Here is a 71,861-nt window from a genome sequence, read left to right as displayed (position 1 = left end):
CTAGTGATAACAATGCATTCATGGAATTTCATCCTCATTTCTGTCTTGTTAAGGACCAAGCAACGAAGGCCACTCTGCTCAGAGACAGATGTGAGAATGGGCTCTACTTCTTGCCAACTAATCGTCTCAGCCACGCCTTCCTCACTGCCAAGGTCACTCGGGAGTTGTGGCACCGTCGCCTGTGACACCGGTCTCTGTCAATCGTCCATCGAATCTTAGAGAAAAATAATCTTAATGTAGCTCCAAGTAAAGAGCATTCTATTTGTGACACATGTCAACTGGCTAAAGCTCATCATTTGTCCTTTTCACCTTCTTTACACTTAACTTCCAGTCCTTTAGAATTAGTTCATACAGATGTTTGGGGTCCAGTCCGCATCTCTGTCAATGGCTTCAAATACTATGTTAGTTTTATTGATGATTACAGCAGATTTATATGGATTTATTTCCTTAAACAAAAGTCTGATGTTGAGTCTATCTTTCTTCAGTTTCAGCATCATGTTGACCGCTTACTATGTACAAAAATTCAGTCTATGCAATCAGACTAGGGTGGTGAATACCACAGGTTGCACAAATATTTCAAATCAGTTGTAGTCAAATATCTTCTCTCGTGCCCACACACACACCAACAGAATGGCCTAGTAGAAAGAAAGCTCAGACACATTGTAGAGACAGGGATTTCTCTCCTAGCCCATCCACAAACACCGTCCGAATCGGGATGAAGCCTTTCATTACGCTGCTTCTTGATCAATAGAATGCCTCGACCGTGTCATCAACTATGATACTCCTCTCCATCGTCTAGTTGGGAAAAGGACCGATTACACATCCCTAAAGGTTTTTTTGGTTGCGCTTGCGGCCTAATCTTAGGGCTTATAACTCAAGAAAACTTGATTTCAGGTCAAGACAATGTGTCTTTTTAGGTTACAGTCGAAATCATAAGGGGTATAAATGTTTTTATCGGCAAACTGGTAGGATTTACATTTCCCGAGATGTAGTGTTTGATGAGGACAATTTTCCCTTTGCTATCTCACCTATAGAGACTACTCAAGTCCCATTGTCACACTGTCATCCTATTGTCCTGCCATCCTACACACTACTATCACACTACACAGAAGAATACTTGACTGAAACTAACAGCGAAACTCCTCCAACATCTCCTTCACCTAATGTCCAGTACAACTACTAGTAGTCTAGATGTAGGTGGATCTACTACTGACAATAGGCATACTAAAACTGCTGACACTTCACTTGGTGGTAGTAGTTTTACTTCTGCAGGAAATGAAGTTGATCAGGCTGCTGTTGCTACAGAACAAGCTGCTGCTGATACTGAACGACTGGCATTTAGTCAATCATGTCATCCTATGCGTACAAGGCTCAAAGACAACATTGTGAAGCCCAAAAGAGTACAAAGATGGGACTATCAGATATACTACTATAGTGATCACAAATCAATTGGCGTCAACACAGGCAGAACCTTCCTCTTATTTAGAAGCATTGAAGCACAGTGAATGAAAGAAAGCCATGGACATTAAATATACTTCATTGATCAAGAAACAGACCTGGACTGTTATGCCTCCCAGCAAGGGTACCAATATCATTGACTCTTATGCTAGTATCGGTATATTTTATATTAATGCCTATGAATCCAGGAAAGAGTTTTAAGGGAAGTCTCGCTTATACTATACTTATACTTATTAACCAAGGACTACTGATACGAAGGTTTTTAAGGCTTTTGAACTATCTTTTTGATAACTATACATCTATAAACATCTCTAATAGGCTTGCCTTGAAATTGCCTGAAGGATAACTTACTTGCTTATTCGCATTGACAGGAACTACTTGTTTGCCTTCTTGCTTACCTGATCGCCTAATATCCCTATCTTCCTAAGCTTTCCCCAACTTGATGGCTTGAAGGAAGCTAACTTGCAGAGTAAGGGGCTCGTAACCTAGTTTTCAAAGGAACTGCTTGCCTAGACCGCCATGGAAGCACTTATCTATAAGCACTTTTTGTCTATCACTGGCTTTACACGACATCGAAGGCCCTTCCCATGTGAATATTTAGCCCTTCCACCCTTTGTCAATGTGCCATCTATCTATCCCATTGGACTGGACTGCGATTGCGATACCACTTCTATAGAGCAAGGTATTCTTGCACAAAGAGCTTATAAGAAAGGAAAAGGTAGCCCCTCCTTACAGTAAGAGATCGCTAAATCACGAATATTGAATATGGGAAGAAAGTCCAACTTCTACTATATCTCACCCTGATCATAGACAGACTTGTCACTCCTAACTCGACAGGGAAACTGTCAAATCAAGCCTAGAAAACACTCTGTTCTGGTCCTTTCTATTTATCCTGCGGGCTAGCTCTCACTTGTGTATGTGTAAGGAAGGGCTCTTAAACTAATTGTCCGGAAAGGAGAGCGAACGAGCTTGCTGATTGGATTCAAAAGAACCTACTTTTCAAACTCACTTGCCTGGACCGACAGAAGGGGGACTGGGCTTGACCTTTACATAGGAATTTTTTTTACTACTTTTTATTTCATTCAATATTCCTTCTCGCCCTAGCTTGGCTCCTTTGATCCGGAGAAGAGATTCTAAACAAAAAGAAAGGCAGGTAGAGAGAAGGGCTAGTTCGCTAAAAGCTTATCCCCGGGCCCGGAAAGCTAAATAGTTAGGTAAAAAAATGACCCCCTTACAAGGGGATTTTTCTATATTATAAGATTTTATTTTTTCAGTGATGTACTGTAACACCTTGGCATATGTAAACCAGTCCATGCCCTCGATTTTGTGAGTTAATATAAGATGGTTTCCAGTCTAGGAATATGGTTATGCTTGATTCGGACATGAAGGAGATCACACATTCTTATACCTACGCAATTATTTTAATCAAGAAAAAGGAAATAACATTCGTTATCATTCATATCTAACATTCCTAGCTCACGGGTACAGTCGAAGCACGTCAGTATACTCGCCGAGATCCTTTGGACCACGCTCTACCTTGATCGTGATGTTATCCCCTAACTTAAGTTACGTATTGGCTGGACTGGTGCCTGTCTTTCCATCTGATGAGGCTGGGGTACCGTCCTCGTGGGCAAGTTGCATCTAGACCGAAGGTTGATTTGATCGGCTTCATTTAAGACTTTGGGTTCAACTTCTGGCTAGAAAGCATAAACCTAATTCTTCTTATCTTATAAGACGTAGACCATAGCGCTGGTAGCAGTTCCTTTGTCTTTGACTTTGAAGGGCCTTTCGTTTATAGTGTTTATAGAAACCCGTACTGTCAGTATAGGGGAAATGTTCATACAATCAAGCATTCAAGGTTGGAACTCACAATAAACATCAATTAATTGAAAACATAATAAAGAGATTCAATGAAATGAATACATCCTAGGGTTCACAAATATCCAAGTACCCACTAGGGGTTTTGCTCTCCATGGAGCTAAGTACAAACAAAGAAATAGAATGTAAAAGTAATGAATCCACAGAGAAACTGATAAGTGCTTGAGTAGACATATTTTTATATATGTTTTACATGCATTGAGCATCATTTTTACTGTGGTTTATGTCTCATATTGTGTATTTGGTGTTCTTTTATGCATATAGGTTGTGAATGCCTTGAAGAGTAAAAAGGAAGCAAAGATAGGCTATAAAGACATAATGTTGGGAGTTCTTGTTCAATTCAAGGACCAAGACACGAGAGGATTTTATAAACGTGGAGATGTGTGCCAACTTCCAAGAAGAGTTAAGTCAATTCACTAGTTGGAAGGACACAAAGGCAGCCACATCTTCATGTTTCTTCTCTTTGTGAAGATTGCAAGACCTCTCAAAGATACATCGATGAAGAAAAGTTTTATAGCCTACCACATGGACGTGTGCCCGGACATGTGGCCTTAAGAGAAGAGTGTTCGGATCACGTTTCGTGGAAAAAGTACTGTAGCAATTGTACTGGAGCATTACTGTAGCGAAATTACTGTTCACGCGGCCGCGTGGAAATTCCGCGCGCCCGCGTGGAAATTCTTGCAGCCCACGCGGGCGCGTGGAAAATCCACACGGGCGCGTGAGGGCACGTGACAGACGCGATCTAAGGCCTATAAATAGCCGTTTTGCCCTATTCTTTCTCATCTTTTGTGCGGCTCTTGAGGGGTGAGACGGCTAGGGTTTGAAGAGGAGGTCTTTGCGGCTTTGGAGGCACTTCGTCACCAACTTTGATCGATTCCTCCTCCGTCATAGCATCAAGGAAGCCACCGGTGAACCTAGCTTCGGAGTGGATCCTTCAAGACGTCGAAGCTCTCCATCAAGGCCATCAGTTCATACATAAGGGGGTTTATTTCTATGGTTTTAATGTACTTTCATTCATTGATGGTGTGTTTTGTATGTTGCTCCATGGAGGGCTAAAACCCTAGAGGGTATTTGGGCTTGTGAACCCTAGGATTCTCATCTTTTGTGGATTTGCTTTGTGTTTCTATTTAATCCGAGTTTGATTAAGTTTCATTCTTGATTGTTTAATGCTTGCTTGCCTTATTGATCTTATGGTTATTTGGTTTGCATGATTTGTTGCCTTGGTGGGAGAGAGATCTCCATTAGGGTTAGAACCTCAAGATTGAAGAGGGTTGAGAGGGTGAATCATGAGATAGTGAAGTATCCCCTTTTCCCCTCCGATTGGTGTATTCTATCTCCATTCCCTAAGCTCTATGCAACCATATTTGGTGGGAGGCGTGAGATTGCTCGATTTCTCCGCCGGGACCTTGTAGGGGTTAGGATCCTTCGCCGGGAATTAGGGTTGGATCAATCTTTAGGAATTGGATACACAATTTGGAATCCCTAGAGTGCTTTTTGCGGTCATATGTGGTGTGAGGTGTTGAGATTGAGCGATTTCTCCACGGGACCTCGTGGGGGACTAGTATCGGTGATCTAGAGATAGACCCGATTATGTTTGGATTTCCACGACTTAACTTACTCATCATAGAAACACTTTGCTTATCCGGTACCTAATACCTGAATCCTAGGGGAGCAATGCCCGAATACCCCACTTTCTTACGATTGAGATTCTTCCTCCATTTTACCCTTGCATATTTGTCTCCGGTGTTCATCTCTTCGCACATTAGATCACCACACTATCCCATTATCATTAGGCTAGATAGCGAGAAAAAGTTAGTACTAGTAGCCCCTGTTCCTCGTGGATTCGACTACCCGACTCACTCGGGTATTTATTACTCGACACCCTGCAGCACTTGCGGTACACACACGCATATTCGGACGTGTCAGAAACCCCCTTGATGGTCGTGTCGATGGTCTTGTGCAAAGTCCTCTACTCGTCGTCCAAGGATTTCCTCGTCCAGTATAGGGTTGGAATCGGGCTTAATCGTCTTTAAATAGGGCTGGAATCGAGCGATCACATGGGCCTGTGGATTTTTCACACGCCCATGTTGAATTTCCACACGGCCGTGGATCACTTGCTTCTTTAATGATGTACAAGTTGGTGGAGATCTTGTTATATGTGCATAAGTCAGAATGCTTGAGTGTGACTGCCCATGTGCTCCTCCAAATGGTTGTGCTAACTCAAATACGAGGAGGTTGGCACACACTCTAGCATCTCGCACCCGACCTATGTCTTCGCGTTTGAACCTTAGTAAGATTTCCTCCAAAATCGGTGCATTATGATCCACATTGGCTTCTTTCCTTCATACTCAGCCTCACAATCCTACCTGCACAAAAATAACATAAAAACACACATATTAGTTTAAAAACCCGAGAAGAGTAATGCTCAACATGAGGAAAGAATGCTTCGCATTAATATCACACAAGCACTTATCAAACTCCCCCACACTTAAGCTTTTGCTTGTCCTCAAGCAAAAATTAAACATTCTGTGCATAGATGAAGGAAATATTGGAAGTGCTTGGCCTTAGGTTCACCAAAGTGTACAGAGAGAGCATTCTACAAGTAAGGGAAATTTCAACTTTAAATACAAAAAATCAAAGCTCTAGCTAAAAACTTGAATAAAAAAGGACAACAAACCCGAAATTGTGTACGTGTGTGAACTCACTCAAATCAACCCAAGGTATACTCCTCAAAGTTCTAAGTACAAGGGACTTATTTATCTACAAAAGTGACAATAATTTCAAAGATGGTACTAGCTTCACACATCCTCTAAGGTAGCCCTTTCCAAAAGCGGCCGCTAAGGTGGCTTTTCACACTTTCGAGGTGGTAGCTCTTTCTACCGGGAGTGGTAGCATTCATCGATCCTATGAGATAGCTCTTTCTCTCATTAGGGCATAGCTAGTATCCGACTTATGAGAGTAGCTTCGTACTTCACAGGTGGTAGCTCTTTCCACCCAACAAGCATAACTAAACAATAAAACTAGTTTGTTCTTTCTTTTCATTTTCCATTTTATTTTCTTTTGGAATTTAACACAAGAAACAACTATAACTAGTCTCTTTAACATTGAACATGAGTTTCCAATAGAGTTTAAAGAGTGAGTAGTGCACTGAGTGTAAATCAGGTAAAAATTCCTAGAAATTCAAGCAAGAACTAGAGCATGAAAACATTCAATGTTAAAAATTTCTCCTAAACTCAAGAATACAATCATTGTAACTAAGGTGAACCGCCATTGGCTATGTGAGCATGTATATCAATCAAAAACAATAAAAAGGATGTGTGTGCACTATGAAACTCCCCCCCCAACACTTAAGTTGTACATTGTCCTCAATGTACATATTCAAGCTCACTCAAAATATATATATATATATATATATTAATGAAGAATATATGTGGGAGAAACAATCAAAATAATACTCCCCTGACTCCTAGTGTTATGATTGATGGAGCTAAGTCCTTGGGAGTAATGTTCCGACGGGTTGTGAAGCTTACACGGGCAAGTGGCGAAGAACCTTGGCCGTGCCCATGACAAAGTCTCAATTCCCAAGATGACAAGACCATCTGCACGCGTACACGAGGGGATTCAGTGAAGCTCAATAAAGTCAAAATCAACCCGAGTATATAAAAGATAAAGTAAGGAATTCAACTCGACATGCAAAATGAAAATAAACTCAGAAGGAGAATCCTTTTTGAGTGAACAAGTCTAAAAATTAAGTGCATAAAGGTAAAATAAAGTAAAGTCAAGTGTCGGTATCGCCCTCGGGCTCTGGTGCTGCTGGTGAAGACGCATATGGTGGGTCCACCGGTATTGGGGTAGGGAATGGAGGTGTAGGATATGCCGAGGGGGGCTGAGAGGTCCTTGATCGCAAGACAAATGAGGAGGCGATGTCTCGCTCTAAGATCTGCTGTAATACATCGAAACGTGCCATGAACTCTGTGTACTAAATAGCCTATGCTGCCCTGATCTCTGAAATCTCTGCTCGGACCTCAACGACCTCTATCCGTATCACCCCCAAAGCGCTCTCGAGCCTCTCAAAGCGATCATGAGCTCGAGATGGTGAAAACATACGCACAAGGGGTGCTTCATCTGCCACTAGAGGTGCCTCGGTCTCCATCGGTGCCAGCTGAGGCTCAGGGACGGGCCGAGGTGCCCCGGCTTCAACACCCTCATCCTCGGCAATCTCTGGAGCTCGTAGCACTAAAGCAAAAACCTCTGTCCAAACCCTGCGGACTATGCCCATCAACCTCGTAGTCTCTAGGCTCAGGGGAGCAGGTATACTCGTTTTCTCGGCCCCGTGAATTGCGTCCAAGAGACCCATGCCCAATACTAATCTCGTGATGTAAGGGCCCGAGAAAATCGCTCCCAGTCTAGCATAATTCCCCTGATGTCTGATGTACTCTGCCATGATGTGTCCTAAGTGAATCGGTACGCGCTGCACCATGGAGTACAAGTACAGAAGTTCCTGTAGGCTCAGAACACCAGTGCTATCACCACGGCCATTCACCGACCTACTCATGATGGTATGTAAATATCTGTATGCAGGTCGAAAAAGGCACGTGGCCTTGGATACCCCCGGCTCGTACTGACCCTGACCACATAGCACTCTGTAAGCTTTCTGCGGTGTCAAGGCTCCAGGATAATCAGTCGGTAACTGAGCGTACTCCTTTGTATCTATAAATGCCTCCTCATACAAGCCAAACAAAACAGAAAACTGAGTGATGCTCAAACTATGGTGGTGTCCAAATACTCTGAACTGAATAGTATCAACACTATGGAAGCTCACGTAGGATCTATCAAACTCAAATGATGATAATACCTCCAGTGCGAGTTCTCGGATGGCTGGCTCTTTAATTGTCAATAACCGCCTCCAACCACCTACTGATACGAGATCCTCGACCTCGTCTGCAAACTAATCTCCCTGCTGTAGATCTCTAAGTATGCTCGTATCTAGGAATTGAGTTTGTCCAAACCAAACTCTCGACAACCTCTCAAAACGAACCTGGTGCTCAGTAATAGTAAAACTCATGCCTTCAGGATCAAAAGATGACTCACGCGGCCGCTTATCCGTTTGATTCTTTGACCGAGGTGCCATAGTCTGCAAAATTTAAAATACAATCGATCAAACAGGTTGATTAGCCAATGCTGCAGAAATCCACATGGTCGTGTGAAATTTCCACACGCCCGTGTGGATCCACGGGGCGTGAAACCCGCACGGCCTCACCTTAAAAATCCAACAACGCACCGTGAAATCACTTCTACTTTGTTCTAAAACACAAATAATCTTTTGAATTGAAGAGACGAAGCATTTTTCACTAAATTAATCGATGGAAACCATGAATTGGCAAAGAAAATGATAAATAGGGCTTACCGATGAGATGGGATGAGAAAATGAAGAACCGGCCGGAAAACCCCGCAAAAAATCCTACCAAATCTGTGCTATAAAGTCAAAGAATGATGTGAGAATGTTTTCAGATGAATAAAGGACGTGAAGAGGGAGAGAAACTAGTCTTCTTTAAAAAGAATTGGTGCCCCTTGGCATTCTGTGCATCCACACTGGTGTGTGGAAATTGCCCACTCCCGTGCGCCTCATTACAAGAGAGCCACAGGGATGTACACACGTCCCTGTGCGCTCTCAGGAAAAAACTCTCACTGACTCTGAACACTCACGCACGGGCGTGCAGAAAATACTCACGCCCGTGCGCCCGACCCATAGGGGCAGCCGCACGCCCCTGTGGCTTCCCTGGACATCCGAGAAAAATGCCAAGTGTTCTACACGCCCGTGCTAAAATTCCGCACGGGCGTGGACATTCACATGCCCAACTCACAGGGGCAGCCACACGCCCCTGTGTTTTGTCGGGATGGAGAGAACTCCTCTTCAGAATTTCGGACGGGCGTATAGAAATTACCCATGCCCGTGTGTGGTTCACAAGGTCACCCACGGGAGCGAGTCCACGCCCCTGTGTGCTCTCGGGATAATTCGCCCAACTCTGCAGGAATTTACACGCCCATGCGTAAATTACCCACGGGCTTGTGAAAGTTGTGTGGTCGCTCATGTGGATAGCCGCACGCCTGCACCTTCTCCGGATGAGCTCATAATACAAATCCACATGCGCGCGGAAATTCCACACACCCGCAAGGCCTTCACCGGATGCCTTGGAAAAAAACCTCGCAGTGCTCGCAAAAAAAGTTTCGAACATGTTTACACACTCGTAGCCTGCCCTCAAAGATACTGAGTTTTACCGAAAGAAAAACATGGAATAAAACTCAAACGACATAACTTCGCCAATTCCACATGAAAACAAACGATTAATATTTAAAGTTCACAAGGAAATCTCAGCACAAGCATCTAAAAATCAAGACACCAACACTTAACAATTTATTCATGGAAACAAACTAAACTAGAAGATAAGAAAATAGTAAACACTTGGGTTGCCTCCCAAGAAGCACTTGTTTAATGTCACAAAGCTTGACATACCTTGTCTTACCTCACGGGGGTTCATGAATGAAAGTTGCCCTCTTACCCATGGCTTGAAAGTATGATATGCAAAGTCTCTTGAGGGTAGAAGGTGAATTATCAGGCTTCGGACCACCTAACAATGATTCATCCAACTTCTTCAGTTCATGTACGTCTCCAACAGACTTGGAGTGTTTCCAGTGGTGTCTCCTAGGCCTCTTCATTTTTCGGAGCACCTTCTTCAAGATCCCCGGGGTAGATGGTACTTCTTCCGTCGCACCAAGTATCATTACTTCTTTATAATCCTCCTCTTGGTTAAACAAACCTTCATACGGATCCGGATTGAACATTTCCTGTATGTATTCATTAATAATCTCATCAGTAGTGTCTAGAAAGTACAAAGTATCATCAAAATCAAGAGAATGCCGCATGGCTTCAGTAAGGCGGTATGTGAGCTTGTCATCTCCAACTCTCAATGTGAGCTCTCCGCCGTCCATGTCAATCAATGACTTGGAAGTCCGCAAGAACAGTCTCCCAAGTATCAAAGGAACATCCGCATCCTCATCGACGTCTAGCACTACAAAGTCAACCGGAAAAATGTACTTGTCCATCTTGAGAAGCACGTCTTCAATGATGCCTCTCGGATGTCGCACTATTCGGTCCCCTAGTTGCAAAGTCATCCGAGTAGGCCTAGGCTCGCCCAAGCCTAGCTTTTGAAAGAAAGTGTATCGCATGACGTTGATACTAGCCCCTGAGTCCGCCAATGCCATTTCCACACCTAGATTGCTAATATTACACGGAATGATGAAGCTTTCCGGGTCTTTCATCTTGTTCGGCATGTTCTTTTGCAATACTACCGAGCATGAAGCATCGAAAATCACTGAAGCACTTTCCTCCAATTTCCTCTCGTTAGTTAACAAATCTTTCAAGAACTTTGCATACTTAGGCATTTGGGCCAATGCCTCAACAAAAGGAATATTCATGTGGAGTTGCTTGAACAAACTCAGGAACTTCTTGTACTGTTCATCCCCTTGGTCATTTTCAATCTAGAGGGATAAGGGATTCTTGGCTTGAAAGGTGGGGGTGCCACCTCTTTCTCTTTGTTTGTTCCCTCTTCCACCTCTATAACCTCAGGTGCGTGTTCTTTTGGCTTCTCACTCGGAAGCCTACCTTCAACCTCAAGACCACTTCTCAAAGTGATCGTCTTCACATGCTCTCTAGGGTTGGTCTTTGTATTGCTCGGCAAGCTTCCATGTGGCCTTTCAGAAAGAGACTTCGCAATTTGCCCCACATGATTTTCAAGGTTATGGAAAGAGGCGGTGTGGTTACGAAGTGTAGCCTCGACTGATTCAAACCTTGTATTTTGACAAGATTCACTTGTGTATATCCCACAAGTGCACGGGTTTGTCGAAGTAATAATCCCGGGTGACCTGGTATCGAATCCACAGGGAGTAGGGAGTAAAGAAACTTAATTCGATTCTTAGCTATGTGGAATATCAACAATGATAAGTGTGACAATGATTCAATTCTCAACAATTAAAAGCAACAAGTAAGAGAACAAAAGTAAGGAGGAGGTAAGGCAATCGATAAAGATGGGGTACTCGGATGATGCTTCACCTAGGATAATCGGTTCAAGTGCAAGAACTCTCTATTATGCTTCCTAATCAATGCAATGGTGAGTCATGGAAATCCTTACATACATAGTCCCAAATCTAAGGTCAACTATGCCTAACCCTATTCATTTCCCGGAGGAGAGATTAAATAATCTTTCAACCTCACACTCGAATAAAGTTGTAATGAGCTCTAGGGATTGCAGGTGATAAATCTCTTCCTAATTATAGACCTAACCCTTTGTTCCAGGCGGAAGGTCCCTAACCATAATTAAGCCCTAGATACTAAGATCCCATCAACGCTTCACTGTGTTGCATGCGCAACTAAGCCCAGCGGAGATTCATCCCTTAGACCATTCACTCTATTATGGCCGCAAAGAACTCGAGGAATGGAGGTAGAATCTATCACGCCTGGAGGGGAAAGGGGCGCCCCATACCTCTCGACTCACCCTCTCAACCCCTCCAACCTAGCTTTTGTCTAACGCTCGTGGTGTGTCACTCACTCACAAGGTTACCAACAAGAACTCTCAACCCCTAGTGTCACCGTAGGGGGAAATGTTCATACAATCAAGCATTCAAGGTTGGAACTAACAATAGACATCAATTTATTGAAAGAATAATAAAGAAGTTCAAACAAACGAATACATCCTAGGGTTCACAATCACCCAAGTACCCACTAGGGTTTTAGCTCTCCATGGAGCTAAGTACAATCAAAGAAATTGAATGTAAAAGCAATGAATCCATAAAGTAACCCCCTCGATGGTTGTGTCGATGGTCTTGTGGAGAGTCCTCTACTCGTCAAAAGGGATCCTTTGTCCGGCCTAGGATACACCTCGCCGGATCGATGCCGACGAAAGATCTCCTAATAACCTTCTTCCAATTGACGTGCGATGTCGGAGCCATAGAACCTCTTCAAAAACCTAGCCAATACCCCTCAAAACCCTAGCCGAAGCCCTCTCTCAAGTTGGGGAAAAGATGGAGAAAAGAATCCTAAAATCGGGGTTGAATCAGCTTTAAATAGGGCTGGAATCGGGCGACTACACGGGCGTGGTTGCTCCACGCGCCCGTACGGAATTTCCACACTAGCATGGATAATTTCCACATGCCCGTGTGGATTCTTTGTTTCCGCGATTTTCGGCCGGCTGTGAACAGTAACCTGCTACAGTACTCTACCAGAAATACTCCCGAATCCACTTTTCATCAAGGTAACATAAACGGGCACACGTTTATGCGGTGGATCGCTTTGCTTCTTCAATGACGGATAAGATGATGGAGATCTTGTTCTATGTGCATAAGTCGGAATGCTTGAGTGTGACTACCCTTGTGGCCCTCCAAATGGTTTTGTAAACTCAAATACGGGGAGATTGGCACACACTCTAGCATCTCGCACCCGACTTATATCTTTGCGTTTGAACTTTAGCAAGATTTCATCCAAAATCGATGCATTGTGATCCACATTGGCTTCTTTCCTTCATAATTGGTTTCACAACCCTACATGCACGAAAGTAACATAAAAACACACATATTACTGTAAAAACCCGACGAAAGTAATGCTCAACATAAGGAAATAATGCTTCACATTCATATCGCACAAGCACTTATCATATTTGTAGATTGCACAAATCTAGTCAAGTGCTCCTCTAAGTCATTCATTCGGGTTTCCAAACCTGAGACTCTGTTTTACACCTGAGGTGCTTGTTGTTGTTGTTGGAAACCTGGTGGCCCATGGCCTTTTGTGGACCCTGATTACTCCATGAGAAATTGGGATGATTCTTCCAACCCGAATTGTAGGTATTGCTATATGGGTTTCCTAGAGGTCTCATGCCATTACCTACAAAATCAACATTCTCCACCGAAGAAACATCACCGATAGAGATCGGGCAATCGGAGGGAGCATGTCCTCCACCACACCCGGTGCAATTAGTCACGGCCGCCACTCTATTTGAAGATAGAAGATCTAACTTCTTACTCAAATTTTCCACTTGAGCCGCCAATGAAGTTACCGCATCTATTTCAGTGAGACAGGCCACCTTTTTCTTCTCCCTAGGATTCCATTGGTAGCTGTTTAGCCCCATTTCTTCAATTAACTGACGGGCCACATCTGGGGTCTTCTACCTAAGGTACCTCCTACTGGCGCATCCAAGAGTTGCCATGTACTCTGATTCAAACTGTTGTGAAAGGTTTGAACAATAATCCACTCCGGAAATCCGTGTTGCGGGCACTTTCTCAGGAGTTCCTCGAATATGCGTGTAAACCGCAAGTGCACGGGTGTCGAAGTAATAATTACCCCGGTGAGTGGGTAGTCGAATCCACATGGAACAGGGGTACTAGTACTAACTTCTTCTCTGCTTTCTAACCTAATGATAAATGGAAAGGTGTGGTGATCTAATGTGCGAAGAAATGAATACCGGAGACAAATATGCAAGGGTAAAAATGGATGGAGATCTCAATCATAGAAAAGTGGGGTATTCGGGCAATGCTCCCCTAGGATCTGCGTATTAGGTACTCGAATAAGCAAAAGTGTTTCTATGATGAGTAAGTTAAGTCGTGGAAACTAAATATAATCGGATCCCGCCTCCCGATCACCAAGCATTAGGCTTGATCCTATTTAATTTTTTTTTAAAGGAAGAATCAAGGAGCACCTTTAGAACCGTTATATACCCGGCAAGTCCCAGGAAAGCCTCAGTTGGGTAGGTAAAAACTTCAAGTATGGGACAAGCGAAGCGATCGGCCTTTGGACAGGTTGGTGAGTCTGTCCATTTTTTGGAGTGAGGAAAGTCAGTTGATTCCCTTCCTTAGGTTCTTTATTCGATTCGCAAGAGTCAATGCTAATAACGTAAGGCAAGACTGGATTAAATACCAGAATGCCAGACAAGCTCGTCAATCCCGATGCTAGCGAAGCGTCACTTACTTTACTAAGCTGCGAAGCTGCTTTGCTTCACAACCTAAGTCAGCTTAGCTCTAAGCGAAGCAGCAACCTAAGGTTACGTACTTAAGGGCTTTCTAAAGATACTGAAGTCCCACTCGCATACAAATTTGACGTATACGCAATTCATATCGGGAGTGATGGAATGCCGAATCCCCTTACTTTGAAAGCAAGGATAAGGAAATTGGACAAGAGCGAGAGCTAGACTGACTGTTGGCCCAATGCTGGTGGACGACGAAGACGACGAGTGTCAGATTCCAGAGTTCGACAAATTCGATGGGACTGGGGATCCAGAGCAGCACCTAAACTGTTTCACAGGTGTGACAGCTCATAATGAAATATTGTTGTTTCATTCAACAGTTCCCTCTATCTCTAACCGGGCCTGCCTTAAGTTGGTACAGCGGTCTTCCCATCGCGGACACACAAGATTGGATTAGATGCATCTTCATCAAAAATTTGGAGACTCCCGATGAGCCGGACATAGTCATGTGCGCAATGGTTGGAACTACAGAGTTGCTCGATGAAGACCCGCCCCAGATTGGTACACCAACCTCCTTATCCACGGAACTATGAACGATGCCTTTTCCAGATAGATATGAGAAAACCGAATTTCAATTAGATGACGGTACCGGTGATGCCAAAGGACACTTGCGGCGCTTTGTTTGCCAATGTGGGATAACATAGTTAAGGAATCCATGGTTACTGGTCAAATTTCCCATGACACTAGAAGGCAAAGCGGCTGAGTGGTACCAACAAATTCCCCTCAAATCCGTGTGGACTTTGAAGCAAATGGCCGAAATGTTCATAGCTCGGTTCGCTGATACATGTCTGGAGTCTACAGCCCAGCAATCACCAGACATAAGCAGAAAAGAAGTCGGTACTCCCCCCTTGAAATATAACCAAAGATCGAAGAAGTTGACAGTACGGGTTTCTATAAACACTATAAACAAAAGGCCCTTCAAAGTCAAAGACAAAGGAACTGCTACCTGCGCCATGGTCTACTTCTTATAAGATAAGAAGAATTAGGTTTATGCTTTCCAGCCAGAAGCTGAACCCGAAGTCTTAAATGAAGCCGATCAAATCAACCTTCGGTCGGGACGCAACTTGCCCGCGAGGACGGTACCCCAGCCTCATCAGACGGAAAGACAGGCACCAGTCCAGCCAATACGCAACTTAAGTCAGGGGATAACATCACAGTCAAGGTAGACGTGGTCCAAAGGATCCCGGCGCGTATACGACGCGCTTCGACTGTACCCAGAAGCCAGGAAGGTTAGATATGAACGATAACGAATGTTATTTCCTTTTTCTTGATTAAAAAAATTGCGTAGGTATAAGAATGTGTGATCTCCTTCAAGTCCGGATCAAGCATGACCGTATTCCTGGACTGGAAACCATCTTATATTAACTCACAAAAATCGAGGGCATGGACTGGTTTACATATGCCAAGGTGTTACAGTACATCACTGATTCTTAGTGTGAAGTGTGTACCGGTTTGATCAACCGTCAACTTCGATCAACTGAAAGTCGCAAAAAAAATTCGGGAATTAACGGAGGTGCTGGATGGGGTTGCCGAAGTCACAAGCGAGGGGCCACAAGGAGCCGTTGGCAGGGGAGATGGAAGGATGCCGTCGATGGACTTAATGAAAAAAAGGTTATCAAGCGCCCACCGGACCAGAAAGGAGTTCCTAAATGAAGTATCTCCAGGGGGGTAGATGTGCGATTCAAATACTACTACTACTATACTATTGGGGTGAGTGAGAGGGCCTGCTCAGGAAGGGATACCAGGCTGCGACCAACCATCACTTAGGGACTTTGACCATTGAAATGAGTCTGCTAGGAAGAGATGCACTGGCCGAGCACTCGAACTTCGGTGAACACCAGAGGATTTGTTCCATCAGTTGTTTATTTATCTCTTTCTTTTTTCGGGAAGAGAGGATGATGGATCACTTTCTTTAAGGAATGAATGCAGAGAAGAAGGGCTACAGCCGAAAGTTAGACGAAGAAAAACGTATCACTTTCATTTATAAAATAATACATGCAGACGCAGGCTGGGCTGAGGCCTTTTTGTGGTAGGGTATATACGCGAAAATGAATCATGTTGTTGAGGCGATGGGCAGAATTCCAGACAGCCAACAATATATAAAACCTTTGATCTTGAGGCAATTGTTTGTTTTAATCCAAATAGCAAAATACACATCCTTGAATGATCTGAAGGAAGACCCCGGGCAGCGGAGAGACTCCCACTCAAAAAGTCCGGGCAAAGCCGCCAGGCCAGGCCCCCCGCGAAATGCTATGGGCCGCACTTGTGGGCTTATAAGGTCACTCCCTCCAGCTTGTTGATCCGATCCCTTACCTGACAAGCAAAGCGCACTGTTAGTAGCATAGATAGAGGAGGATTCCCATAGTAGTAGATATGAGATTTTCACACGGGACACAGAGGACTGCTATTTACTGGGCACGGTTAGATAGAATGAATAAAGATCCGCATTTGCCCAATCGAATTCTGATCTTAAGTTGAAGTGGAAAAAAAAAATGATGATGCATGGTTGACCGACCCTGAATGGAATGCAGCACTTCTGAGTTTAGTGGCGATGATGATGTAGCAGAGATCCCTGTGTTTGGAGAACACCACAATGCAACAGCTTCATATTCAATGAAAACATCTTTGCAGTATAACGTAGTAGCATACTCTACTTTTTGTAAAGTAAATGGATCCAACTTTTTGTAAATCAGAACAAAGAGACTGACTTTTTTTTATAGTAGACAGTTGATGATGCCATAGAAAGTTGGTAGCCAGCAAGGGAACTTTAGCCTTAGGAGGACAATACCAACAATTTATCTGAGCTGCTGCTGGGTAAATAATCTTGTCTGTGTTGCATACAACCTAGTGCTCTGCTCCTCCATTATAAGATAACGTTAAAGATTAGTAAGGGCCACTTTCTTCTGTCTATATTTTAGTTAGTATAAAAGGGAAGAAAGTTTGACCATATTAATTAAAAGCTGTGAGGAAGGTTAAGGCAAAATTGAGGATAGAGGATATTAGAAGAAGACTAGAAAGATTAGACTGTGAACCTATCTATGTATATAAATAAAGTACATCTAGTCTAGCATATTGGGAAGATAACTCGGAGTGAAACGAAATGGTTAGAACAAAAGGAAACTCCAGGCAGAAAGGGAAGAGTAGCTACTCCGTGCAAGATCCTTCTAAATCGAGACCATGGTTTTCTTTCATTTAGAAGAAGAATCCTTAGGTCAAATGAGAAAATGTATAAAGCCCATTGACTACTAATTTTAGGCTATGGAAAGCAATAAGAACAAGGAGCTTATCTTATGATTTTAAATTCTTTCAAATAACCAATCTTGCCTGCAGCTACGGTAAAGACGTTTCTTGCTTCTGAGTAGATCATAGATTCCATTGTGAACTCTAACTATGCTCTCAGAGTGGTAACTGATAGATAGAATTTCTTTTGTAGCCTGAGCACTGGACGAAGTAGGATCAAACCTCAAAGAAGAAGCCTGAGCACTTGATGAAGTCTTTTCCGTTGTATGATGAAGAAGAAGAAAGGATGGGCTGGATCGACAACGGTACGACAAGCAAGCATGCAATACTCTTCTCCTGACCTGATGAAAGAGCCATCGGTGACAACAACTCTGATAGAAGATTTTCAAAGCCCCCAAGAAGAAAAAGGAATCAATCTTTTTCTTTTTTTTTATCCTTCCTTTGTGAATACTTCCACTCATTTTTTCATAAAAAAAGATCTAGATTTTCATGCACTGCATTCCCCGTGTCTAACAGGGGATTTCAGATCGGATAAACTAAGTGCGAAAAGAAAAAGAGAGAAGAGGGATAGATAAAAAAACAAAGAAAAAGTCTTCCCCGGCATCCCCTTTCTATTGGAAAAGGCGTCTCCGAAAGTGTTCAACTCACTTCCATCAAGCCTCTTTTTCTTTTCTTTTTTTGAAGGGTATAGAACTGAGGGAGCTCTTCAAAGAGACTCTGCTCGCGCTCGCAGGAAGAACATTTCATAAAAGATCTTACAAGACTGACGATACATTCCACAGTTCAGTTAACTTTTTTTACATATTGTTTCATTGAAATATTGGAATATATATGTTATACACAATCTTCATAATAAGCGAAAGAAGGGCTTAAGTAAAGTAGCGCGTGAAGCGGAGGTAAGATAGAGGTTTCGACAGTATGATAGTGAATGGGACCTTTAACGTAACCCTGATTATGCTTGACTCTTTCTTCCATTATGAAATTAGTTGGCTTTCATCTGTATGTGGTAACAATCCTTTCATAAAAAAGGAAGAAGGAGGCTATTGGTGCAACCCTATCACTAAGAAGAAAGGGAGTCAAAGCCACGCATTTGACTATCGAGTCCGGACTTGGAGTGTCTGCTGTCCCTCCACCATGGCGAAAATCTAAAAGGAAATTCAATGGCTACTAGAAACGAATGGGCTGGCTGCAAGGACCCATAGCACGTTTCTAAAGAACAGTCTCAGTGAGACTTGACGAAAAAGATGAAAAAAGCCTCTGGTTTGATCATTTTGAATCAAGATTCTTTTCACTAAATGAAATAGATAAAAAATATTCTTATCTTCCTCAATATTAGGGAAGGTTGGAGTCTGTGAATTAACCTAGAAAGACGTGATGTTTTGATTCCTCTTTGACGTGGAAGTGTGAATTCTTCCGAGTGGAAATTTTCCATAGCTTGCTCATCGAAGAATCCAAGAAAAGCGGGCTCCAGTTACTTTTCCCAATATCAATACGGCTCAAGAGCTCCTCGAATAAGAAAAAAAAGCAGGGCTTATCCATTTTTAGTTTTTCCGCACCATCTTCTCCAGATCCGACCCGCTTCCCCCTTCGGACTCTTTGGCTTTTGTTTTGAGTGAACCAATTTCCTTACCTTAATAAAGGGGAAGTAGTATCTTTTTAAGCAGATTCCGGATTTTTTTCGTTTGATCCGCTCGTGGAATTGATTTTTTTCTTTTTTTGTTGGAAAAGAAAAAGAAACCATCATCAGAGAATAGAAAACGAGATGGAATAGGACCGGTTTGAAAAGGTGTAAAGTCAAGTTTTTTCCTCTGTGTTTGAGAAAAAAGCGTTTACCATTGGCGGGCGGCCCTATACTAATCAATCTCCATAACCATACTCTGGTTAATCATTTCATTGCCTCAGTCCGATTGGATTGCATCCACTTTAGATTAGTAGTCAGTAGCTTTCCTTCTTTTTTTCCCCTCTCATTCAAAAATAGCAAGAAAAAGAAAGTCAGGTTTCATTCTTTATGACTTATTAATAAACTAGGGCTAGCGTTTAGTTTAGGATATACCATACCTGAAAATCCTACGACGAAACTAAACGAGACTTCTTGCGGGACTAGCTTTTCTTCTTCACCCTTTGATAGTCTAATTTGAAACAGATCCCGCTGCGTTGGTTTGGTACCCTAGGAACAGCAGTAGTAGTTAGATTGATACTGAGTCCTAGTTTCTTTTGAGAACATTGCCCCTGCCTTAAATTAAAAAAAGAAAAAGCCGACTTAAGCATTTGTAAATCCCTTTCATTCCAAAGATGCTTGAGTCGTTGGAAAAAGATTGGGATAGGATCCATTTCGGGAACGGAACGTGGAATGTAAGAAAAAAATGAAACTATTCTAACTCCAGTACGTACGGCGCTTTCTTTCCATTCAAGATCTCATTCCCTGGTTGCATCTGTTCTATTCAGCCAATCCCTTGCTGCTTGCTTCATCCCGCCCTGCCTGGTCATGTACCCTATCTGGAATCTATAATAGAAATCTGTGTCGGCATCTGTCCCACTGGCTGTTGAAGGTGCTGGCTGATGAAAGACATCCCCAGACCCTTTCGTGCCTATTTTTACTTGTTAAAAAAAAAACTCAGATTGGAAATATCTTTGAGCACTGCACTTTTCACATGATGCAAATGCAATCTTAGGCCTTACTAGACCTGCTCTCTCGCCCAAGCCTCACATAGCCTTCCTTCTCATTCATCTTCCAAGCACTCAGTCTTCCCTGCCTGCTCAGATGTGTCAATCCGCCTATCTTTACCCTTGGACTCGTATAGAGTATCGAGAGCTCTAGTCATTCGTTTATTGGTAGGATAGGAAAGACTGTATATATAGAGGGTTCATTGCTATTTGATTCGCTCTACCACTACGCGAGCACTGAATACACCATCTTATCCCAGAGTGAGAAATCAAAAGAAGGAAGACTGCGGTACCAGTCCACGACTACCATTTATGTCACTTACCTTCTCTGACCCCTGTCTACTCTGTAAACTTTTCGGACTTCAACAGCAATGAGAAAAAGGTGGATTATTTGGCAATCACTTTGGTGAAACTTGGAAAGGAAAGCCAGTTTTTTTCTTCACTCTGGGTTTACTCAAACAAAAATTGGACCATATATAAAAGAAAGTCAAGTCTGGATGGAATTGAGAATGATAAAAAAGGGTTTTCAATTGGCTTATTCTACCTTAGAAAAAAAAATGATTTTTCAGAGAAAAAAAACATTCTTTTCTATATGCTATTATCAGTAATTCGAAAAAGGAATCTAAAAAGGCTGAAGGTCTGGATGGATAGCTGATAAGTGCTTGTGCGATATGAATGTGAAGCGTTCATTCTTTATGTTGAGCATTACTTTTCTCGGGTTTTTACACTAATATGTGTGTTTTTATATTACTTTTATGCAGGTAGGGTTGTGAGGCCGTTTATGAAGGAAAGAAGCCAATGTGGATTACAATGCACCGATTTTGGAGGAAATCTTGCTAAGGTTCAAACGCGAAGACATAGGTCGATGTGAAATGCTAGAGTGTGTGCCGACCTCCTCGTATTCGAGTTTGGCACATCCATTTGGAGAGGCACAAAGGCAGTCACACTCGAACATTCTGACTTATGTACATAGAACAAGAGCTCCACCAACTTGCCTATCATTGAAGAAGCAAGTGATCCACGATGTGAACGTGTGCCCGTTTGCGTTACTCCGATGAAAGTATGGATTTAGGAAGCTATTCAGGCCGGATACTGTAGCAGAGCACTGGAGAAAGTACTGCAGCAGCACTGTTTACGGCCGGCCGAGAGAACAGTAGTTCAGAGAATCCACACGGGCGTGTGGAAATTATCCACGCCCGTGTGGAAATTCCGCACGGGCGCGTAAAGCATCCACGCCCGTGTAGTTGCCCGATTCCAGCCCTATTTAAAGCTGAATCAACGCCGATTTTATTATTCTTTTCTCCATTTTTTCCCCAACTTGAGAGAGGGCTTCGGCTAGGGTTTTGAGGGGTATTGGCTAGGGTTTTGGAGAGGTTCTACAGCTCCGACATTGTCATTCCTTAGGAAGAAGATTGGTAGGGGAGCTTCAGTCGAGGCGTATCCTATACCCTGGGACGAGGGAATCCTTGGACAACGAGTAGAGGACTCTCCACAAGACCATCGACCACGACCATCGAGGGGGTTTCTCTATGGATTCATTGCTTTTACATTCTATTTCTTTGATTGTACTTAGCTCCATGGAGCGGTAAACCCCTAGTGGGTACTTGGGTATTGGGAACCCTAGGATGTATTTGTTTCACTGAATCTCTTTATTATGCTTTCAATTAATTGATGTTTATTGTGAGTTCCAATCTTGAATGCTGGATTGTATGAACATTTCCCCTAGAGTAACACTAGGGTTGAGAGTTCTCATTGGTAACCTTGTGAGTGAGTGACACACCACGAGCGTTAGACACAGCTAGGTTGTAGAGGGTTGAGAGGATGAGTCGAGAGGTACATGAGCGTCCCCTTTGCCCTCTGACATGATAGATTCTACCTCCGTTCCTCGAGTTCTTTGCAGCCATAATAGAGTGAATGGTCTAAGGGATGAACTTCCGCTGGGGCTTAGTTGCGCGTGCAATGGAGTGAAGCGTTGAGGTGATCTTAGTATCTAGGGCTCAATTATGGTTAGGGACCTTCCACCTGGACAAAAGGGTTAGGTATATAATTAGGAAGAGAATTATCACTTGGAATCCCTAGAGCTCATTGCAACTCTATGAGAGTGCGAGGTGTTGAGATTGTTTGATTTCTCCTCCGGGACATGTATAGAGTTAGGCATAGTTTACCTTAGATTTGGGACTATGTAATTAAGGATTTCCATGACTCACCATTGCATTGATTAGTAAGCATAATAGAGGGTTCTTGCACTTAAAACAATTATCCTAGGTGGAGCATTATCCGAGTACCCCATCTTTATCAATTGCCTTGCCCCCTTTCTTTACTTTGCTCTCTTACTTGTTGTTTTTATTGTTGAGAATTGAATCATTGTCACACTTATCATCATTGATTTTTCACATAGCTAAGAATCGAATTAAGTATTTTTATTCCCTATTCCCTGTGGATTCGATACCTGCTCACCCAGGATTATTACTTCGACAAACCCGTGCACTTGCGGGATATACGCAAGGGGACCTTGTCAATAGCCTTCATTTTCCATTCGGATAAGGAATCATTTTAATCCTATTTCGTAGTGATGTATATCAATAAAGAAAACAATAAATAACATAGAAAATTCTTTCTTGAAGAAGATAGCAGAGGTTACATCACTCTTGAATGCACCCTGGTGAATGATTCAACAAAGACGATGCTCCACAAAAGAAATGGCAAAAGAACTCAGTATTGGCATACAAAAAAGGTATGGTATAAGGTTGGGTGGAATTTTTTTTCATTTTGTTAACTCCTTTACCTTTACCTTGCGGTAAAAGAAAAGAGACATGAAATGGGAAATGACCTATAGCTAATGAATATCTATTCATCTAGATTTGATGGTTTAAGATCTGTTTTGGCCTTGAATTTCAACCAAAATGGCTTGAGCTTAATCTAGGGGTCTCTCTATTCTAGAATCCTATACTATGGTTGTATATGTTGTCCAATTTAATTCCTTGAAAATGAGGCTTGGAAATCAAAAGAAAAAATGGTGATTTTCTCTTCTCGTCTTCGTCTTTCTCATCCATTCCTCTCGCTAAGATGTGAAGGAGGTGTTTACATTATATTCATATTCAATAATGGATGGCACTTCTAAGCTAAGGTGTATTCTATAAAAACAAAACGAATAAGACTCTCGAGGATGGGGCCGTGTACGAAAAATGCTCGAGATTAGTTATAGATCGACGGATAAAGCAAGGTGTTTGAGGTCAGCCATATAGATATAGAACCCATAGAACCAGATAAAAAATAGTATAGCTGAAGAAAAGCTTTAGATTCCCCGTCTTCCTATGCTCCTAATTAAGCTTTTGCCTATCAAAGAAAAAGAAGATAAAACAGACTTTTGAAGTATGAAGTAACGGAACTGTTCATATCATAGGACTCGATCATTTCAATCTTCGTGTTCTCTTTTCCAAAAAAACATTCCAATTTAAATAAAAAAAGAACTGGGAATGAGCACCCAGCTCTACACTCTGCAGGCGATAGAAATGAAAATGTCCACTCGTCTGGGCTTAGCTTTCTCTTTCTATCATGTCCTCTATTATGTGTTCTCTCGAGAATCCTTCCTCGCAATTTGAAAGAAAAATCTTCTCAGTTCTATCATTCTGTTCGACCTTCTTTTATAACTAATTAGATCAGATCAACTAAAAAATAAACCAGCCTTTCAGAAAGAATCAATAAGGAAGAGAGGGGTTCCCTCTAGATTAGGGAACTAATAAGCTCTACACGCGAAGTCCAATGTATGGTGTCTAACTTACTAGGACTAAGAGTAAGAGATAGGATGGCCTTCTTCTCTTTACCTCCTTAAATAAAAGGATTGGATTCCAGACGTATTCCAAATATCTGCCCTTATACATTGTCTCTTTAGAAAGGGGTAACATCATCAGTTCTATCCCATGCATTTTCATATTTAAATTCCTATTATATTAGAAATTGTCGCTCCGATGTGGAAAGGAATGGAATACAATGAAAAGAATCAAGAAAAAGAAAGTTAAAAAAAGGGAGTAAGAGGGAAAAAGGGCTTCCCCTCATCTTGTGGCTAGGAACATCTATTTAGATGGGATTCATAGTGCCAGTTAGGGGATAAGGTTGGAACCTTCATGAATATGTTTTTGTAACAGATAGATAGCTCACATCAGGCCTTTGAGCCTTATTGGATTCCTATTCCTGATATGACTGTTATATAACTTATAGAAAGTAGAAAGAACATTTGAAAATTTTAGAATTTGATACCCGCCCCACCTCAGAATCTTCCTTCCTGTTTGATTAATGGGACGAAATTTATTGAATCTGTTCTGGTCTTCTCTAACAAAGTGAAGCTTTACTGGACGAGTAGCTTATTGGGACCTGAAAGAAGCTTACCTTATTGTTTTTCAAAGTCTAGTTATTTAGAATAAATTTGAATAGAACATATAAAATTTAAGCAGGCCAGTTGATCAAGTCTCCACCTTGCACCTTGAGAGACATTTTTTTGCATAAAAAATTGATTAAAAAATATGACTTGAAGGGCCGCATCGGCTATTCCATTATCGGGAGGTGGTACTGGGTCGGTGGGGAACCCATAGCTTAGGAAGAGGGAATGACCCGCCGAATTCACATCAGAAATCACCAACATGAACACAAATGAATTTTGTATAGAAAGAAAACGAAGCACTTCTATTCTCGGAGCTGAGGTATATGAACAATTGCTTTTTGGTCCCTTTCATCCAGTGGTTAGGACATCATCTTTTCATGTCAAAGACACGGGTTTGATTCCCGTAAGGGATAGGTACTTATTCCCAGCCGACGGTATCATTGCTGAGTGATCGCTCGCTATCTGGCTGGAAAAGGTGGTCCGGAAGCTTCCTCTCTCCCAGCAAGCAAGCAAGACGAGATGAGATCACCACTTCTCAGTATCAGTAATGGACTTCCTTGAATTCTTCCTTAGCCATAAATTAAATGTCCTTCATATCATAGATTCTCGAACCTCCAACATCAAGAATTTCAATGCATGAGTTCTGTCTTTCCTCCCCTCAGCCACACATCTCTTTTGTTCGCCCCCTTTTTTTTCTATGTAACCGTCTCCTCAATGAGCGTAGTTGATGGAGATTGCTATTATTTTATGCCGGTCAATATGTATATCCTCTTCTTCTGGCATAGTTTTGTTGGATCAAAGATCAGAAGATGATCAGTCCTTTCTTCTCTACCGTGGTTGATGCATTCTTCCTTCCACCGACGTTGAATTGACCTTCCAAGGCTACCAAGAGCTAAAGGTTCCTCAGTTGTTTTTCATTTAGAAATGAATTTGAATTGAGTTCTTCCTTATTTCTTATGTGGTCGAAGCACCAGGTGGTAAGAAATTCAGTGTATCATTCGCAGCCTTCATTCCTGTCTGCTCGCTTCCACACACGCCTTGCATTATGCACGGTTGCCCTTCCATCTCCCCGCGGAGGGCGAACCCTGCTCCCTCTTAGATAGAACAGGAGCCATGCCAGGGGCCTTTTTATATTTATAGGGGGTTCCAATTTGCTCGCTTATACAAGACAGACCTTGACTGCCGCAAATCAAGTCTTATACGCCCTCCGCCCTATAGATTTGTAATGTAATAGGGAGCACCCTGCTTTTGTCATCCATAGGAAAGAGGAGAGGGGTCAGCGAGTCGGTCTTCCCTATCTTTACCAAAGGTAAACAGCCCCAATGTTATTCAGCGTGGGGTGCCTGCATGACAAGAGCAGGCAACAGGCATGGTGCATGGGACCAAGACTTCTTTTTCTCGCCACGCCAGCCACTTCATTCAATCAATCATATGTTCTCTTCTGGGACATTGACATTCATGACTTTTTTCTTTCGATTTTCAATTGAATTAGGGACTTTCTAAAAAGGCCGCCTTATTACGCTGCTTACTTATCTAACGTATATACTTCACTACGCTTACTCACTGTCTTTCAAGACAAAGAGGGCGCTTCTTATCTTACACCACCACTTCTAAGAGACCACTCTTCTACTTTGAAAGCGCTACAGCTAACTGCTTTCTTGGTACCAAGTGGTTGGTTGGCAAAGAATAATAAGCAAATAGCAACTAAGCTTTTTTTCAAGACTGAGCTGGGAATAACGGCCGGCATAGAAGTCTCTTGCACGTGAGGAGATGCTGCTGCTGCTGGATGTCATGGTTCCAGGGCGCCATGATCCTTCTATCTGGAACAATCAATCGAGGGCACTAACTGCATCAATCATCGCTCAGTAAGCTATTATTTGCCACCAATAGTGCTTCATTTGCATGTAAGATGGTAGCACCAGGTAGATGGGTGCGGGTTAAGGAGATGTATTTTTAGTACTAGTCGTACTCGACAAGCTCTAGGGGAATAATCTATTTCTTATTTCTTTCTGCCTTTCTTTCCCATAACAACTAGGAACGGGCAAATCAAGAATTTTACTTCGAATACCGGACCTCAACATCCTGCTGCTCATGGTGTTTCACGATCAGTATTGGAAATGAACGGAGAAGTGGTGGAACGTGTGGAACCATATATTGGATCACTCCAGTGCGGCACGAAGCCACTGACGCTGAGTAGGCTCCTATGCTGCTAGCTATGCCCTGCTCAGTCCCCCGGCAGGGTGGAGGTTCTGTAGCGCGTCATGAGCACCGGGCAAAGGGGCGGTTGAGCAACTCAAGCGAACTGCCCTACCTAACTTTTAATAGGAACAAAAGGGAGAAGGTTGTGAAGGTGACCTCGTTATCCACACATCCGGTCAGAAGAATGGAGTACCGACCTACCTGTGTTTTCCCGAGCGTTGGCGGGTCCTGGAGTGGCCGTCAAGGGCGTTAGCGCATACCCCGGGGTGATCATCACCTCATGCACCTCACATCTCGGCATATTGGAACGTGTAACCCGCTTGCTGTCCAAGTCAACCACTTAATTTCCTTTTTTCCATAACACCTAACAGAACATAGCAGCAAGGGATAACCCACCCATACAAACAGCCTACTGGGAGGATGACACTACTGGCAAAGACCATCTTGTAATAATGTCGTAGGTGAGAAACGTGGTAGGCCTGTGCCGGGGGATCATAGGGGATCCCGGACGATGGAAGAGCCAGGGGAGGCCGGGTCATTTGACGGAAATGGAAGGCTTTTTCTGAGCGGCTCATTCATTCTTAGAATAAAAAGGGAGGGAGCAAGCCAATAGATCAATGAATAGATAGAGTCAACGGTAGACAGACATCGCTGCCTACATGCTAATTAGCTTCTGAGGTCGAGCAATCTCAATTTCACTACTGGATTTGTGAATGAATGCAGGGATGGGCCACCTTTAATTGCGGGAGCCGCATGCGGGGAGACCCACATGTATGGTATTTAGGGGGATACGGCCGAAAGACCAGCCGGTGTCCACCCGACTAGAGGGATTGAGAAATTAATAGAGTACAAAACGTATCTTCAAGCTTTACCTTATTGTGATCGTTCAGAGGGCGATCGCGGAGTCACTAAATGAAGTCCTTCGCTTCTTTCAGAGGTGTTGACCTGTAGCAACGCAGATATGACAAATGGACATATTGAATATGGCGACGACAATAACATGTCAAAGAAGGAGACAACAGGTGGAGCCAACGACCCACTAAGACTCACGTAACTATAACTATATCCCCGAGGGGCAGTCAAACGGAGGCGTGAATAGAAGATGCCAGCAGAATGATCAGCCGGACAGAGGCTAGGGCTGCTTCCTTCCCACCGCGTCCTTCCTTGTGTGTCGGAGATACAAAGCGAGTGCACCGGAAAAGAACAGGAACTAGGTCGATCTATTCCATGGCTGATAAGTGCTTGTGCGATATGAATGCAAATCATTATTTCCTTATGTTGAGCATTACTTTCCTTGAGTTTTTACACTAATATGTGTGTTTTTATGTTACTTTCGTGCATGTAGGGTTGTGAAACCAATTATGAAGGAAAGAAGCCAATGTGGATCATAATGCACCGATTTTGGACAAAATCTTGCTAAAGTTCAAACGCGAAGATATAAGTCGGGTGCAAGATGCTAGAGTGTGTGCCAACCTCCCCGTATTTGAGTTTACACAACCATTTGGAGGGGCACAAGGGCAGTCACACTCAAGCATTCTGACTTATGCACATAAAACAAGATCTCCATCATCTTATCCGTCATGGAAGAAGCAAAGGGATCCACAGTATAAACGTGTGCCCATTTATGTTACCTCGATGAAAAGTGGATTCAGGAGTATTTCTGGTAGAGTACTGCAGCAGTACTGTAGCAAATCAATGTAGAAAAATCACTGTAGAAAATCACACGGCCGTGTATCGCAGAAACAGAGAATCCACACGGGTGTGTGGAAATTATCCACGGCCGTGTGGAAATTCCGCACGGGCGCGTACACCATACACGCCCGTGGAGTCACCCGATTCCAGCCCTATTTAAAGCCGATTCAGCCCCGATTTTGGTATTCTTTTCTCCATCTTTTCCCCAACTTGCGAGAGGGCTTCGGCTAGGATTTCGAGGGGTATTGGCCAAGGTTTTGGATAGGTTCTATGACTCCGACATCGTGATTCCATTAGGAAGAAGGTTGGTAGGGGAACTTCGATCGAGGCGTATCCTATACCGGACGAAGGAATCCTTGGACGACGAGTAGAGGACTTTCCACATGACCATCGACACGACTATCGAGGGGGTTTCTTTATGGATTTCATTGCTTTTACATTCTATTTCTTTGATTGTACTTAGCTCCATGGAGAGCTAAACCCCCTAGTGGGTACTTGGGTGATTGTGATCCCTAGGATTTACTTGTTTCAATGAACTTCTTTATTATGCTTTCAATAAATTGATGTTTATTGTGACTTCCAACCTTGAATGCTTGATTGTATGAACATTTCCCCTAGAGTGACACTAGGGTTGAGAGTTCTTGTTGGTAACCTTGTGAGTGGGTGACACACCACGAGCGTTAGACAAAGCTAGGTTGGAGAGGGTTGAGAGGGTGAGTCGAGAGGTACATGAGCGTCCCTTTTCCTCTCCGACGTGATAGATTCTACCTCCGTTCCTCGAGTTCTTTGTGGCCATAATAGAGTGAATTGTGTAAGGGATGAACCTCCGCTGGAGCCTAGTTGCACGTGCAATGGAGTGAAGCGTTGAGGTGATCTTAGTATCTAGGGCTTATTTGTGGGTAGGGACCTTTCACCTGGATAAAAGGGTTAGGTCTAAATCTAGGAAGAGATTTATCACTTGGAATCCCTAGAGCTCATTGCAACTCTATGCGAGTGCGAGGTGTTGAGATTGTTCAATTTCTCCTCCGGGACATGTATAGAGTTAGCATAGTTGACCTTAGATTTGGGACTATATACGTAAGGATTTCCACAACTCACCATTGCATCAATTAGGAAGAATGATAGAGAGTTCTTGCACTTGGAGCGATTATACTAGGTGAAGCATCATCCGAGTACCCCATCTTTATCAATTACCTTGCCTCCTCCTTACTTTTGCTCTCTTACTTGTTGCTTTTAATATCTGAGAATTGAATCATTACCACAATTATCATTTTTGATACTCCACATAGTTAAGAATCGAATTAAGTGTCTTTACTCCCTACTCCCTGTGGATTCGACCCAGCTCACCGGGATTATTACTTCGACAAACTCGTGCACTTGCGGGATATAAGCAAGTTGATCTTGTCAATGGCGAAGCATCCGAAGCATAACTGCACACTCACACGATTTTTGCCGAGAGATAGGAGCATTCGGTGGAACCGGTGAACTACACTTGCTTCTTGATAGATGTGTGGGACAGAGGGCTCGTGGTACCTGCTGCCCACCCTTACTTTGCTTTGATAACCGTGTGAGCGGAGAGTGGGCAAAGCAAAAGGGAAGGAGGCCCTCATACGGAGTCGCACACTTGAGCAGTGCGGGAGACTGTAGAATGGGTCGAGTAAATTCCCTTGGGCCCGATCAAATTCAATGACAAAGTCTTTTTTTAATTTAATTTTTAGAAAAGTCTTTCTTTTTTTTTTTGTTTGTTATAAAAAAAGGAAGGCAGAGGTAAGTACTTCGAATGGCGAAGAGAGGCGGCTCGGTAGGGAAGGAATGGTCAATCGTCAAGTCAAGGATGACTTCTTTGTTGACAAAATGATAGCGGCCCAGTGATTCTCTGTGCCGGTCTTTCTTTCCAACGCCTGAGGAAACTGGTCGAGATAGATGACAGCACCTTTTTCTCCACCGGGAAGGCGCACTTCTATTCTTCTTCTGGTTCACCTCCCGCCCGGCCCGGAAATAGAACCCAGCCCCCCTTCTGATCCATTCATTTCTGCAAGCAGGCGGGATCCAGAGCTAAACCCCCTCCTATTCAAGACCGGGTGGCCTCATCCAACAAGCACCCAACCTTCCTTTTGCTCTTCCTTCGGTTTGGCTCCACAGACGCGCCACCTAGGAGCCCCACTCATATTCAAAAGGCACCCAGCTTTCAAGACGATTATAAAAAGTAGTTAGGCTGCTATTTTTCCAATATCATGGAATAGCATGGCCCGGGGCTAAGGTCACTCCAGTGGGAGAGCCGTGTTATGGGTGACCTTATTGCACGGTTCAGAGAGCACTTGTGTATGTGATGCAAGTGAACGTGTACGAAAAAGCTGTCGTAAAGTTTCGTTGTTCGTTCCGTCGTTGACCCTATCTATGTTTCTATGATGGCCCAAGAACACGCTCATTCTTCAGCCGTAGAGAGACTTTTGAATTGCGAGGTACCATTACGAGCTCAATATATACGAGTGTTATTCCGTGAAATAACTCGAATTTCAAATCATTCACTTGCTTCAACTACTCATGCTATGGATGTGGGAGCATCAACTCCGTTCCTTTGGGCTTTTGAGGAGCGGGAGAAATTGTTGGAATTCTATGAAAGAGTCCCGGGAGCCAGGATGCATGCTAGTTTCATACGACCTGGTGGAGTGGCACAAGATCTGCCTCTTGGCTTATGTCGAGATATTGATTCCTCCACACAACAATTTGCTTCTCGTATCGACGAATTAGAAGAGATGTCAACCGGCAACCGTATCTGGAAACAACGATTAGTGGATATTGGTACTGTCACTGCACAGCAAGCAAAGGATTGGGGATTCAGTGGTGTAATGTTAAGAGGTCGTGCGACATGAAGACATTGATAGCAATATGGGGGAAGTTCCCATCAGGCAACAACGGTTCTGCCTGACCCTACTCAAGCATGCATATGTTGTCAGTGAAGATTTTGTGTGAAGCCTTGGAGACGACATACCCGGGGCTAGGGTGAGCTGAGGGGGGACAGCGTAAGTGAGCGAATGTGTGTAAGCCCAGTCAAAGATTCCTATTCTAGGCGGGGCGGACCATCTACCTTCGAATGGTGTTGGTCCGTAGGACCGTGAACGGATTCGCCTCTGGCCTCTGGGCACGTCGGAACCGCATGAGTTCACCGGGGTGGAGCGCGGTCCGCCAAAATCGGCATAGGTTAGGTGCTATTGATGGAACATGGTAAGCCCATCTTTCCCCATATGGAAGTGCTGCGGACACATAGAGATGTGGGTAGAGGAAGTCTCAAAAAGCGAAGGCCGAGCTGTAGGTCACGTGACCTGCACCGAAAAGGTGGCTGACTGGGCTTTCTCCTGGATCAAAGCAGATCAGCTCGCCGAATTCGTCGCTCGAATCGGGCGCCCCGGAACGTCGAATGAAAATAGGTGGCCGGGTTCTCTTTCTATAACCCTATTTATATGAGAGGCCCGGCCCCCTTCCCCCTATCCCTCTCTTATATTTAGGAGCGGGATCTGCCCAAGAACGACCTGTGGTGGTACGGAAGGCACGGACTCCGCGAGCGTCCCGCACCCTCAGAGAAAGAAACTCCTCAACCATCACAAGAAAAAACAAAGATGACGCTCTGTGTCTGACTCTATTGGTCATAGTTCCCTGCTGTTGCGGCCGGTGCTCGTTTGCGCGCCCCAAAGGGAAAGGATGCCTCTCGGGGCATCTGAGAATGATTCGAGCCGTATGAAGGGAAACTCCCACGTACAGTTTGTTTTTTTGGGGGGGAAGGAGCCCGACAGGGTCCCCCCACTGACTTGGCCCGGGCCTAAGTGAAAGTGAAGTGGTGGGCCTACCCATCCCAACCTGGGGTATGCTGGGATTCGCGAAGAGCAGCACCTTACGATGTTCATGACCAATCGGATCCTGACGTACCAGTAGGTACCAGAGGAGATCGCTATGATCGTTACTGTATCCGTATCGAAGAGATGCGACAAAGTGTTCGGATCATTGTGCAATGCCCTAATCAAATGCCTAGTGGCATGATCAAAGCCGATGATCGTAAGCTATGTCCTCCATCACGATGTCGAATGAAACTATCCATGGAATCGTGCGCCGTGTGAAACGAAACGTAGATCATCGCCGTTCTTAACCGAGACTCAGGTTAAGCTCCGTCTCGGAACCGTCGTGGGGTTAGGAGTAAAGCATCCCGGGGTTGGCGCATCTCATTGGGCGTGGAGAAGCATTGGGAACCCCAATATCTTTCTTCGGAACAGTTTCCTTTCCCGTCCCCTCGCCCCGGCATAGCGCTTCGCTTCCGGTTCTTCGGAAGAAGAAACTGACTTCTCCCTTCTTCATTGATCTGGGGGAAAAGGAACCGTCTACCAGTTGGGAAGCTAGACATCAAGGTTGTGGCTTGATGAGGATAACTAAGCTGACACGCCGGAGTTGGCTGCTGGCACAACAGGGTGGTGCCTTACCGCACCGCAGGCGCACGCGCGGTAGCGTTCGTGGTGGTGCTTCAGGATTCCAATGTACTGCGTCCAAGATCAGAACGAGCTTGCCGGCGGACCACTGCCGTCCCATTCTTGAGTGAGCTGGAGCGCAGCCATCTTATCCACTGAACTAGCGTCAAGTATCGCTTCGGGTCGAAGCACTAAAAGAAAAAGACCGGGAAAGGCGGCGGCATAGGAACCACGGGAACCCAGGAAGGGGAAAGACAATGTACGGGATACGGGATCCTCGTAGTAGGCTGGACCAAAATCCAGCCGAGAGAGGGCAGCCTTTAGAAGCAACAACAGGTTGGGAAACCAAGAGAACGCTTCGCGTTTTCTTATCTTCTTCCCGGCACAAAAAGAGGGATTAGCATTATTGACCCCATGAGAAAGCACTAACACCTTCCTCGTTGGGGCTCCGCGCACTGGGAAAAGGCTTTCACGACGGGAACGGGAAACCGGCCACTAGTTACGAAGTAAACATAAGGTCTCGAGAGGTCCCTCACAGTCAGGTGCGATGCAATTGCCCCCTATTAGTTTAGTAAAGTACCCCTCCTCCTAAATTCTTTTCTTTAGGGGGTTGAGGCGAGAAATGGCTTGATGAACCCTTCCGTTCGTCACGCACCGGCCCCATTCACTTGCAACTCGTAGAGGCTGTAAATACACAGTGCCCCACAACTATCAAAGTAACGTGGGGTTGAAACACGAGAGTGCCCGCCCTTTCTGTCAAGTAGACTACTTTTTCCGGAACGCAGTCCGGGATAACCGTGACCTTATATATATAGAAAGATATATCTTTATATATATATCTTCGATGCTGTCATTTCGAAATGTCCGCTTCAACCGCTATTTCACCTCCCAAAAAGCTAAGTTGGCTTGACGAGCGCAGATGAGGAAGCGGGAGCAAGAAAACCAAGAATCTCTTTCTTGTCCTTCTACTTATACTTAAGGGGCAAAGAGAAGGGCTTTCGCTACTGAGAAAGCGAACGGTCAGCGCGAGGGTTCGACGACTTAGCCGAGCGTTAGCGAAGCGCTTCTATGGATAGGAGCGTCCTTTATGCTGAGCCTCGGTAGCGAAGCACTTAAGATGAAGCGTCGGTAGCAAAGCTGACAATGCAACGCGTTAGCGAAGCGCTGTAGTAGGGCCGAAGCCTATGTGCTATAATGCTGAACCAAGGGCGCTCCGCCTTATCTATAGAAGCAGTCAACTGAGTTCTGAACGAATGGGATCCTTGGTTGGTAATGGCTCAATCTATAGATAGAAAGCCCTATGATGGGAAACTACCACGTTAGGTCTGGAGAGAGATGGGACCGGTTATAGTTTAGGGGGAGCAGATGCAAGCCTTTTCTTTCAATAGCCGGCCAAATTACTACAGGATCATCGGTCTACTCTACCTCAATTCACCATTTCGAACCTTATACAGAAGGTTTTTCCGTACCAGCTCCTTCTACCTATACCGCAGTTGAAGCACCAAAAGGAGAATTTGGTGTCTTTCTTGTCAGTAATGGAAGCAATCGTCCCTACCGTCGTAAAATAAGAGCACCTGGCTCTGCCCATTCACAAGGACTCGATTCTATGTCCAAACATCACATGCCAGCAGATGTAGTAACCATCATAGGTACTCAAGATATTGTGTCTGGAGAGGTAGATAGATAGGACTACGTCTTGCTCGATCAGGACCCTAGCTTTATTGCGAGCCAAAACACCCTTCCGAAGCAGCTTGTTCAGTCTCCGTCTCAGTCGAAGGAGAAGTCTCAGTCACCTTTCTTTGACGTTCTTTCTTGAACCGATCCTCGGCTCTACCAAAAAAAACACCTAGTTCACTCGCTAGCGCATCCATGGCTGAATGGTTAAAGCGCCCAACTCATAATTAGCAAATTCGTAGGTTCAATTCCTGCTGGATGCACGCCAATGGGAACGTTCAATAAGTCTATTGGAATTAGCTATGTATCAATGGAATCTCATCATCCATACATAACGAATTGGTATGGTATATTCATACCACATAACATATGAACAGTAAGAACTAGAATTCTTATCGATATTGGGGGAAGAAAATGATTTATGGATGTAATAAAATATGCAGTGTTTACAGAAAAAAGTATTCGGTTATTGGGGAAGAATCAATATACTTCTAATGTCGAATCAGAATCAACTAGGACAGAAATAAAGCATTGGGTCGAACTCTTCTTTTGTGTCAAGGTAATATGGTCATCGACTCCCGGGAAAGGGTAGAAGAATGGGACCTATTATGGGACATACAATGCATTACAGACGTATGATCATTACCCTTCAACCGGGTTATTCTATTCCACCTCTTATAGAGAAAAGAACTTTATGGAAAATACATACTTAATTTAATAAAGAAGAGGGCGATACATTTATACTAAACTTCTACCCCGAGCACACGCAATGGAGCCGTGGACAGTCAAGTGAAATCCAATCCACGAAATAATTTGATCTATGGACAGCATCGTTGTGGTAAAGGTCGTAATGCCAGAGGAATCATTACCGCAGGGCATAGAGGGGGAGGTCATAAGCGTCTATACCGTAAAATCTATTTTCGACGGAATGAAAAAGACATATCTGGTAGAATCGTAACCATAGAATACGACCCTAATCGAAATGCATACATTTGTCTCATACACTATGGGGATGGTGAGAAGAGATATATTTTACATCCCAGAGGGGCTATAATTGGAGATACCATTGTTTCTGGTACAGAAGTTCCTATATCAATGGGAAATGCCCTACCTTTGAGTGCGGTTTGAACTATTGATTTACGTAATTGGAAGTAACCAATTAAATTAGATTTACGACGAAACCTAGAAATTGATCACTGATCCAATTTGAGTACCTCTACGGGATAGACCTCAACAAAAAACTGTTGGCACTATTGAAGGCACTCAGAGAAGAGTGGAAAAAGTCCTAAGAGGGCTTGGCTTCTCACTAACACTTTCAACTCACTGCCAAAAACTCCTTCTTGTGCACTAATGCTGGAAGGGATGGTTTTGGGTGGGAGAGAGACCACTGGAAGACTGACTCATTTAGATAGAGATAACAGAGCTATACATCAAAAATCTTTTTATCAGTATCCCCAGGCGTTCACTAAATGCATTTCGCTTACAGTCACTAGTAAGGGGTTCTAGTAACGAAAGATTCCTTCTTTAGGTAAGGTAGGCCACATTTCTCATATTCATTTTAGTGCTTTTGGTCTACCATTTTGGAAAGCAGGGGCAAGTCAGGCATCATGCTTTCCCAAGGAGATCATTTCAATTTACATAATGCTTGCTATGAAAGTGATCTTTGTAATCAAGCAAGAGATGGAGCGTTCTCTTTCCCTACTTAACTTTAACTAACAAGTAATGGGGACAAAGGCCTCAAATCCTGTCTTTGACGGTGATCATAGCGTGTCACGCTGGGAAACTGATCAAATACTTTCTTTCTCAGTGTTAGTGTGAAAGTCTTAATATCTTTACAAGGTCAAAATAGGATCACAGAAAGAGAAGTGATTGCTTCCCCGCAAGTGTACGGGATCGCCAAGTAATACCTTGCGTGAAGACACGAGGATCGTATTCCACGGGGCTAAGGATCTCCTATTACTCCTTCTCGAGCTATTATCTAGCCTAAGATCTCAAATTATGGATTTTTTTACTCTACTAAAGCAATTAAAACTAAAAATGAGATTATGACCAAATTAGAGAGAACAAGCAATGGGCAAGCAAGAAATACAAAATAATGCAAAGGCCTATGGATGTGGATCCCCTTGAGGGGTTATCATGCAACATGGATGATGATTTAAAGATGAAAGGGTAAAAATGGACCATGAGATTCCAAGTTTAGAACAACCCCAATTTCTCGCGATTGAACCCCTAGTCCCATACGAACATAGATAGGAATTTCTCCCAAATCTACATCCCCTACGATTGCATTAAGTATGAGGAAATCTCGCTTAGGAATGAACCTACTCTTCTTCGGATTAAACCTACATGGAGGGCTACCAAACACCCAATTTCTCGCCGTGATGATACAAGTATCCCCTTCTAATCCATTCATGATCTAATACATGCGAGCAAGTCACATCTACATGCATCACTCATAAAAGAGCTACGGATTTCTCCTTAATGTAGCACTTAGCATGAAAAACAATGGATTAGATCTCAAAAATTACCCAAGCAAAGAATTAACAAGTAATCATCCAAAATACATGATAAACCCCCCAAGGTTCATCAACACCCGATGGCCTTGGGGGGTCTAGTGTGTCATCATCCCACAACAAGTAACATAATCAAGTAAAACACACAAGAAAAGCATGAGTGACACTCCCTAGATGAAATGGTGTAGGAGGAGGTAGAATGTATGCCGAATGATGCTTCCCTTGCCAAAGGAATGCCGAATGACGCTTCCTCTAGCCGCGGGTCTCCTTCCTTCAAAGAGTGGTAGATCTTTCCTTTGAATGATCTTGCTTCTTGCCTTGAGAGTCTTGGACCTTGGGCTTAGATGATCTTCTAGCTTCCTTGCCCTTCTTCTCCTCCCCAAGGTCGCTCAAAAACCTCTCAAGTGTCTCCCCAAAATCGGCCAAGAAAAGGTCTAGAAAAAGCCCTAGCTGAAAAAAAGTCCCCAATATCCGCCCCTAAAGTTGGTATTTATACCCCCGAGGCATACTGGGTCGTATGGGGGTCATATGGGGGTCTTATGGCACCCAAAAACCCTAGATTCGCGATCCATACGGGGTGCATACGGCCCCCATACTCGGGTAGTATGGAAATCAGGCAGACACTCCAAAACAATCACTGCCCTATCAGGCATACGGCCCCCATACTCGGTAGTATGAAATTCCTGTTTTCTTCTCTTTTTGCCCAAATGATATCTTCTTGTTCTCCATGGCTTCCTTATGCCCTACAAAGCAAATAGAAGATGATTAAGCATAAAATGGGCATCAAATCTCACAAAATACATGCAAAGTGAATACGATAATTATATGAAAACACCTACATTTAGACACTTATCAAGAAGCCGGAACCTACTCCTAGTTGGTCAGCATCAAAGCAGGATCGATGTAATTGAGCTCGACAGCAGGGAGAGGAGTGAAGACCGATGACACTGGAATACCAAGTGCGTAGATTGTTGTCTAGTGGTACTTTCTGGAGTGAAGCTCCCATCCAAAGCATTCTTTCGGTAAATGTTTGTGGAAAAGTTGGTGAGTAGGGCGGCTTCTTTCATAGGAAAGTGGATGTGATCTACTCTTTCGAGAGAAGTAGGATTAATTGCCATTTATTAACCGATCCATATGAAGATACAATAATTGGTAGTGGAACATGAGCTGTCTCAGAAGTGGTACCATGAATAAAAACATTGCTTCTTTCTCCCTATACGATCTGGATTTGTCTGATGAGCATCTGAAAAACGACCACGAGGGGAGGAAGTGCTTGCTGCCAACTTACCAGACGAGCGAACATCTGAGCGAAGCACTACTATTGATTTAGATTTAGAGAAGGCATATGTGTACCGGGAAAGAGATGATGCACATTAGAGGAAAGGAAGTCAGCCTGCAACCTATTAGATTAGACCGCTATTACTATAAAAGCACAGAAATCACTAAAGCGATAGAAGCACATCTTGCACCTGAGATGATCCACGACAGAAGGGGAGGGAAGAAAAGAAGCAAATTCACACATCCCCCCTACCACTCAATGGTACTCAGTCCATGAACTAGCTTTCATTTCACCATAAACCATAAGCTAGCCCCTTTCATGCTTGGACTACACACTAAACATAAACTATGAAGAAGCTTTCTCCATGCCTAATCATATATCGACAAAGCGGGTGGCATTCCCCTTCCCCTATTTGAAAGAGGCCTTTTTGCACCCTTTTCTTTCAATTGTGCAAGAAGTTCCTTCCCTTGCTTCAGAAAATTAATTAATGCGCTACCTTTCCTTTTGCACCTACCTTGTCGAGGTAGAAGACCCTTTTCTTCTTTGACACAGAGGCAACTCGAGGCCTTTTTAGGATTAGGACTTCCATGCTTCCTTATCGGCTCCGCTCTTGCTAGCTAGGGGATTCATCCATATCCCTATCAACTAATAAGGAAAAAGATCCATCAACCTATTGCCTGACCTCGGCTCTAACGCATCACAGTGTACTTCAAATGTCTTAGGTCAAGGTCCCTTTTTCGCATATCTACTATACAGAATACAGAATCCTCTTCTGGGCATCAATCCTCTTGGGGGATATCATTGATGTTTTACTCACCTCTATCCTTGCCCTTTCCTTGCTTGTAAGCCAAGCTTTCACATCTAACTGTAAGCGCTCTTCCATTATGGCCATCCCCACTTTTCCTTGGGCTATGCGCAATCAACTGTTGAGACGGAAAAGTTTGATTACCGCTCCATGGCTCCTTTCTGTTTGTTAAGGCTACGCACCTCCCATTCTTTGTCCTTCTTCCTTTTAGGAAAAAATAGAAATTCTTAACCCTTACCTAGTTCACTCGTGCCATTTTCTTCTTTCCTCGGGATAGGGATTCAACGGCAAAAAGTCGATGTGAGGCACTATTCCCACAGCAGCAGACAGGTTGGATTCTCCAACTTTTTGTAAATGAACCCCTGCTCAAGCTCAATACCAACTGTCTCATCTGAATTCGAGAACAAGGCATTCTAGCGAAAACAGATCCTTTTCTGTGCGTGGATATCTTCTAGTCATGAACTCTTGCTTCATTTTGTTTTCCAATGAAGGGGGGAGTATGAGGAAGGCCGACTTTCTTTCTATGTGAATCAATCAGTCGTTCATTCATGCACACTACAATGCCAAACAAAGAGAAGAACTACTATACAACAACGAGTTGTATGCATCAGTCAGAGGAAGAAGCAAAAGGGCAGTGCCTACAAAGCCATCCAAGTCGAAGCATCCATTATTTAGGTTGACGTCGGTAGTCGGTATGGGATCGTTGGCTGAACCAAGAAAGAGTGCTACAAGGTTGGTAGACGAGAGAAAGGGTGTCCATGACTAGAAGGAGGTCAATCAACAGAAATCGTCTTTCATCCGTTTTGAAAACAAAACGATCAGATAGATAAGCAAATCGATCTTTTCTTCTCTTCTACCTATCAACATAGAGCACAAAGTCATTTGATCTATATCAAGATAAAGAAGGCGATTGATCTCTAGTTTCCGAGAGTCAGTGAATGGAATGGCATAAGTAAGCTTTTCATGAAGAAGCTGTGCCCGGGGAGGAAAGGCGGTAAGTAAGGCATCAAGCGAGAAACCCCAAAAAGTAATATTTGTTTTGGTTGTCCGGGTCGTTTAACTTATATTGAATAGCAAGCCAGAAAATAAAGAAAGGAGCTTTGAACGAACCCGAGAATCTTTAGAGATAGTGGCCTAAGCCCCCGATTGTCATTTTTTTTTTTTAGAAATGAAAAGAGAATAAAAGTAGGGCTCCGATAAGCCGGTACAGTTCCCTATTTTTTGCTCTAGCCGGTAAGCAATTAACCAACCGGTAAGCCGTTAAGGTAACTAAGATCATTGTGATCTCCACGAGCCCTTACTATATGATGGGGCAGTCCTCTTAGGCTTTTCTGGTGACAGCGAGACGGTAGGAAGCAGATCAGATCGACTGAGAATCCTCCTTTTTCCTCTAGATGGAATGAAGAAGAGTCAACAAGCAAGGCTCAAGCATAGATAGGGCGAGGAAGGAAGATGGACCAAGCCTGGAATCAGAGGTAAATGGAGGACCACATACAAAGCACTGTCCTCCGATACAGCGGATGGATGACTTGACTTTATTCCATTTTGGCACTTCCCTTTCTTCCTGAAATAGGTGTCCCCCCCAATCTGAAGCTCTAGACTAAAAGGAAACTGAATCCGGGTCATCTTTTTCGGAGAATGACGAATCCAGGCTATGCACGACGATCAATGATGAAAGAAAATCGATTCGAGACCTTTTCCTGAGTACTCCATCTTGACTGGAAATCGGGATGATATGCTAAGCCCTGGAAACAAGCTTCTTCTTGCTGACTTGCCCTTTTTTTTGACTTCTTGCTTGCTGTGCCTGGTGCGAATCTCGTTCCTTCCTTTCTTTCTTTTTTGGGTCAAGGAGAATCGCTTGGTTGGGTTCTTTGGTCGCTTATTCGACTTCTTTCAGTGGGAGGACTTTCATCAACAGCAGCAGCTAGGCTTAGGCTCAGTTCATTGATTGCTGTGAATTCAGTTTCAGTATAGAAGATTCTATTCATGTGGAGTGAGGAGTAGCGATTCACCTTCTTTCAATAAAGGTGAATCTGATCTCTTGCTTGGTCTGGTCCTTCCATGAAGAAAAGGCTCGTAATGAGCTTGATTCTTTTAGTAAAAACATGAGCCGAGGCTCTGCTCTCTTCTGCTGGGTCTAGGTATGTGATGGTGATGTGATAAAAGTGCTCCAAAGGGCATTCTTATTTAGTATAGTCATATATGCCCTTCCTCTAAGTCTTTCTTAGCTAGTCTCCTCAAGGAATCCAAGGCTTAGCAGAAGAAGCGTTGTGCTAGTGAATCGATAAGTCTTTTATAGTATTACTATCTGGATGGATAGCCTTCCTTTTCTATTCAGATAAGGAATCATTTTAATCCTATTTCGTAGTGATGTATATCAATAAAGAAAACAATGAATAACATAGAAAATTCTTTCTTGAAGAAGATAGCAGAGGTTACATCACTCTTGAATACACCCTGGTGAATGATTCAACAAAGACGATGCTCCACAAAAAGAAATGGCAAAATAACTCAGATTGGCCTACAAAAAAAGATATGGTATAAGGTTGATGGAATCATTTTTGTTAACTCCTTTACCTTTACCTTGCGGTAAAAGAAAAGACACATGAAATGGGAAATGACCTATACCTAATGAATATCTATTCATCTAGATTCGATGGTTTAAGATCCGCTTTTTGGCCTTGACTTTCAACCAAAAATGGCTTGAGCTCAATCTAGGGTCTCTCTATTTCAGAATCCTATACTACGGTTGTATATGTTGTCCAATTTAATTCCTTGAGAATGAGGCTTGGAAATCAAAAGGAAAAACAGTGATTTTCTCTTCTCGTCTTCGTCTTTTTCATCTGTCCCTCTCGCTATGATGAGAAGGAGGTGTTTACGTTATATTTATATTTAATAATGGATGGCACTTCTAAGCTAAGGTGTATTCTATAAAAACAAAATGAATAAGACTCTCGAGGATGGGGTCGTGTACGAAAACGCGCGAGATTGGTTAGAGATTGGCAGATAAATCAAGGTGCTGGAGGTCAGCCCATATAGATATAGAACCCATAGAACCGAGATAGAAAATAGGATAGTCAAGAAAATGCTTTAGATTCCCTCGCCTTCCTATGCTCCTAATTAAGCTTTTTGCCTATCAAAGAAAAAAAGAACATAAAATAGACTTTTTGAAGTGTGAAGTAATGCACTGCTCATATCATAGGACCCGATCCTTTCAATCTTCGTGTTCTCTTTTCCAAAAAAACATTCCAATTTAAATAAAAAAAGAACTGGGAATGAGCACCCAGCCTATACACTCAGCAGCGATAGAAATGAAAAATGTCCACTCGTCGGGGCATGGCTTTCTCTTTCTATCATGTCCTCTATTATGTGTTCTCTCGAGACTCCTTCCTCGTAATTTGAAAGAAAAATCTTCTAGGTTATATCATTTCCTTCGACCTTCTCTTATACCTAATTAGATCAGATCAACTAAAAAATAAACCAAACCTTTTCAGTAAAAGAATCAATAAGGAAGAGAGGGGTTCCCTCTAGATTAGGAAACTAATAAGTTCTACACGCGAGTCCAATGTATGGTGTCTAACTTAATAGGACTAAGAGTAAGAGATAGGATGGCCTTCTTCTCTTTACCTCCTTAAATAAAAGGATTGGATTCCAGACGTATTCCAAATATCTGCCCTTATACGTCCTCTCTTCTGAAAGGGGTAACATCGCCAGTTCTATCCCATGCGTTTTCATATTTAAATTCCTATTAGATTAGAAATTGCTTATTAGAACTCAACAACTTTATCAACTATCAGTCTCCTACTCGTGTTTGAATTGGATATCGCTGACATGTTTGAAAGAAAGTTATAGGCGGTGATGTATGTATTTCCACTTATTTTATTCGAGGGTTTGGTTTAAGGAAAAAGATGGACATATAAACTAAGTGACATCTAACAGAAGCCTAGGCTCGAAAGAAGGAGAGAGAAGAAGCATATGACTCATAAGCTACTAGCACGAAAGCCCTTGCCAACTACGTCTCAAGCTACTTTACTAGCTAGCCTATCAAGAGAAGTACTCGCCAATGGAAGTACTTACTTAGCCCACTCGAGCCTATCAATAATATAGAGGCAGCAGAGAGCCAGCTACTAGCTCATATTTGCCGAGTGGAATGAATGTATGTGGATTGACTACAGATCAGGGCAAGTTCAAGTTAAAGAGTCTGTGAAAGCAGAACTAGTACAAAGACCCATAAGAGGGCTTGAACTAGCGAGATAGGCTATAAAAATCGATCAAATTGAATTGATAAGGTTTTCAAAGAATTGACCGGGAATGGCTCGGAGGGCGATTCCGTTAACAATTATTAAAATCCTCAAAAAAAGAGGACAAGACAAAGACTCGGGTTCACTAACCCCTGGGATTACCAGATTCAAAAATATCCTTAAACTAAAAAAAGAGAAAGAAAGAGTAGGGGGAAAAAGGTCTACTCATCAAACTGCTCTTCTACTTATGAAAAGGTTATAGGAGGATCAAAAACCATGGTAGAGACAGAGGTAATGGCGGGAATCTTCACCGCGACACTGGACTCAAGGCCCACTCGCCGGACTTCCCTTCTTTGGTGAGAACCAACCATAGCTTGCTCACTCACTTCACTGGCCAAGGGAAGCTCTTCTTTCTTTCTCGGCGGAAGCTGAATAAAGATCACTCAAAAGGGGATTGACAAAGGGCTCATCAAGGAAAGCTAGATTCCGGCGAGAGCGAGCTTTACCACTTTCTTTAAACAAGGGCCGAGTCTGATTTCTCGATGGGAGAAAGATGCTCACTGGCGGCTTTTCCACACGAAAGCTTATGCCACCCCTTTTAGGTTAGGAGAAGATCAAGTTATAACTATGCAACTAGGTATGCCGCTAGTGCAAGTTACAAATTTACTTCTGCATAACTAACTAGCTTAATAGGATATACCACTACTTTTTCAGGTGGTGTTGATGGATGAATCGAAACACAGTGGGTCATCTCGAAATCCTTCAATAAGCGAAGCTACTGGTAATCACGGGTGGATTGCATCCTCCTATACTATAATAGTTAGAAGTAAAAAATAACCGCTTTGGGGAAAGAAAAGGACCATCTTTGACTATAAAAGAAAGGAATTCGCTATAACTTAGGCCTTCGAACAAAGGTTATTCTTTTTCATCGTCAAGATGACCCATGGTGTGTGTGTGACGATTCTCTCATCCCTTTCTCCCCGAACTGCCCTCGTGACTAGCCTTAGGCTTTTCTCAACCAGCTCATAAATGAGTGTTCAAGTCTTCCCTTCAATCAAAACATAGCTTGAAAAGAAATTTCATTTAGTCAAGTAGAATTCGCCGAGTCTCGAATCGGTTTCTCAAGACAACAGCAGGATGATTTTTCTCGCTAGCGCCTACATCTTTCTCATCAACGTTTTCTTTAGCTAGCTTCAAATTCAGTTCATAAAGTGTTACCAAAGTCTCCGCCAAGTGAAAGGCAAAAGTTTTGAATTCCTAGCCAAGGTGAAGGTCCGCAAGGACTCAACCATGACCACTGCCGGCCGATGACCAGAGTATGGTAGGGATGGTTTGAGAATAATGAGCTCATCGAGCGAAGGCAAGTCGGGTTCTGTTCGCTAACATATTCCTAGACCAGCTAAGCTACTTCTCCCGATGCCCGAGCTTCAGCGGATGCTAGGGCTGGATATTTCTTCTGATTAGACCTCGTGCTATCTTTCCAATCATCGATCGCTGATGACCGGAGATTCCCCAACCATTGGTCGCCTTTCATAGGGTTAATTTTATTCTCAACTGGGATGATGACCTGTCAGTATGGGTTAACGAAGTTTATGAGCGAATGTCAGAATGGACGGGAGGAGAATTGTGCTTATGAACATGGGTAGTAGCTCCGGTCCCCTCGAACCCTATACCAATACACCACACACCCGAAATAGAAAAAACAGGTCTTCTAAGAGACTGGGAGGTCCGAGCTGTTGGTTCATGACAAGGTCCCCTTGCTTATATCCCGCAAGTGCACGGGTTTGTCGAAGTAATAATCCCGGGTGAGCGGGTCGAATCCACTGTGAGTAGGGAGTAAAGACACTTAATTTGATTCTTAGCTATGTGGAGTATCAACAATGATAAGTGTGATAATGATTCAATTCTCAACAATTAAAATCAACAAGTGAAAGAGCAAAAGTAAGAAGAGTGTAAGGCAATCGATAAAGATGGGGTACTCGGATAATGCTTCACCCTAGGATAATCGCTTCAAGTGCAAGAACCTCTATTATGCTTCCTAATCAATGCAATGGTGAGTCATGGAAAATCCTTACATACATAGTCCCAAATCTAAGGTCAACTATGCCTAACTCTATTCATGTCCCGGGAGGAGAGATCAATAACTCTCAACACTCAGCACTCGCATAGAAGTTGCAATGAACTCTAGGGATTCCAAGTGATAAATCTCTTCCCAAATATAGACCTAACCCTTTGGTCCAAAGCGGAAGGTCCCTAGCCACAATTAAGCCCTAGATACTAAGATCCTCTCAACGCTTCACTCTATTGCACGCGCAACTAGGCCCCAACGGGGGTTCATCCCTTAGACCATTCACTCTATTATGGCCGCAAAGAACTCAAGGAATGGAGGTAGAATCTATCACGCCGGAGGGAGAAAGGGGACGCCCCCTGCACCTCCTCGACTCACCCTCTCAACCCTCTCCAACCTAGCTTTGTCTAACGCTAGTGGTGTGTCACTCACTCACAAGGTTACCAACAAGAACTCTCAACCCTAGTGTCACTCTAGGGGAAAATGCTCATACAATCAAGCATTCAAGGTTGGAACTCACAAATAAACATCAATTTATTGAAAGCATAATAAAGAAGTTCAATGAAACGTAATACATCCTAGGGTTCACAATCATCCAAGTACCCACTAGGGGTTTAGCTCTCCATGGAGCTTAGTACAATCAAAGAAATCGAAATGTAAAAAGCAATGAAATCCATAAAGAAAACCCCTCGATGGTCGTGGTCGATGGTCTTGTGGAGAGTCCTCTACTGCTATCCAAAGATTCCTTCGTCCCTGTATAGGATACGCCCGATCAAGCTCCCCTACCAACCTTCTTCCTAATGGAATCACAATGTCGGAGACGTAGAACTTCTCCAAAACCTTGGCCAATACCCCTCAAAACCCCAGCCAAGTTCTCTCACAAGTTGGGGAAAATGATGGAGAAAAGAATACCAAAAATCGGGCTGAATCGCTTTTAAATAGGGTCGAATCGGGGAACTACAGCGTGATACATGCGCCCATACGGAATTTCCACACAAGCGTGATAATTTCCACACGCCCTGTGGATTCTCTCGCTTTCTGATTTCTCGGTCGGCGTGAACAAAGTGTTGCTACAGTAGTTTGCTTGTTGCTTTTGCTACAGCCTTCAACCTGATTAACTTCCCAATTCCATACTTTCATCGGGTAACGCAAACGGGCACACATTCACGTCTTGAAATCACTTGCTTCTTCAATGATGTACATGTTGGCGGGGCTCTTGTTCTTATATGCATAAGTCGGAATGCTCGAGCGTGATCGCCTTTTGTGCCCCTCCAAATAGATGTGCTCACCGAAAATGCGAGGAGGTTGGCTCACACTCTAGCATCTCACACCGACCTATGTCTTTAGCGCTTTGAACCTTGACAAGATCTCCTCCAAAATAGGTGCATTATGATCCACATTGGCCCATTTCCTTCATACTCGGCCTCACAACCCTACCTCGCGTAAAAGTAACATAAAAACACACATATTAATGTAGAAAAACTCGAGGAAAGTAATACTCAATATAAGGAATGAACACTCAGCATTCATATCGCACAAGCACTTATCAGTTCATTAAACAAAGGGAGTGAGTGGGAGACCTTCTTGTTCATTGCTATTGGAGTTGTTCGGAGTCCGATCGAAGAATGGAAGATACAGACTATGAAGGAAAGTTTATACCATTTGAGACGCATGCCGCGTGATCATACAACTACTCTAACAGGGCCAAGGGAGAGGTGGGAGGAGAAGGAGAGTAAGAAAAAGAAAAGTGAATGGAGGTCCGATTTCACATCTCCTCTGCCCGGGCTGCATTCTTTTTCTATTTTTGTTTGATCCACCACTATCAACAAATAGAATGATCGGGTCAAATCCGCCGACATCAGTGACTTGAACCCGTCCCCACCAAGGAGAGATAGACCCGTCCGCACTTGCTATTGTTAGTTGGGAAGACTGAATGCGGACATCAAGCAAGACTAAAGGTCGGGCATCAAGCGGTTGTAAGAATGACCATCAAAGGGAGAAGGATTTTTTGTTGGTCGGATAAATGGATAAAGTAAGAAGCTACGGATAAAGGATTGATTGAGCGAGCTGCCCCTAGCACGGATGGAGGAATAAAGAGAATAGCTTCTGCCATTGCTAATTATCCCACCTTAGCAGGTTTCTTCCCCCGTGGAACTTTGCCACTAAAGATTGAGAGGCTTGCCACTATTACTAGCAGACAATCATGCTTCATCATCAAGCTAAATGACTAAATGACAAATACGAACTAACTATTGGAGAACACCCGCTAGCAGCAGCCCTAGCCGTAAGTGAGCTCTTCCGCTTGAAATGGAAAAATAAAAAAACCTTTGCAACTACATTTCCAATGTTCGGAAGATTGCATTGCCTTATATGAAATAGTGACGTTGGGCCTATGGTCGATCGCATGCACTGGATGCAACCTATCTCCCGAATTAAAGAGAGGGATAGAAAAAGGAGACCCTATATGCCACCAGCTCTTCCTTAATGGCTGTGAGATCTCATCCCTAAGCGGATGGGAAAGAGGATACTTTGAATTAAGAATTGCATTCGTGGAAAGGGTCGGGTTGTTAGAACGATAGAATTCCGAATAGAGCTATTTGTTCAGATTCATCAATAGCTAGTTCCTTCGTTTTTCTGTGATTCAAGCGATGTTGTAGATGTGGATTCAAAATCTTGATGCTAGTTCTCTTGTCAGCTCATCTGTTGTGTCAGTGACATAAAGACAAGGTTGGTTCCACTCTCACACTAGCCCTCGATCCCCGAGAGGCAAACCGAATAGGAGGATGTAAGAGCACCGAGACTCCACTCATGTTGATCTGAGACGCCAAAAGTGGGATTCAGGCTTTTTGTCAATAACCATTGACTGTCTCAGTTGTTGTCTGGATCTCCATTATTGTCCCTAGCATTGAGGAAATAAAACCATGTTAGGGCTTGAAGAATTCACTAATCTCCTCACACATGCAAAGTCAGCTATCAAGTACTGCTTGCTCTCATCCCGCTCTTCCTCTCTCACTCTTGCTTACCTGTCTGTTGCTTCCTACCTCAAGTCCTACTTTCAGAAAGAATGGAATGCGAGCCAGCCGGATTCGAGATAGTTAGACCAAGGCTTCTCAGTCGGTTACCACCATCGGTTCCATCAATCAGATCCCTACCTCTTTGACTCCAATTCGATTCAAATCAGCAACAAAGCCTTAGCACTGTAGTTTGATTCGTTTGGATAAATGAATGCGAGTGGGAAGCAGATACGAACCAACAAAGAAAAAACGATTTTCTTTTGTCCGTTTCAGGCTTAGCAGTGATTTGATTACGAAGCATGAAAGGCACCAAGTTGTAGCATCGCAAGCCCCTTAGTCACGCTAGAAAATCAAAAGCGAGTGCTTTGGGTTCTGAAGCGATAATCCAGCCCAGAAAAAATCTCGTGGATAACATGAGTCACCAAGTCGGATCGATTAGCAAGCTTTTAGGACTAGCCAGTGAGGAGCAGAACGAAAGTTTGGCTGATCGAAAAGGGGATTCCGTGGCAATGAAAGGTTGTTTTGCTTTGGCTATCATAAAGCGCTAAGAAGTAGACTGAATGGAAAAAGGAAAGGGACAAGGGCGGTCGTCGCTTGGCGCGAAGGCTGCTGGTTCGGGGGTAGGGTACGGTACTAAAGGTCCTCGGACTTCCAGGCGGTTTTTCTTTTGGGCAGCTGTTACCGTTGGATCTCGCCAATACAGCCTCCTATGGTTTTCGTTACCGAGATATCTCCCAGGGATTTTGTGGGTAATCAGCTCCCATGCTGCAAACAGTCAAATCTGAACCTTGTCGCTCTTCTTTCTTTCCTCGTGGGCAGGAAGCACACCAGCAGCGTGCCTTGCGTGATTCTACTGTGTTTTTTGCACTTGACTGGGTGGACAGTTGACCGGAAGATAACTTCGATTCGCCCGGCCAGCAGGCGGGCGGCGTGCTTATCTTGTGTGACAACACTACAGAGCGAGTAGCTCTTCTAGTCGGGCAGCTGTGTGACAACACTACAGAGAAAGCGGCGCTTTTGTGTAACATGCTATGGTCTCAACGCCCTTACGAGGTAGTGATGAGTTTCACGCGCTCTAAGCCCGGCCTGCGCGCAGTTAGGAGGATTGGCCGCAATCTGAGCGGTACCACCCATCCTACCCTACTACCTATAGGGGGCCGTCCGTCCTACAGCCGCCCGAAGAGGAACTGCAGTGATCTTGAATAGGGATCCTACAGCGATAGAAAGAATCCCCATCAAAATACCACTAGATCGAGCACCAGTGATTTCGTATCCGGTCAAAATCTTGGCTAATTGATCGAAGTGGGTAGCTCCAGTAGACCCATAGATCATGGAACAAATAGGGTGGGTAGGCCCAACCACCACACTACACGTATAGACGCGAACCCCCCTCGTTACCGTACGTGCGACTCTCACCGCATACGGCTCGCACAAAGACTCCTAAATCCATCCCGAGCTTTTTATTCCATCCACCTCTCCTCTCCAATCCTCGATCAAACTTTCCTTTCCTTCCCCAGCTTCAATTCAAAACGGCTTTCGCCCTTGCTTGTTTGCTTCTTGCTTCAAAACTACAGTACAGAGCTAAGGCTTCGAAGCTGGAGTTTGCAACTGATAAACGTAAGGGCGCGCGCCCTCCTGCAGGGTGGGCGCTTCCTTCGTCTATCGTATGTATCGCTTGGCTTCGTCCCGAACCAAGGAGGCATTCTGGCGGGCGGGCGCGTGCGTGTGCCGACTGCAGAGACTACAAGCCGAGGCCGGAAGCGATTCGCTTCTATTCTCGTCTCGTTGGGATGGGATTGGATATAGATGGGGAATCTCTATAGATCGTAGTAGTCTGCCAACCTCTCTAACTAGCATATGATATAATTGAACTTCACGGCCACAAAACAAAAAAGAAAGAGCTTCGCTCGGTTGGCCCTCCTACGCTGACACCTACTTTCTTTCTCTTCTCTTAAGTCCACAACAAGTGGGAGAGGCAAGATTCGAACCTAGGTAGAAAACCTTTAATAGATTTACAGTTTGTCACTTTTGACCACTCGGCCACTCTCCACTTCTCGGGCCGACACCCCTCTCAAAGGTTCCTGAATAAGAAGGATGGCGCCATTCGGTTTTCTTCCCAGGACTCAACCAAACCAAACATTAAAGTAAGTTCAGCTAACAAAACTAGAACAAGAAATTTCAGACTTTGATGAAGGGGCTTGCTTAAAGCCATAGGCCTGTGCGTGAGGAAATGCTTGGAATTTCTCAGGCGGGATAAGATGACGGAATGACTCAGAATAGTTACCGATGACCGATTCCGTCATTGATGTGAAGCCTAGCCTTGGAAAGTCCGCGAATACAAAAAAGCACGAAAAGGGATGGAACCTATCTCCTCTTCTAGCGAACATATACCTAAACAAATGGATTACGAACCAAATTGGGACCAATCGCCGATATGCACGGTACACGGATGACCTAACCTTTGGATGCCCGATAGGCGGCCTGTCTTTGTCTCAGTAGGGGTTGGATTTCATTTAGGTTCAGACCACGAAAGAGAAGACAGAGATCTGGGCTTTGGAGTGGGCTGGCGGGATCCGTTCTTGAAAAAAAAAGGAAAGGGTAAGTTAACCTTCCAGAATAAGAGGTGTATAGATAAAAAATAGGCCCGATGCACCGCTAGGTGAAAGAGAACAGCGGAGATGTAGTGGTCGGCCTTCATAGTAGTAGCTTCACGCTGCCTTCCTTTATGACCCGATCAGGGCTGTTCATCTTTCCTTCGAAGCTGCTAAACCCATCTTACAATCTTTCTTTCTCGAATTCTTGATCTTTGGTGCCTATGGAGCAAAGGAAGAAGTAGGGGACGAACTCCTCTATCTACCCTAGAAATTGGTTGGATCTATTGAATGAGATCCTGGAGATAGGGCTGGGAGGTATGAGTCAATCGGATGTAGGGAAGCCCAGGCAATCCCTTCCTATCAATCATTTGTCAGGAAGCGGTGGAGAAAGAATTTGATTTCCAAATCTCATTGTTGAAGGTCGTTCGAGCGACTTCAGCGCCGCGCGACATTGGCTCGAGGGTGGATGGCCTTTACTTGAAACAAGCGAAAGGCTGGAATAGAGTGGGAGTAATATCATCTTTTGTTTTTGAATCATCCGGCTTTCCTAGCGCTTCCGAGTTAGAATTTGACTTGCCTCGACTTCCCTTTGACTAGATTGACTAGGGGACTTGAATCTGCTTCCTCTTTCGGGTTGATAGTCCAGGACACAGGCTGAGCTTCCCTCATTATGATTCTAGTTAGGCAAGTTCTTATATGTCAGATGCTTTAGGAACCTCAACCCATGAATACTCACAAGGAGTTTGATCACAGCTTCTATTCCCCTCTAGCTTAGGCTGAAACACACCTTGAGCCAGAACCAAGGTGCCCAGTTGAGTCCGTAGGTGTGCTATGTGACACGTCCAAATATGCGTGTAAACCGCAAGTGCACGGGTGTCAAAGTAATAATTACCCCGGTGAGTGGGTAGTCGAATCCACAGGGAACAGGGCTACTAGTACTAACTTCTTCTCTGCTTTCTAACCAAATGATAAATGGAAAGGTGTGGTGATCTAATGTGCGAAGAAATGAATACCGGAGACAAATATGCAAGGGTAAAATGGATGGAGATCTCAATCAGTAAAAGTGGGGTATTCGGGCAATGCTCCCCCTAGGATTCAGGTATTAGGTACCGAATAAGCAAAGTGTTTCTATGATGAGTAAGTTAAGTCGTGGAAATCCAAACATAATCGGGTCTATCTCTAGATCACCGATACTAGTCCCCTACGAGGTCCCGGTGGAGAAATCGCTCAATCTCAACACCTCACACCACATATGACCGCAAAGCATTCTAGGGATTCCAAATTGTGTATCCAATTCCTAAAGAATGATCCAACTCTAATTCCCGGCGAAGGATCCTAACCCCCTACAAGGTCCCGGCAGAGAAATCTCTCCATCTCACACCTCACACCAAATATGGTTGCATAGAGCTTAAGGAACGGAGATAGAATACACTCAATCGGAAGGGAGAGGGGACACTCCACTATCTCATGACTCACCCTCTCAACCCTCTTTAACCTTGAAGTTCTAACTCTAATGGAGACCTCTCTCACATCAAAGTAACAAATCATGCAAATCCAATCAACCACAAGGATTAATTAAACAAGCAAGCAATGAGAATACAAGATTAAAAACTTAATCAAACTCGGATTAAATAGAAACACTAAGCAAATCCACAAAAGATGAGAATCCTAGGGTTCACAAGCCCAAATACCCTCTAGGGTTTTAGCTCTCCATGGAGCAACATACAAAACACACCATCAATGAATGAAAGTACATTAAAACCATAGAAATAAACCCCCTTATATATGAACTGATGGTCTTGATGGAGAGCTTCGATGTCTTGAAGGACCCACTCCGAAGCTAGGTTCACCGGTGGCTTCCTTGATGGTATGACGGAGGAGGAATCGATCAAAGTTGGTCACGAAGTGCCTCTAAAGCCATAAAGAACTCCTCTCCAAACCCTAGCCGTCTCACCCCTCAAGAGCCGCACAAAAGATGAGAAAGAATAGGGCAAAACGGCTATTTATAGGCCGTATATCGCGTCTGTCACGTGCCCTCACACGCCCGTTTGGATTTTTCACGCGGCCGCGTGGGCTGCAGAAATTTCCACACGGGCGCGTGGACTTTTGACGCGGCCGCATGAACAGTAATTTTCCTACAGCACTGCTACAGTGGAATTACTACAGTACTTTTCACAAAACGCGATCCGAACACTCTTCTCTTAAGGCCACATGTCCGGGCACACGTCCATGTGGTAGGCTATAAAACTTTTCTTCATCGACGTATCTTTGAGAGGTCTTGCAATCTTCACAAAGAGAAGGAATATGAAGATGTGGCTGCCTTTGTGCCCTTCCAAATAGTGAATTGACTTGAATCTTCTTGGAAGTTGGCACACATCTCCACGTTTATGAACTGCTCTCGTGTCTTGATCCTTGAATTGAACAAGAACTCCCAACATTGTGTCTTTATAGCCTATCTTTGCTTCTTTTTTACTCTTCAAGGCATTCACAACCTATATGCATAAAAGAACACCAAATACACAATATGAGACATAAACCACAGTAAAAATGATGCTCAATGCATGTAAAACATATATAAAAATATGTCTACTCAAGCACTTATCACTATGCCTAACGGTAACATCACTGAGCTGCACCCGGAAATACCAACTAATAAACCCTGAAACAGTTACCAGTTCGAGATAGGACAGGTGATAGGATTGGAGGCCTATACCAAATATAGTCGAATTTCTTCAGCATTACATCAGAATCACCCTACTTCACTCTCCAGTGTCTTACCAACTGTGGAGCACCGACAATATCTATCCAAACATTGTCTTTCATTAGTACTATATAGTACCATGAGATAGCCTGAGTTTGGTGAGGTCTCAATGTCGGGTAAGTTCCGACCCGCACAAAAGGCATAATGATCAGGGCACTGTCTCAGAGAGAGGCTCGGTGAAATAGACATGTTTCTGAAGATGCGGACTACCTGCACCTAGACAGAAAGACCCTATGAAGCTTTACTGTTCCCTGGGATTGGCTTTGGTCCTTTCCTGAGCTGCTTAGGTGGAGGGCAAAGAAGGCGTCCTTCCGGGTAGCCCAAGCCATCAGTGAGATACCACTTTGGAAGAGCTAGAATTCTAACCTTGTGTCAGGACCTACGGGCCAAGGGACAGTCTCAGGTTGAGAGTTTCTATGGGGTGTAGGCTTCCCAAAGGGTAATGGAGGCGTGCAATACCCACCCGTCGAGCAGGGATGAAAGTCGGCCTTAGTGATCCGACGTTGCTGAGTGGAAGGGTCGTCGCTCAACGGATAAAAGTTACTCTAGGGATAACAGGCTGATCTTCCCCAAGAGTTCACATCGACGGGAATGTTTGGCACCTCGATGTGGGCTCTTCACTATGTGGGGATGTAGTATGTTCCAATGGTTGGGCTTTTCACCCATTAAAGTGGTACATTACGTGAGCTGGGTTCAGAACTTCATGAGAGAGTTCGGTCCATATTCGGTGCGGCCATTAGAGCATTGAGATGATGTTTCCCTAGTACGAGAGGACCGGGAAGGACGCACCTTTAGTGTACCCAGTTATCGTGCCCATGGTAAACCCAGCCAAGTGCGGAGCGGATAACTGCTGAAAACATCTAAGTAGTAAGCTCACCCAAAGATGAGTGCTCTCCTATTCTGACTTCCCCGAGCCTCCGGTAGCACAGTACGAGACGAGTGACTGGGTTCTCCGCCCTCTGGGATGGAGCGATGTATATTAGGAATCTAAGATAAGGTCACGACGAGATGAGCCATTTATCATTATGATAGGTGTCAAGTGGAAGTGCGAGTGATGTATGCAGTGAGGCATCCTAACGAGACCGAGAGATTTGAACCTTGTTCCTACATGACTGATCAATTCAATCGAGGCACTAGCCATTTATTTTTCATTGTTCAACTGTTTGACAACATGAAAAAAACAAAAAGCCCCGCCCTCCTTCTCTATCTATTCAAGGGATGGAAGGGTAGAGGCCTTTGGTGTCCCTTCCAGTCAAGAATTGGGGCCTCACAATCACTAGCCAATATGTTTTTCTCTAATCCTTTCTTCGCTCATAATTCAATATTCTGGTGTCCTAGGCGTAGAGGAACCACACTAATCCATCCCCGAACTTGATGGTTAAACTCTACTGCGGTGATGATACTATGGGGGAGGTCCTGCGGAAAAATAGCTCTTATTCAAAGGAAAATAGGAAAAATAGTTCTTATTAAAAAGAAAAAATGCAAAGGTTGTCTTATTCAAAACCCTAATTATGACATCTCTTCTCTCCCACTTCACACCTCGGAACACACTATTCTTATAGTCTTATAGAGAGAAATGTGCTTTCACATCTTCTTAACCCGAAATAGCTATTGAACTATGGGTTTTTTGTCAAAATGGAGAAGTCGAGACCTAACAAAAGAAGTAAACCAGCAGTGTTACCAAAGACTGGGCTGGGAAATGAAATAGAATGTACCAGATTTTTAGCACGTACAACCATCAAACCAGAGACAAAAGCAGGGCTCGATAAAATAGAAAGTATCATGGTATGTCATCCTTCCCACGAAATGGAACTTGAATGCATCTTCTTGCTCCAGTATTCAAGTTGATCTATTATGACCAGCGCAGTTGTTCATATTTCATTTTCTTTTTCCAAGCCAAGCCAAAAAAAAGAAAGCACTCACTAAATAACTTAAGGAATCTCGTCTTTCTCTCGATGCCAAGAATTCTTTTTTTGATGTCTCCTGGTCAATCTAAGGTACAACTTGCTTCTCCCCAACCCAGCAAAGTCCAGCATCAAATTCATAGTGCGCTAGTGCGCCCGAGGGCAAACAAGCAAGGGATTAAGCACAAGATGTGAAAGAACAAGCAAGGGCGAAAGCCCTTGCTATTAGCGCTGTAGTTTTTTGCGTTTTCACCTTTAAAAAAAAGAAGGCGCCAGCGCTTGAGTACTAACCCCTCTGGGATACCCGGTTGCTTTGGCGTGCCCCACCCTATCAGTTCTGTGTTGTACTTTACTTGACTCTCCCCCGCTTGCTGATCGCTGTGTTAAAAAATAACATGAAGCTAGATATGAGTAGATGTTGTTGGCCGAAAACAAAAGGTTGATACCTGCTTCAGAACCCGCTACTAATGTAATGTGTCCTCTGCTTCTGATCACAACAGGCTAATCTGTAACAAAAAGCTTAAGAATTAGGAAAACCAGCAATCCCATAGTTACTAAATGTTATGTTGGTGCCACGGATTCCACCCCTACTAGCTACCATCTATATTATGACAACGCCTCTACTATCCCAACAGTACTTGCTGGATAATCATAGCTCGATGAGAATTTCCCAGCGGTGGATCGAGTATAAGGCCCGCATAGGCTGAGTCTAATTCACCATCCCCAGACTGGGATTGAGTTCTGACCATAAAATGAAACTATCATGCTTTGATGGATGGAAGGAGCATTCAAGACTCTCGAGGTTGGACGGAGGCCCCTCTTATCGGTCGGGAGTGAGTTGTGAATTATGGTTCTAAGGCTTGTGATGTTCGATCTAAGATATTCGGAATAAAGATCCGGATAGAAAGAATTGTTGGCTTTCTCAATCGCTTTCTCGGCCGGAAGAGCAGCTCCTAATTCCCATCTCGGTAGCTTCATCTTCTTCGGGAGCTGTTCATCTCAGTCCGGATCATGACACTTCTCGGAAGGAGGGGTAACCACTCAAGGCTTGTTGGATTGGGCAGCAGAAAGATCGAAATTGGGCGGAGAGCCAGGAGAGAAAGACTTTACTTCGTTCGGGAGCTGATAATGCTTCTGCTACCGCACCGGGAGGGACAAAGAGGCTTACATGCCTTATTTAAAAAATGGAAAACACGTCTTTCTGGGTGGGGTATTGAATCCTTCCCTTCCCCCATTTAGTGAGAAAGCGCGTATACTCGAAGGAAGGCAGAATATTTCACCCCTCATCCGGAGTAGTTTAGTTAGTTGTCAATAGCTTGTGATTCGGAGTTGTCGACCCGTCATTTCCAGTCGAGTAAAGGAGCATCTCCCTCTTCATCGAAGTCGCTCAATACGTTGTATCGATGGAGTGACATCTAGGCTTATCCCTTCCCCCCTGATCCCTCTACCCGAGGGATCAGTAAGCAACCGGGTGACGGGCGAACCACATCTGTGAAAATTCCATAGGCATTCTCCGATCGAAGTCGGATCAAATGCAAATATTCGATTCAAGAGGAATCGGTTTTTTGGGAACCTCGGGCTGTAAGGCGATGGTTCGAAGATTTCGATGCCTTCTATTCCGGTCAATGAACCAATATTTTGAGGGAGCAGCTAACCAATCTCATTTCTCAGATAAGTCCATCGGTTTAGAGATTAGTTCATGCTCTTTCATCCCCTAAGGAGTCGGAGATGGCCCTTCCGGTGCAGTTCAGGTTGGTTGTTAATACGTGTATAAGATACTGCTCTCTCTTTCCCTCTCCTTTTAGTCGAGTGTTCATTCTTCACCCTTCCATGCACTTCTTCTCTTCCTCCCCGGAGAGATAGGGGCACACCCCTGCATGCGACCCTGTCATCAACTTCAGAATCATCATGAACTTCAACCCCAGAAGCAGCCACATTCCATCCCCCGTTCTAGGATCAAGAATCTACATGGCGAACATCCTCCGATTACACATTCGTATTAGAGGAGGATCTTTACAATTTTGAAATACTCATACATAGGAGGAGCGGAAGCTACTCGACTGTTAGGGAGAAAGGAACTCGTAGTTCTAGTACCTGACCAAGCTCCAGTTGACCCTGAACCGGAAACCGGAACGGAGGCGGAGCCAAAGGTAGCATAGCTTGTTCCAGTTCCAATTGATCCAGTTGGAGCTTCTCGTTTTCCTATTGAGGAATCGTTTTATCCAGTTAAGTTATTTATCTAAGGCTCAAGGGCAAGGGCAAGAAATGGCTCTACCTACTATACCAACGGAGCAAAGCCCTTTCCATACGCTATCGATTTGGTATAGCTCAGAATGGTTCTGGATCGATTCCAATCGAAACTTCAAAAATGATTCATCGGCGATCTCGGTATTCCTCCAACTCAATGAATGAAGGGGGGAGTTTGAGGAAGGCCGACTTTCTTTCTATATGAAGATGATAAAAGGAAAATGGTCAAACATTTCTAACCTTCGAAAATGACTGAATGAGTAAGAGCTCTTCATGTGGTATCACTTTACCACCATTTGAAATGCACGAAACTTCGATTGGTGGAAGCTAGTCCATGAAGATTCTCTCTTCTCTTACGTGCAATTCCCCTATTTCGGTAAGCATCCAGTATCTCAGCAAATGAACATTTCTCTAAGCTTATCCACTAGCTTATACGTTGTTTGAAAGCAGCTCCAAGGATCCAATGAATAGCTAAGGTTTGTTGACGATCCCTGGTTACAATCCCAGGGATATCATAAATAGTACCTGTGACTCCTACTTTTACCACTTCTCATATGGGCTTTATATTATCTACGGCGTCAACCATAAGTTTGATTACATCGCGTTCAGTTCGAGCTAGTTGATTAAAAGTATTATAAACAATAGCACGAACTCTAGTTCTTTTACCATTTATCATGTGAAAGTTGACCAACTTCTTGATCAATTATTTTTGCTCACCATCCAAGTCCCCCATATAGCTGAGAATTTCTGAGCAATTGGAAGCGGCTTTCGATGACGAGGCCAAAAAATTGATATTACGCGATCGTTACTGTCCATCTTTATCAGCCAACTCCCTTGTTTCCTTCAATAACTAATATCGTCGGAATGGATGACTGACCTACGGTACTTATAAAATCAAACAAAAAGAAAGGTGGTTTCTTTTTATTTGATAAAGAGTCCCTTTCACACCCTTGACTTTTTTGTAGACTTCACCATTATGCTCATAATCATTTAAATCCTATCTTGTATTGTAATATCATATCGAGCTCAGTGACTTTGTGATGGAGGAGGATCTCAGGCCCTCTCGCAGTCCATTCCATTAGTTCTTAAATCACAAAATGGAATGTGTCCCTGAAAATATCGCCTGTCATCCTTGCACCATATTGATCAACATACAAGATCTTTATAATCCACTTTTTTTTTCCAAAGAGGGCAAGAAATTAAAAAGGGATTTATACTACCCTAAACAAGTTTGTCTGTCAAATCTGGAATGTAATAAAAAAATTCTTCTTTGCTATATGAAGCAGGACATCCTTTTGCTTGGTGGTGTAATGCGAAAATGTCAAGGTATATATTGGGAGCATTACAGTATTGACATAGTAAGCAAGTTAATACTTTCATCCCTTTCTCTAAGCATCTATCGTATGAAATATTAAGATGAATGCAATTGGCCAATCCACATCGCCAACCAAAATGCGAGTACTGCTTCTCTTCCTCTGCCTAGTTACTTGGCATCTATAGTTCCTACTCCTTCTACTGCCGCTTCTGACTCTCGCTCTGACTGTTGACAGAACCATCTCTTTAATGCCCTTCCTGAACATCCGGATTGGGATGAATCATTTACTGCTATGGATGTTAAGGGAAGGAATGCTATTTTTATTTCAATTTTTACTAGTATAATGACTAATAGACAACAGACGAAATCCCTTCTTTCATACTACTTTACCGACTCCTCCTCAGTCTGACTGTCATCTGACATCGGGTCAAGAAAGCCATGCTCCACCCATGACCAGTCGGTCAAACCATGTCCAGTTGTCTCAATTTACTGACACTTGGCTCTTCCTCCCCCTGCCCCGGTCAATAGGCACAACCCAACTTGGGTTATCAACAACCTCTATACCCGATCGATTCTTTGTCTCAACGCAATCAGGGGTTATCCTCGTCTAGCAAAAGCAAGAGCCTTCTTCCCATGTTCCTGGTCTATCTATCCAGCCCTAACTCAGGCTACCCTTTCACAACCCAATGTAGGGACCCCATGACCGAATCCCCTCGGCTGTAGGATTTGAAAGAGAGTCTCCTTTGGGGTTAACCCCTAACCCCCCTCCTCATCCAACCGGGAATGCATCTCATCTTTTGATCTTCAATTCCCGGGAAGATTTCGAGCGACAGGTCTTAGAGTTAACCCAAGCGGCTACAACTTAAAAATTTTCTCTGGCAGCTATGTGCCATTGTCCAAATGTTAGTCTACCACCATGGTATAAGATACCTAAGTTTGCGAAGTTTGATAGGAAAGGTGACCTACACCATCACTTGCTACTTTTCATTTTTGACACTCCCCCGGGATAATAAGGACAACCATATTTATCTCTTCCGGTAGAGCTTGGAAGGAGATGATTTAGGTGGTTCGGGAGTCTCCCGGTTGGGTTGGTAGCATCACATCCTTCGAGGATCTCGCCACTAACTTTCTCAACCATCCTATCTCATTGGCAAGAAGCCAACCATCGCCGATCTTCAGGACAGAGCTCAACGCCCTGAAGAGGACTTTGAAAAGCCTTTGTTAGTAGATTTAGGGAGGTTCTAATCATAAAACCGAGATACCTCTACCCGAATCTCAAGCTGTCCAGATGTTGGTCTTAAGGAATCTTAAGATTTCATTGACCGAGCAGAAGCGGAAGAGGGATGGATTCATTGCCGCAACTGGGCAACCGAAGTTTGTTAGCTTTCTTTGAGGGCTTTAATGAAAACAGGGCAAAGCAAGGAAATCGAAGAGGGGTAGATTATATCAACTCCAACTGATAGCATCCGAAAGATGAAGCCCTCAATCGAAGGACTCTTTTATCGAAGAACTCATAGGAACTTGCATGATCAAGACTACTGAAGAAGATGTTCATGCTTCAGAGAATACAACCCAATCAGAGCAACATCTCGAAGAACTTATAGAGAAATAAGAAAAATGACCTCAAGCAAAGGCGAAAAGCAAGAGGGTCATTCTTTGCTTTGAAGCTCGTTTTTAAGCGGTTGGAAATGAGAAGTATTGGATATGTTTAGTCTTTTTCTCCTCAAGCATCCGGTAATACCATTTTTTTTTTTTGCTTCGAATAAAAAATGTTTCTTTCCTTCCGAGATAATCAACCTAGCCCTCTCTGATAAAAGAAAAAGTGAAGCTCTTCAAATTAGCATGGCAGAAAATGTTGTGTTTTATCTTTTCTTATAGGGAACGGTTTACAGCTATGTGGCTCGACCGTGTAGTACTCTTCTACATATTTTAGGTGAGAAGTTCTTGTACCCAATTAGGTTAGCATTTATTGTTGAAGATGGAAAATGATGCCTTTTTTTCCTTTATCACCTGATTTGTATCAAGTTTGAGACGAGGTTGAAGATATCAAAATTCTAATGAAGTGTCATGGTGATTAAATTGTGTGGACAGCAAGCCCAGATGGTGAGTATTCTATAGATTCTGCATGAGAAAGTCTTATATAGAATCTCAGGCTGAAGGTTGAATGGGCTAGATTGGTTTGGTTTAGTAGCCATGTACCTCAGTTTTCTTTTATTACTTGGATGGCTCTTCGGAAAGCACTGCTCACTCAAGATATCTTGGTCTCTTGTGGTATAGTATTCTAATTAGTCGATCTAGTTGCTGCTTATGCAGGATGCACGTGGAAGACCATGATCACTTATTCTTTTGGTCTTCCTATTCAAAGAAAGTGTGGAGATCTATCCTTGGCAGATGTCGGTCTCGTAGGAAAGGGCGGTTCACATGGGATAAGGAGATTAGGTGGGTCTGAGACCCTTTTTTGGGTTATGCAAATCCGAAGAAAGACACTTTCTTTTTGTACAACAGTGTACCGCGGGTGAACGTAACTCTCAAATTTTCCAAAATCAATATAAGCCATGGGAAGAGATAATATAATAGTTATGATCTCTAGGGATACCGGAATTAGATTCCTTAGTTTGCGAGATGCAGTGGATGACGCTCCCAAGAGTATAGAATTCCTAGACTCTTGGCAGATTTCAGTAAAATTTACTGTTCCATCTCCCACATGGTGTTCATGGTGCCCTCCAGACCCAGATATGTGGTGCTTGAGCACGCACAATTGGTTCTCTTAGAGGTGATTTTGCAGGGTATGGATGCATCTTAAGAGACCATGCTGGACAGTAGAAAGTAGCGATTACAGCCAAGTGTCCTCCTTTCTCCATCCTTGTGCATGAGATCTAGAGTGATTCCTCACCAAGAAAAATAGGAGTTTTTCTCCTGCGAACAGACGCACAAGATAACCTTTGGTACAGGCCACTAGCTATTTACCCACTTTACCGATCACACAATTCATTGGCTTCTCCTCTAAGGAAGTAAAAAAACCCCACATACTCTTTCCCATATCACCTATATGAATCCAAAGCTAACCCCTGCACCTGATTCATCCCCTTGAATAAGGGGTTGGCCTGTGAGTCTTTCTTTCTTTGAATTTCTGATGGAGAGACGGGGAAGATAGTGAAAATTTTTTTTATTCCGGGCTGGCTCATTTGAAAAATCTGGGAAGCGACGACAAAGAAGTGATTTCTTATTTTAATAAATAAAGCCGAAGCCAGTAAAAACCCAATTTGCGCATTAGCTTAGTTCCCATCTCATAGAAAAATAATGGTGTTTGGGGTTCAAAACCTCCTATTAAATAAAGGCAGAACAGAAGCTCGTTGAGGAATCAATCACAGTTTAACATGCCGAAGAAGATGAAAACAATAGATGTGGTATACCAAAAAAAAAGTAGAGGAGGCAAAGCACCGTAACCGTAAAAAAAGTTCAGATCAAGTGCTAGAGAAATGGTCGACTCTGAATCCGGATTGGTTTGAACCGTGAATGAAAGATTTCCTCTAAACTAGAAAGCCGTCAAGAAAAGATCCATCAACATGATGGACACTCGAAACCTTATCTGGTTTGTGTAAGGAGGGAACCCATTTGACCTTTTCAGTAAAGGGGGAAACAAATAAAGTAGGGGACGAAACACTAACATAGCGCTTCACGCCCAGAGGAAGATGCTTTCTTTTAGCCTACGCCTACGCCTTTCCCCTTTTTATAATAAGATAAGCATCCAGCTCTCGATCCAGAGCTACTGCTTCAACAATCAACTGAGCTCAGGAAGTCAGGTTAAGACGTCGACTTATACAGGGTCTTGTCCGAGGAGATGAAAAACAATTAAAAAAAAAAAGGATACCCAGCTTGACATGAAAAGTAGAGGCAAGCAGAGTCAAAGGCCGAGCCTCAACTAGCAAAGGGAGACAGCCATGCCAATCCAAGCAGAGCAACTAGAAGCCCACTCTACCTTTCTTTCTTTACCTTAGACTTCGTTCTTCAACGTGTGTATTTCCTCTGTTCTGTGCTGTGCTCTTGAACTCTTGATTGCCTTGTGACTTTAGTTGAAGTATAGGTCATCGATTCTTATGGGATTTCTCCTTTCTTTTGTTGAGTGGTATATAAGGGATTCCTCTAGTAGGTAGCGACAAGAGGCTACATTAATAGCTGAAACTTATTTTTGCGTTGGGTAGGCTCAGAGTCAGAAGTCCTCTCTTTCTCAATTCACATCTATGAGCAATGATTCCTGTATCTCTTGCTTGCTTCGATCAGACTCTGACAGCTTACAGAAGAATGATGGGTCGCTAACAAGCCCCCTAAATGACCGCTCAAAAGGCCTACCTATTTTTTTCCCAATCCGTCAGTTGCTCATCCCTCTCTCATGAAAGATTTTTTCTCCTCTCCCAGCAGCTTTTACTCATGGCTATAGCCTGTTGCTAAGACAATTCCCATTCAAACATTCTCATCCAACGGTCTATCAATCGTGCCTTATTTTGTTTTGTCAAAATTTACTTTCGTTCTTACAAAAAAAAATTTGCAGGAAGTAAACGACCTTCCGAAATCAACTCTTGAAGTCACGTCTTTCAGTACTGAGACTGAAGTAAATTACTTTTGAGTTTCTCTTTGCCCACCTTCTGACTTAGAAATACCAACTATAAATAGCTTAAGCATCTCTTAATAAGGAAACGTCTTTCTACAACTAAGGGTAAGGTTTGGAACCCTAGTAGCAGAATAGAATCAGTTTATCGGACAGACTTCCATGCCAACATGAGTAGTTTAACTCATCACTACCTCGTAAGGGCGTTGAGAATTTTTTTTCCTTAAAAAAAAAAGAAGAAGGCACACAGGTCATCTTTTGGTCGTCTCCTTCTGTGATACACACCTGGTTGTAGCCCAACCGTAGATCCAACTTAAAAAAGTATGAAGCGCTTAGTCGAAGAAGTCTGTAATCAAAGTGGATACTTGTTCTTGATGGTTAGGTTACCTGGTTGAGCGCCCATAAATGTTAATCTAATCTAACTAAGGCTCCCGCTTCTTCTGGAAGAAAACAGGGGCAAAATATGGAACCGTCGGAGGCTTAAATATATCTGGCCGAGATTACTTAAAAAAATTCCTAAAGTAAGTACTTGCTTTTTTTTTTCATGAGAAAAAGAAGTCTTATGTGTATTGGATCCGCTCTTCTGTTAGCATGAACACTTTAATTAGATTCTATTCCTCTTCTTTATTCTTAACAAATGGAACCCCCCACCCGAACCTTTCTTAAGACTACCAAGCCCTCTCGAATTAGTTCTACGATAGAAGCTTTCAACGTACACCCGGGGACAAATCTTTCACTCACTGAGAAGTGAAAACCTGTGACTATATCGTCCTGAAGACGGATGCGACGGGAAGAAGTGGCATTTAGAAGTGTTGCTGACTTTACATTTAGGTTTCGGCATAACAAAGCTTGCACGGTCTTTTCGCACTTAGGTGCACAACGTGCCTTTGGTAATGATTCTACTATGGTGCCGCAATTTCGCAAGCTGATCCTAAGTAATCATTGTTGTTCATTCAGTTTCGGAGGAATGACCTTGTTAGGATTAGAGAATTGCTGCGGTTCTTCCTGAATAGACTCTATTCTCCCGTCGAGAGTGACTTTGAAAGTCTTACCTAAACTCTTACAACTGAATATGAGAAAGCCTATAAAACAACAAGCTACTATCATTTCTTCATTATAGATTAAGATCTTCTTCTGACTTGATGCACAAATAGATGGAATAGCAGCAAATAGTGTCTTTCTATCCAGCATATCCGTTGAACTAAATCTCATTGGGAAACGTTATCCGTATCTATCTTTCAGCAACGGAACGGGAAGTTGTCTAGGACAGGATGCGCTCCCCCGGCGGCCAAGTAAAAAAAGGAAAAGAAAGAAAGGATAAGATAACTTCGTATGTATTTGGTCACTCTCCTCTAGTTATGTTTAACCTTGAATGCAATTTATAGATTCGACAGCAATAGTCCCTCGGACTCGAAAAGTAATAACGAAAATGGCTGATCCAATAGCGGATTCCGCAGCTGCCACTGTTGGAACTAATGAAGCAAATGATTGACCCATCATATCATCCAAAGAAACGGAAAATACCAAAAAGTTCGAATTGACAGCTAATAACATTGATTCAATTGGCATTGACATAATAAGAATATTTCGTCTATTAAGGAGGATTCCCCGAATACCTAAAATGGAGATGATCATAGAAAATGTGAAATATTTTATAAGATCCGTTTCGGAAACGTGGAATGTCAGAGAAATTCAAATTATGTGAGGAAGTCCTGCGTCATAGAGTCCAGGGAAAGCCTGACTTTTTCTTAATCTTCTTCTTTGTCTTTCGGTTCTAGTTTTCTGCTCTCCTTCTTTTGATCTCCTTCCTTATCACTTTGTATAAGGAATGAAATCTTTCTTCCTGGACTTTACTTGCTTTAAAAGCTGGCCGACTTCCTTCCCCGGATCATAGGACCCACCCACCCGTTTTCTTGTCTACTCAAAATATGGGACTCTTTCGCCAGCTACCGCCTCTCTCTTTTTCAAAATTTTTGATATTCTTCCTACAGCAAGTGTTAATGCCTGGGTTCGAAGAATCTTTATGAACTTTCTGATCAAATATCATATTTTTTTTTTTTCAGTTCAGTTTTCTTTTTTTATTCTGTTTATTAATCCTGATATAGGATAATCCAACATTGGTGATTTTGCCTAATATCGCTTTTCTCTTTCTTTCGTAGAGTAGAATTTCACCAGTCTTCCGACGCAAGATTGGTTTCTTGAGTTCAGGCTTGAGACCAAGGCTTCGCCGTTTGAGAACACCGCCACCATCCATTTTGGCTCATGGCGGTCCAAATGACCTATTCTGTCAAGCGTTTTACAACCCTTGCCAGAGTAGGTGGTGCTGGCTTTCGAACTATTGCATCTCTTGCTCACTCTAATAGGCCTAAGCGCTATGAGCGGGTCTATGTGATGGGACTTCAATCTAAACTTCCTATTTAGCTTTGGCTTGGTAGGGGGTGTCCTCTTAACCCATATCTTCGTGCTTTCATTATTAACTACTTATTAAATGAAATGAAATCATATGAAACCTAAAGATTTCTCTATCATTCCGGAAGACTTATTTTAGTCTCCCAAGATGGTTGGTGGATTTCCTTGAATGGTCCACACTGAGAGGATGGGTTAAGCAGTGGCTGCACTCTTGTCTACAAGGTCGGTCTTATGTGACCCTTATGTATCCATTGAACAGTTCTTTGAAGCTCCTGTTGTAAATCATGACTGGAAAATCACGCGCAAAGATACTGAATTAGTGCGCTTTGGTCTTCTATGGAAGGTTTATGATTTGGTCGCTTTGAAGGGTACCAATTTCTCAGTTCCAATCTTGGATGTTGGTATCAGTGGCTTACTTATTAGGTGGAGTCAACGGTACCCAATTCCTAGTTGAGCCTTCGGGCCTAAACCAGCCCAAGGCCCATAAGGGGCTAGTTGTTCCTGGTGTAGTTATTCTCCATGGGACGGACCCTACTGATGAGACCGTCAGATATAAGAAGGCGTTATGGCCAGATTCATACTCTGACTATCTAATGGCATGCGGAAGTGATCACTCCCCAATGCTCATTCGGGTGAAACCTGATATAAATCTTGGTAACCCTTATAATATTTCAGAATGTGGGAGAGCCACCCCCAGTTTCTGTAAATTGTTGAGGATGCGTGGAGGACACCATTTAATTTAATGGGAACCCAACCCCATTTTGTTCTTTTGCAAAAAAAAAATATGATAGAAACCAAGAAGGCGTTGAAGGAATGGGATAGAAATGTATTTGGGAAAATGAATGAAAGATTGGAGCTGGTTAGACTGGAGCTAGAGCAGATCTAATCCGCTTTGCAAGCTGATCCACTAAATCAAGACCTTGGTGATAAGGAAAAGGAAAGACGGAAGAAAGACTCTGAGATCCTTCAGCAGGAAGAGTCCTTTGCTAGACAAAAGTCCCGGGTGCAGTGGCGGGGATACTCATTCTATCTTTTTCTATGCTGCCATTTCTGCTCGGAGGGCTACAAACACCATCAGATCTTTGAGAAAAGATAATAGGAAGATATTAAATAGGTTAAGAAGGAGGCTGAAAATGCTTTTTCAAATTGAGCTCTGAGGTTTCGCATCTCATAAAAAAAGTGCTTACTACAGAAGCTAGCTCCTGGTTGACCAGAATGATAACAAAAGAGGAGGTTGTACACACTGTGAAGAGGGCTGTTGATGAGATTACAACAAACCTTCGCGAGGACAACTTGCGCAGATCAGAGTGGCTGCAGCCTTTCTGGTGATAATTGTCATGCATTGGGGGTCCTTTCCTTGGGCAGATGTAGAAAGGGTGGCTCTAGCAATTGCAGAAGTTGGCTTTCCATGGGCATCGATCCTTTTGATGTCTGATCTTCTGACAAAAGTCACATTGTGGTATGACACGATTGCTGGTCGCTCTACAACCAGGGCGGGTCTCGCTGCCGGATCAATGCGCAGGACGCACGATCTACAAACAACAATAGAGAGAGCCAACCAAGAACAAGAAAGAGGCGCTCCGCTCCTAGTCACTAAGTAGTGTGCTCTTCTGTCCTCCGTAGGACTCCTTCAAGAATAGGTTCTTTCTCTTATGTAATGTCATTTCGCCCGTTCAACTTCCGTACCGGAGGAAATGGGATTCGAACCCATGATACAATCTTCTTGTATGTCGATTTAGCAAACCAATGCCTTAAGCCACTCAGCCATACCTCCAACTTGTTGATCGGAATTGAATTGAATTGGATGTGCCGGGTTGGGTTGGTTGCCCCACTGCGTAAGCCTACGCGCGCGCCCTTACGTTTTGAAGCAGGGCGAGACTACTTTAGCGTTGAGCCTCTTTTCCTTCTGCCCAGCTCCCCGAAAATCACGTTCGACTTGCATGTGTTAAGCATATAGCTAGCGTTCCTTCTGAGCCAGGATCAAACTCAGATTTGGACTATGATTGAGCCCTGCACTGGTAGAACCTGGTGAACTGTGAGTACTACTAAAGATTAATTCTCTCTCCTAACCACTCTCTGCTATATATATTATTATTAAATAAACACAATTTCCTCCGTCGGGGCGTGACTAGCACTACTTCTCTTTTTTGTCTCATCCAGATTTACCTTCTGTAGAGCGATCTGACGAAACATCAAACTCTTTCATTTCATAGAAGTTCTTATTCTTAAGAAGCAAATAGTATTTCCTTTGTTTGATTTCTAAATTAGGCTTAGGCATGTGTATGTGTGTGACATCTGTCCATCCCATTATTGAAACCCGAGGAGGAACTTCTCGAGGCTCAATTCCACCTTGAAAGCGGGATTGTGGCCGCATCCTACCCTACCCTATAAGATAAGTAAGTACTTGCAAGGCTTCCTTACACCACAATGAGAGATCCCGCAATGCAGAGCTTACGCAGTGCGTCAATGATTGTGTAAAGCGATTATAGACCGAAACGCTTATATGAGGGTGGCTAGCCACTGCCAAATCTCAAATCTATAGTTAACCATTAATAACCAAAAAGATAGATGCAAGGTTTCCCAAAGCTCCCTTAAGTGGCCATAGTGAGGTCTTTTTCATGCTATCGTCTCTAGTGTTCGTTCATACTAGACCTCTTTTCACTTTTTTTTTTATTTTTGAATCAATCAAAGGATTGAAGGTTGAGGCAGTGGAGAAGAAAACCCACTGTGGTCTTCAAATCAAGGTTTTAAACATTGACTTTGATTCTAGTAGGCCAGCCATTAACTGCACTACTTTACATTTGTCGGGTTGGCCACTATGAATCATGTCCTATTCTCCGTGTCCTTGCGGATAAGCTTTTGAGATTTCTGGCCCACCCTTTGGTAGTGATGTAAAGTACCATTGATTAGATGGCTGGGATACTATTTTGTTTGGCAGTTGAGGAGAATAAATACATGGAGCGCAATTGAATGGATCTTCCCGCAGTTATTCGTTAATCCCTATTTTTTCATTCACATTGGCGATAGTCGTAGGATTCCTCTTTCATCAATGAGGTCGATCCAATGACAAGATACGGGCGGAGAATGGAAATATTGAGTCTTTTCAAGTGACAAAAATGCTTCAACCGAAGAGAAGAAGAATCAGATGTCCTTCTCACGCAAACAACATATGACTTCATGAAGAAGAGTGATCGGCAAGACTGGCCAGTCATCCATTTTTATGGCTTGTTCAAGCCATCAAACAGTTGGAAAAAATGGGTGCGATCAAAAATACATAGTAGATCTAGGATAGAGGTGAGGCATCACCAAAGCTATCTTCACGATTACACAACAATTTTTTAGTTTTTGGGGATCGGTACTATTGTAAAAAGCTACGATTGGATTTTTACGCATCGTCACCATATATATATTTTTATTTTTTTACTTCCTTTCTGAGAAGCTTCTGCTATTCTCGGGAAGTGCGCTATGTAAATAGTAGGTTACCTCTCCATGGTAGCACCCGCTTGGGCGACAACTCACTCCGAGAAGAGGAGACAATGGTGAGTCGAAGGAAATGAGAGGCAGTTAGGAACGCCTTTAAACATCTAATCCACCAAAGCGGGTAGTCGCGGAAAAGAATAGATCACCTACTTCCGAAAGTACCCAGAGACAAAAACTCAAAAGATCTCGGAATTCTTGGGTTCTTGGCTAACAAATAATGTGATCCCCCATGCACACGTAGCAGACGAGTGATCCCATTCTGAGTCCCATTATCTAATGGGGACAAGGTAGCACTTGTCCTTGCTGTCAAGCCGTCTTTCGAAAAAGACCTTGCCGTGATAATAAAAATTGAATTCAGGATCGTGCGGACCCTCAATTTCATTTACAGCCCGAGCGAGTTCGCTAGAAGTAAACATGGGTCCCTCAGCCCGGAAACAAAATCTAACATTATTATCTTAAGAAATAGACAGAGGCGAGAGAAAACCAAAGAAGCTTTATTACATTACATCCATGAATAGATGATAAGATTGAAATAAAAGATCGGTTAAGTTAAATAGAGAGGATAAATAGATCCCTTTCTATCTGTTCATGCACCGAGAGAGAGTTACCTTTGCTTTTTTCTTAGCTTTGTTTTAGCGGTCGGGTAAGCAACTGTCAGCCAAGACCCGAGCATTTAATTAGAGCGAGACCCGGTTGCACTATACACTGTAACCTTGATTGAAGCGATAGTTAGTAATAGGCTGAGCTATCGAGGTGTAAAGGGTAGCAAGTGGTAGAGTCGTAAGCCGAATAGAGAGACTATGAAGCTTTAAGGTAAGAAGCAGGGGAGTAAGCATCATATGTTTTAAGCATAGAGGTTTCAGCTGTAAGGTCGGGTGTCTAGGTAACGAGAGAACAAGAATACTTGTTTGAACTTTTCGAAGGTTAAGAAGTGCGGCGAGGCCGTGCTCCTAGTTGGCCATTAAGGAGCGTGATGCCCGGTTAAAAAGCCCGAGTTTTGTTTATCGTATTCTAGTACTAGGTGCAGTATCCTTTCTTCAGCTAGTCTAAAGCTCGGGCTATTCAATCATATAAATTTTTGAGGTTTTTCTCCTCACGGAAGATTATGGAGTCTTATCTTATCCAAAAAGGTCTTCAAATCGACGGGGGTCAGCTGGGACTATGGATTCTTTTATTCATATCTCCTAATTTACAAGATTAAAAAAAAAAGTTTGAAGGTGCAAGGTTTGTTATCGGATGCGTCTTCTTCAAGGTCTTCATCACGCACCACACCTTACCTTAATCGGCGACCAAGCTGATATTCCCTTGGCGGAAAAGAAAGTCTTTGTCTTTCAACTTGGAAGCTTGTTCTTTACCCGATCATTCAAACATTTTGTGGGCACAAAATGCGCACCTGCTCTATTGTTGTGTAGCAATAGAAGCACTGCTCATCTTACTTAGTGTGCTTTTTTTGCCTTTCTCTTCACTCTAGACAGGAGCGCTAATGGACACTGGAAGGGAGTAGGCGAAGCATGTCATTTGTAATGGAAAGAAAGAAACCACTACTTCGCCTCTTTGTTGGACCACTGGCGCGAACACAGTGGTCTTTGGCCAGGACTAGGAACCGATTCGAATTGGGAACACAGTGGTCTTTGACCAGGACCAAGACCAGGAAGTTGGTAGGCTCATCATGAATTAGGTCGGGGTGGCTGGTGGTTTCGGGATCCCATGTAAAATGCCTCTTTTATGCCTCGGGTAGTAGCCACGACTCGTATTCATTGATGAGTTCTACCCCTTCTTCATTCTTTGACCTCACTTCTTAATATTTTGACTCTTCCATGGTGTGTCTCAGGAACCTCTTCAATACGGTCCGGATTGCTAGCTCTCGTTCATGGATTACGCTCACGAGATGATACATGAGGAAGATTTTTTTATGGCGG

General features: G+C 43.4%; 3 protein-coding genes and 3 pseudogenes across 3 annotated transcripts; 2 read left to right on the top strand and 4 right to left on the bottom strand.

The window, feature by feature from the left end:
* Nucleotides 1-27,759: 27,759 nt before the first annotated feature.
* On the bottom strand, nt 27,760-30,188 carry LOC120268566. The gene is made up of 2 exons (XM_039275907.1): nt 29,989-30,188; nt 27,760-28,111 (listed from the first exon to the last, which is right to left on the bottom strand). The coding sequence occupies exons 1-2, from the start codon at nt 30,186-30,188 to the stop codon at nt 27,760-27,762; spliced, it is 552 nt and encodes a 183-aa protein (XP_039131841.1).
* A 555-nt stretch (nt 30,189-30,743) lies between these two features.
* On the top strand, nt 30,744-34,457 carry LOC120268755 (NADH dehydrogenase [ubiquinone] iron-sulfur protein 2). The gene is made up of 2 exons (XM_039276038.1): nt 30,744-31,440; nt 32,434-34,457. The coding sequence occupies exons 1-2, from the start codon at nt 30,984-30,986 to the stop codon at nt 32,688-32,690; spliced, it is 714 nt and encodes a 237-aa protein (XP_039131972.1). The 5' UTR covers nt 30,744-30,983; the 3' UTR covers nt 32,691-34,457.
* A 23,961-nt stretch (nt 34,458-58,418) lies between these two features.
* Nucleotides 58,419-58,865, bottom strand: LOC120268757 (annotated as a pseudogene).
* A 5,815-nt stretch (nt 58,866-64,680) lies between these two features.
* On the bottom strand, nt 64,681-65,408 carry LOC120268756 (annotated as a pseudogene).
* Nucleotides 65,409-65,415: 7 nt separating this feature from the next.
* On the bottom strand, nt 65,416-66,307 carry LOC120268565 (NADH-ubiquinone oxidoreductase chain 4L-like). The gene is made up of 2 exons (XM_039275906.1): nt 66,226-66,307; nt 65,416-65,669 (listed from the first exon to the last, which is right to left on the bottom strand). Exons 1-2 carry the CDS (start codon nt 66,305-66,307, stop codon nt 65,416-65,418), a joined length of 336 nt encoding a protein of 111 aa, XP_039131840.1.
* A 5,158-nt stretch (nt 66,308-71,465) lies between these two features.
* LOC120268564 overlaps nt 71,466-71,861 on the top strand; it is a 775-nt pseudogene continuing 379 nt past the window's right edge.

This window comes from Dioscorea cayenensis, chromosome 9 (genome assembly GCF_009730915.1).
Source record: "Dioscorea cayenensis subsp. rotundata cultivar TDr96_F1 chromosome 9, TDr96_F1_v2_PseudoChromosome.rev07_lg8_w22 25.fasta, whole genome shotgun sequence".
Classification (NCBI taxonomy): Eukaryota; Viridiplantae; Streptophyta; class Magnoliopsida; order Dioscoreales; family Dioscoreaceae; genus Dioscorea; species Dioscorea cayenensis.
This window is presented reverse-complemented; position numbering and strand designations above follow the sequence as displayed.

Bases quoted from the DNA above. Each gene is read 5' to 3' on its own strand.
- LOC120268566 (XM_039275907.1), bottom strand. From the start codon at position 30,188: ATGAGGGCCTCCTTCCCTTTTGCTTTGCCCACTCTCCGCTCACACGGT. The intron at 28,112-29,988 runs CATTGACAAGAT...TATCAGCCATGG, and splicing joins TTATGCTTCGGATGCTTCGC to AATAGATCGACCTAGTTCCT.
- LOC120268755 (XM_039276038.1), top strand. From the start codon at position 30,984: ATGATGGCCCAAGAACACGCTCATTCTTCAGCCGTAGAGAGACTTTTG. The intron at 31,441-32,433 runs GTGCGACATGAA...ACCCATCCCAAC, and splicing joins TGGTGTAATGTTAAGAGGTC to CTGGGGTATGCTGGGATTCG.
- LOC120268565 (XM_039275906.1), bottom strand. From the start codon at position 66,307: ATGGATGGTGGCGGTGTTCTCAAACGGCGAAGCCTTGGTCTCAAGCCT. The intron at 65,670-66,225 runs GTGAAATTCTAC...TCTCCATTTTAG, and splicing joins AATCTTGCGTCGGAAGACTG to GTATTCGGGGAATCCTCCTT.